Source organism: Mastacembelus armatus, chromosome 15, assembly GCF_900324485.2.
Source record: "Mastacembelus armatus chromosome 15, fMasArm1.2, whole genome shotgun sequence".
In the NCBI taxonomy this organism is placed as follows: domain Eukaryota; kingdom Metazoa; phylum Chordata; class Actinopteri; order Synbranchiformes; family Mastacembelidae; genus Mastacembelus; species Mastacembelus armatus.
Window position 1 is genome coordinate 5930 of NC_046647.1, and position 56654 is coordinate 62583.

Here is a 56654-nt window from a genome sequence, read left to right on the forward strand (position 1 = left end):
CATTGAAAGCTCTCTGCAAAAGCTGTAACCGGAAGCATCTTGGAGTTCTCCATGATGTCAATGAGAGATCAGAAAAGACTAAAGAAAGGTCCAGCCCTGTGAACTCAACCAGTGTGATACTGTATGTTGATCGCCCCACAGATGGGAAGAGGGTGCTTCTAAAGGTCAGTAAAGTCTTATTGAGGAATGGAGACAAGTCCCTCGAAGCTTATGCTGTACTAGATGATGGATCAGAGCGTCCATCCTTCATGCAGCATCCCGACAGCTTGGACTTGATGGAGAGCTGGAGGAATTGACTCTTCGCACAGTTAGGCAAGATTTCCAAGTCCTCAAAGGGGCCACTGTTTCCTTCTCCATATCACCTGCAGCAGATCCCAAGAAGGTGTACAGAATACAGCATGCATTCACTGCCAAACCACTGGGACTAGCTGAACACACTCATCCTGTCAAGATGTTGCAGCAAAAATACAGACACCTGGCCGGTCTGCCACTGCAACAGTTCACCAAAGTGCGTCCTGTGCTGCTAATTGGATCTGATTGCCCTCACTTAATCACCCCGATTGCTCCTGTGTGACTTGGTCCTCCTGGGGGCCCTGCAGCTGTGAGGACACGCCTAGGATGGACTCTTCAGGGGCCTGCTGTGGGACTCATGCACAGTTCTTCACAGCAGTGCTTATTCACATTAACCTCCCCCTCAGCTGAGCTTTATGCTCAGGTGGAAAGGCTGTGGCAAATTGATGCACTTCCTTACAGAAACAAGAAATTAGTCACCAGATCCCGACAAGATCAAGAAGCTGTCAACCTGCTCCAAGAGAAAACTGTGAGAGTCAATATAAATGGAGTTGGAAGGTATGCAACACCACTCTTAAGAGTTAAAGCTATGTCACGCCTGATGGCACCACCATAGGCAGTTTTGCCACAACTACGAAGCCTAGAGAAGAGGCTTGAGAAGAATCCTGAGCTTTCGGCTGCCTACAAAGTGGAAATCGCGAAATTAGAACAAGCTGGTTACGCACATAAACTGACCACTGAACAAGTCAAAGGACAAGAAGAGGGATGGTACATCCCTCATCATCTTGTCAGCCACAATGAGAAAAATAGAGTTGTATTCAACTGCTCATTCTCATACCAAGGACACAACTTGAATGAGCTGTTGCTGCCAGGCCCAACCTTAGGTCCCACACTGTTGGCGGTCCTCCTCCATTTCAGGGAACATACAGTGGGTACGGAAAGTATTCAGACCCCTTTAAATTTTTCACTCTTTGTGTCATTGCAGCCATTTGCCAAAATCAAAAAAGTTCATTTTATTTTTCATTAATGTACACTCAGCACCCCATCTTGACAGAAAAAAACAAATGTAGAAATTTTTGCAAATTTATTAAAAAAGAAAAACTGAAATATCACATGGTCATAAGTATTCAGACCCTTTGCAGTGACACTCATATTTAACTCACATGCTGTCCATTTCTTCTGATCCTCCTTGAGATGGTTCTGCTCCTTCACTGGAGTCCAGCTGTGTTTAATTAAACAGATGGACTTGATTAGGAAAGGCACACACCTGTCTATATAAGACCTTACAGCTCACAGTGCATGTCAGAGCGAATGAGAATCATGAGGTCGAAGGAACGGCCCAAGGAGCTCAGAGACAGAACTGTGGCAAGACACAGATCTGGCCAAGGTTACAAAAGAATTTCTGCAGCACTCAAGGTTCCTAAGAGCACAGTGGCCTCCATAATCCTCAAATGGAAAAAGTTTGGGACGACCAGAACTCTTCCTAGACCTGGCCGTCCAGCCAAACTGAGCAATCGTGGGAGAAGAGTCTTGGTGAGAGAGGTAAAGAAGAACCCAAAGATCACTGTGGCTGAGCTCCAGAGATGCAGTAGGGAGATGGGAGAAAGTTCCACAATGTCAACTATCACTGCAGCCCTCCACCAGTCGGGGCTTTATGGCAGAGTGGCCCGACGGAAGCCTCTCCTCAGTGCAAGACACATGAAAGCCTGCATAGAGTTTGCCAAAAAACACATGAAGGACTCCCAGACTATGAGAAATAAGATTCTCTGGTCTGATGAGACCAAGATTGAACTTTTTGGCGTTAATTCTAAGTGGTATGTGTGGAGAAAACCAGGCACTGCTCATCACCTGCCCAATACAATCCCTACAGTGAAACATGGTGGTGGGAGCATCATGTTGTGGGGGTGTTTTTCAGCTGCAGGGACAGGACGACTGGTTGCAATTGAAGGAAAGATGAATGCGGCCAAGTACAGAGATATCCTGGAAGAAATCCTCTTCCAGAGTGCTCAGGACCTCAGACTGGGCCGAAGGTTCACCTTTCAACAGGACAATGACCCTAAGCACACAGCTAAAATAACAAAGTAGTGGCTTCGGAACAACTCTGTGATCGTTCTTGACTGGCCCAGCCAGAGCCCTGACCTAAACCCAGTTGAGCATCTCTGGAGAGACCTGAAAATGGCTGTCCACCAACGTTCACCATCCAACCTGACAGAACTGGAGAGGATCTGCAAGGAAGAATGGCAGAGGATCCCCAAATCCAGGTGTGAAAACTTGTTGCATCATTCCCAAGAAGACTCATGGCTGTACTAGCTCAAAAGGGTGCTTGTACTCAATACTGAGCACAGGGTCTGAATACTTATGACCATGTGATATTTCAGTTTTTCTTTTTTAATAAATTTGCAAAAATTTCTACATTTCTGTTTTTTTCTGTCAAGATGGGGTGCTGAGTGTACATTAATGAGAAATAAAATGAACTTTTTTGATTTTGGCAAATGGCTGCAATGACACAAAGAGTGAAAAATTTCAAGGGGTCTGAATACTTTCCGTACCCACTGTATCTATTAAAATGGAGCTAAAATTATCTCCCTCTGTTCTCCACATAATCATCTACAAAGCTCCCCAATGTTGTATAAATTTAACTGATGATTTTACTGAGATGCTTTCAGTCATCTTCACAGTGTTTGACTGTTTAGTTATTACAGGTGATTTAAGATAATGTGATCAGGAACAGGCAAAAGGCGCTGTGGTGAAATGATGACTTTGTCAGGGCACAGAAAGGGGAGAGAACCAAAATGGCCTAAATCAAAGCTCCAGGTTCATTATTACATTTATAAGCAAATGTGTGTGTTCAATGAAAGTCTGCGTAGAAAGAGAGAAACGTATTTTTCTGAAATCATCAACAACAGCAGTAACAACTCACGTGCCCTGTTTGCTACACTGAATAGATGAACAAATTCTCCGTCTCCATTGTCATCAGAACTAATTTCAACATCTAAATGCAATGAGTTTGCATTATTTTTTAATGACAAGGTTCAAGGTATCAAACATGCAATAAACTGCACAAGACAGATAACAATTCTGCAGCCATCCAGAAGACACTTGTTAGAACTGACATACTTTACACCTGTCAATGACAAAACAGTGAAGAGATCATCTCCAGTCTGAGTTCTCTGGTCCCTTAAATGGTTTAAGTCCTATCTTGAAGACAGGAAGTAATTCATTGATTGGTAACTGTGTCTCAGACCAAATGTGGGGTTCCCCAGGGGTCCATCTTGGGACCCCAATTTTCATGTTTCCTTTAGGCCAGATATTATGCAGCAATAATGTGTCCTACCACAACTATACAGATGACACTCAGATTTACATTCACTCACAGCAGGTGAATATGGACCAGTCGATTCACTGTCACTGTAGTGACAACTGTGTGGATGCAAAACAACTTTCTCCAAATAAACAGAGACAAGACTGAAATAATCATCTTTGTCAGCAGTCACCTCAAGTCTCCTTCTCTAAAATCTAAAAATCAGGTTAGAAATTTTGGGGTAATCATGGACTCAAGACTTTAATTTTAACAGCCACATTAAATCAATAACATCAGCAGTATTTTATCATCTCAAAAACATTGTCAGAACCAAAGGGATCATGTCTAAACTAGACTTGGAAAGACTTATCCATGCATTTACCTCCAGCAGGTTAGATTTCTGTAACAGCCTGCTCTCAAAATGAGCTGTAAGGCAGCTGCCATACATTCAGAACGCTGTTGCTTAGGTCTTGACTAGAACCAGGATGTACAACCACATTACTTCTGTTCTCAGATCTCTGCACTGGCTTCCTGTTGCTCAGAGAATAGACTTTAAAACAGCACTGCCTCTGTATAAGTCTCTTCATTGCTCAGCACCACAGTACATCTCTGACATGTTGGTGCCATATGAACCATCTCGGACTCTGAGAATATCAGGGACAGGCCTTTTGATCATGTCCAGAGTCAGGACTAAGCATGATGAAGCAGCGTTTTAGTTTTATGTAGCTAAAATCTGGAATAGTCTTCCTGATGATGTTAGACAAGCCTCATCTCTGGCAATGTTTAAGTCCAAGCTAAAAACTTTTCTTTGTAGTTCAAGTCAATTCAATTAAATTTTATTTGTATAGTACCAAATCACAATACAAATCATCTCAAGGCACTTAAAAAAAAACAAAAAAACCTAACAAATACCTTATGAGTGGCACTTGGTGACAGTGGAGAGGAAAAACTCCCTTTAACGGAAGAAAAAAGCCAGAACCAGGCTCAGTTTGGGCAGGCCCAAATACAATAACTTCTGTTTTCTCTGAATTTAAAAGTAGAAATTTACTGGTCATCCAGGCCTTTATGTCAGTTACACACGCCTAAACTCTGGTTAACTGGTTTGTGTTAACAGGTTTCATAGATAGATATAGCTGAGTGTCATCTGCATAGCAGCTGTAGTACACATTTGATTGTCAAAACTAAAAGTCAGAAACAGACTTCCAAACTAATTCATTTTACTCTTTAAAGATAGTTAAAGAGATAATTTGAGATTTCAGCAGCCTATTTCAGACAAATCAAGACTTTTTACTGCAAAATTCCCTTTTGTGTTATGGTCCCCTCAGTGCAGCTCCTTAAAAAAATTGCAATATAAACAGCAGTATGAGGACTGTGGATGACAGCAAGCAAATCCTGCTGCAGTAGAAAAAAGGAATTGGCACTGACTATTGTATATATCTGTTTAAAAATAGGAAGATATAAACACGAGACATCAAATGGGAACTTGGATTCACAAGATACATAAATGTAGTATTTCACTTAAAGTAGCACTGTAGTGTCTCTTGAAAGCACTTAAACATCTATATACAGTATTTCTGGACCTTGAACAGTCACAATAGTATTTTTTTTTTTATTCTTTTGTAATACTTTCATTGGATTTCCCTCTGATCCATGAAAGAAGGGTGAGTTGTGTTATTATACAGTATATACCAGCACTACTAGTTGTGACCACAGCATAGGTTTGACCAACTGCTGGGACCAAGTTAACCTAGCTCTTGTCATGCCCACTGCTAAGGCTGAATGCAGTTGTCACTGTGTCACTGTTATGGTTGTAGCCATGGTTGTGTCATACTGGTTCTAGCTGTGATTCTGTTGAGGCTATTGTAGGGACTGCCCCTGTGGTGTCACAGTAGTCACAGCAGTCACAGCACAGCACTACCATAGCCATAACTTCCTTGACTGAACCAGAGCTTAAGATGGACTCTAAACTGAACTGAACTATCTACAGTCACAGTTGCTCAGCTCAGTTGCTCAGAGTTTGATATTTTGAAAGGTCTATTGAGTAATAAAAACATTTTGTACTGTAGGATGACCATCAAGTAATGCAGATCACAACCACAAAAATGATAAAAAATGTTATTGCGACTTTCTACTGCCTTGTTCTGGTTTGTGGTGTTCAGCTCTCACACCTACTGAATATCTCTGTTAGATTCAAACATTGCCTCAGGTTTGTGATATAATCTTCTCATTCATAATAACCATGTGTTACTCAGACTTGAATACAATAAACAAAAATATTCAATGGAATAAAGGTCATAGCTTTGTTAAAGACTGATGATTTTTAACAGTATCAGTGAGAATGTAGTCACTGAGCCAAGACGCCTAAACTAAATATGTGACATTTTTAAAGTAAAACAATTATGTGAATCTTAAAGTAAGAATAATGAAGAAAAAATTATACAATTTATGAATCAAGTCTGTCCTTGTTGCAAAAATATTTTAAACATTTGACATCCTCAGAATGTTAATGATATTCAGTTGACATGAAAAGAAAGAAAAATGTAAATTTCTCACACAGAAAAGGAAGAGGAATGCTGTTTAAAAAATGTCAAACTGATAATCAAAATACTTGATTTTTTTTTTTTGTTGATAATCTAATTGTTTGAGCTGTATAACTATATAACTGTGATTTGCTGTTTTATATTATAGTGTATAAAGTTTCAACATTGAAATTCTCCCAAATACATCGGAAATAATATAGCAATAGAGGTTTTTAAGAACATTTAACTCATAACACTTAGATACTGTCACATCTTGGGGGAAATGAGGAAACAAGGGACCAATGATACGCCCACTCTGGTACTCGGGTGCAAAAACTGAGACTTTATTAAAAACAAAGACAGAACAACAGGCAAGGCATGAATGACTGAAACTCAGGGAGAAACCAAAAAACAAAGTACAAAGGCTTGGCGTTGGGATCGGGGTCTCCTATTCGGGACTCACCAGATCGACATGGAACACAAGGAACATGGGCCAAGGGGGCATGACATGGGAATCCGGGTCACATACACACACTAGGGGACTTACCAGTCTTACAAGGGAAACCGGGGCTAAAGAGACAAGGCAGGGAAGTCTGGGTCACACACACACTCGGGGACTCACCAGACTACAGGGAAACATGAGCTACAGGTGTTATGACCCTAGGTCAGTATGTGTGTGGATGTGTTGTTGGCTGTCCCCTCCTCGTTTAGTGTGTGTGTGTGTGTGTGTGGGTGTGAGACGGTGTTGGAGTGGGCGTGGACTCAAGGACCCCGTGGATTGGACTTCCGGGATTGGTCCAACACTTCCCGGAAGGACTATAAGAAGCCCACGAACTGCTGTTCAGGAGAGCTATTCTCCCACATTTGCCACTTCCAACCCAGCTATTTTGATAAAGACTTCGATTTCGTGATTAGTTAGTTAGACATTAGAGTTGTTTCGATTTTGAAGATTTTGTGTTGATAGTATTTTCGTTGTTTTGGATTAGAAATATTTAGGTCCATAGGCTACGTTTGTGTTTTGTTTTCTCCTGTTTTGTTTTAGGAGTTCCAGGCTAGAGACCTGTGATTTTGTGTTTTCGTTTGATTAGCTATTATAGGGCTGTTTAGCGTTTTTGTTATTTGACCTTTGTTTGTTTGATATCGTAGGGCTATTATAGCGTTTATGTTACTGATTTTCATTTGTTCGACACCATAGGGCTAAAGCTAACGTTTTTGTTCGAGTAGGGCTAATATAGCGTTTGTGTTTGTTTTGAACTTCCTGTGTTGTATTCTGTATTTTGACAGAATAAATATTTCGTTAAGTATAATTAGTATTTTCGTGATTGTTGAGAGTGGGAGAGGTTTGGAGGAAAACTCAACATCGTGTTACGCTCCGGTAACCCCTAGGCCGGGGCGTAACACAGGACAGGCATGAAAGTCTGGGTCACACATGCTAGTAGACGCACCAGACTCTAGGGAAACATGAGCTAAGATACAGTGCCCTCCACAATTATTGGAACCCCTGATTAAGATTGGATTTTAAGCTTCATTCATTTTCTTTTTAAAAAAAGAACCAAAATTTAAAAAAAAGAAAAATCCAACCTTTAATTGAAGTACAATTATTCAGCAAAAAACAAAAATAACATTAACATTAACATTCCTCTTTGCACAATCTTTCCAGATCATCCAAGGTCCAGGGTCTTCTCTTATGCACTCTCCTTTTCAGTTCACCCCATAGGTTTTCAATCGGGCTGAGGTCTGGGGACTGAGATGGCCATTGGAGGAGCTTGATTTTATGTCTGCTGAACCATTTTTTAGTAGATTTTGCCACATGTTTTGGATCATTATCCTGCTGAAAGACCCAATAATGACCAATTTTACCACATCTTAATCAGGGGTGCCAATCTGGACCCCTGCAGTTTGCATATCAAGAACACATTGGAGTGGAAGATGCCATCATCTTCTTAATGCACAGAGCATACTCCCATCTGGAGAGGCAGGGCAACACTGTGAGAGTCACGTTTTTGACTTTTCAAGTGCTTTCAACACTATTCAGCCCCACCTGCTAAGTGCAAAGATGCAGGATATGGAAGTTCCCGCAGGTATGGTGGAGTGGATCAAAGACTACCTCACTGGGCGGCCACAGTTTGTTCGCTTAGGATGGCTGCATATCTGATGTGGTGATGAGCAGCACCGGTGCACCTCAAGGAACTGTACTAGCACCATTCCTGTTTACACTCTACACCTCAGACTTCCGCTACAACTCAGGAACCTGTCACCTCCAAAAGTTCTCTGATGACTCTTCAATCATTGGCTGCATCAACAATAATAACGAGGAGGAATACAGACACTTGATAAAAAGCTTTGTTGATTGGTGTAACAACAACTGTCTAAAGCTCAATATCAAGAAAACCAGAGAACTGGTGGTGGACTTTAGGAGGAACAGGAAGACCCCAGTCCCTGTCTCCATCCTTGGAGACGAAGTAGATATTGTGGACTCCTACAAATACCTTGGAGTCCACATTAACAACAAACTGGACTGGTCAAACAATACAGATGCACTCTTCAAGAAAGGACAGAGCAGACTGTTCTTCCTCAGGAGACTCTGTTCTTTTGGTGTGTGCAACAAGCTACTGAAGACGTTCTATCAGTCTGTAGTAGAGTAGAGTAGTGCACTGTTCTTTGCAGTTTTGTGCTGGGGTGGTGGCATCAAGGCTGGTGAGGCCAACAGACTAAATAAGTTGATCAGGAAGGCAAAATCTGTTGTTGGACTGGAACTGGACAGTCTGGAGGCTGTGGCAGAGAGGAGGATGGTGGACAACATAAACTCCATATTGGACAATTCTGCCCACCCACTTCATGAGGAACTGTGGCAAATGGGAAGTTCATTCAGCTACAGACTAATTCCCCCTAAAGCCAAGACTGAAAGATTCAGGAAGTCTTTTGTGTCCACGGCCATAAGACTCCATAATTCCTCAATATAAACAATAACGCGCGCACACACACACACACAAACCCCCCAAAATAAATAATTAGTTAATTACTTTATTAATTACTTTATGAATTACTATTAATAACTATAATTTAAATAATCTCAAATTTAATAACTGCTGTAACAACTGAATTTCCCCTTGGGGATTAATAAAGTACTTCTTCTTCTTCAATAATGGGCACTATAACAGGGCATGGAAGTCTGGGTCACACATACTAGTAGACACACCAGGCTCTAGGGTAATGTGAGCTAAGGTAACAGGGCATGGGAGTCTGGGTCACACACGCTAGTGTCATGTGTCTGGGTTATAACTAACTTCGGACCAATGATACGCCCACTCTGGTACTCAGGTGAAAACAGGGACTTTATTAGAACTCAAAAGCAGAAAACAGGAACACAAGAAACTGGGGAACACCAGGACAATGGAATCTCAACAAAGCACATGAACTACGAGGACAGGACATAAACATGAACACAGGGGAGACAGGACATGAACTCAGGGGACAAGGCAGGAAGGTCTGGCGACCGCCTAGTGGGCCACTTTTGGTAAGCAGAACTGGCGCTGCGGGATGAACCGGGAGACGCACCAGACTCACAGGGAAACATGAACATGGAATACAGGGCATGAGGGTCTGGGTCACACACGCATCAAGGGTGACTCACCAGTCTCACAGGGAAACATGAACAGGAAATACAGGGCATGAGGGTCTGGGTCACACACGCATTAAGGGAGACTCACAAGCCTCACAGGGAAACATGACCAGGAAATACAGGGTTAACAGGGCATGAGGGTCTGGGTCACACACACTCAAGGAGATGCACCAGACCACACAGGGAAACATGAGCAAAGGTAACATGAACTAGGGGAACATGACAGAATAATTTAGGAATGAGAAAACATGAATACATGGCATGGACATACTAGGAAACACGAAAACAAGACATGGAGCGGGAATCCAGAATAACAAACATAAAAAGTCTCTTGGGCAAAAACAGTCTTTTCTCTGGAGCCCAAGGAGCAGTCACTTAGCTTATTGATGAGACGAAACAGAACGGTGATCAGTAGTTCCAAATACATGAAGTAGTTCGGAGCAGGGAATCATGGCTGTAGCTTGGGTCGCTGTGGCAAGAAGGAAACAGAAACAACAGGTGAAACCAATCGGGTAAATGAGTCAAGGTCAAACAGGGCAGAAAAAACCAGGTCCTGCATGATCCTCCAAAATAAAAGCATAGAGGAATTTTATTGAGAATCCTGAGAGCAGAGGAAGACAGGTTACAGATCATAACAGATACTTCTTCTTGAGTAACATTTTGAATGCAGGACTTTAAGTGCTTTCATAAAGTGCAGGACCCCAGACAGCTGTGGGGGTTGATGTGGTCCGGGCCTGTTGCTTTGTCTTAGTGGACTTTCTACAGCTGTCTTCTCACTTCACAGTCACATGTTGGAAGCTGGTTTCCTCAGTACAGATGGAAGTTGTGGGGTCACTGGGGTGTTGGGCAGAAAGAGGTCACTGGTGAAATGAGGATTGGCTGTCTGCAGGGGTGTAAAGACTGGAGCGGTGGGGTAAGGGCCAGCAAGGGGTCTGGTGCTGAATCTACTGAAAAACAAATTCAGCTCATTTGCTCTGTCTGAGCTGCCCCCCTGCTGCCAGGCTCTTCAAGCCTGTGATTTCCTTCATGCCAATACAGATATCCCGGGTGTTGTTCCGCTGGAGTTTGTCCTCCAGCTTCCTCTTGTAGGTGTCTTTACACTCCCTCATCTTCACCTTGAGTTGCCACTGTATCCTCTTCAACTCCTCCTTATCTCCAGATCTAAAGACCTGCTTCATCTGGTTCAACAGATCCTTCAGCTGGCTGGTGATCCAGGGCTTTTGTTAGGATAATAGTGGACAGTGCTTTTTTGGGATAGATGTATTTTCACAGAAGTTACGTTGTCTATGCTGTCCCCATGGGGCTGGCAGAGTACATTCCAGTTGGTGGTCTCAAAGCAGTCATGCAGAGCCTCACCCTCTTCCTGAATCCACCTCCTCACTGTCCTTATGGAGACAGGCTGCCTCTTCACAGCAGGGACAGGACAAGATAAGCTAATTGGCAACTTGACCAACAGGTTTGAAACAATCAGCAGGTTACTTGTCTCCCAGCTAGGGTTGAATTTACTGAGGCTGTGGGCTGCTCTCATTGGGCTGCTCTCATTGTAGTCCGACCGGCAGGTTGCCAGGAGTTGCATCGGCATTCCTCAGATGTCTTTTGAATGCAGGCCTAGGGCAACCGTTCATTGCTAAGTTGCTCCCTTCATCTGGTAGTCCCTGGGTTATCAGTTTCAGAACAATAAATTCCTTAGGAGTAAATCTCAGATGGCTCCTTGGTTTTATCAGTCTTGTAATGTAAAAATAAGTCATTTAATATTAATCCTGCCTTGAGTGTGCTACACTACAGATGTTTGAAGGGACACCACAGATACAGTAAATTGAGACATTTATAAATTGGTAACAACTCAAGCATTGGATAATTGCGGATAATGGATAATTTTCACATCAATCAATGACAAAAACACGGAGTACATTGTTTGCCCTATATTTTTTATTGCTCTCAGGATTCTCAAAAATATGGTGTATGTATAGTCAATAGTGATTTTAGTCAGAACTTAAATGTTATTTTTTAGCTCATCTATATCAGATTGCTTTGCTTTGTTTTCTTTTTTCTTTTTATGTTGTTTTCTGACACTCACAGAATTAGTCCGAGTACAAAATGCAACTATGCAAGCATAGAGAGCATTCCCAAGTATGCATTTCTTCAATTTTGTCTTTACTGTAATTTTATTAAATAAGCTAATTTTGTCTCTAAATTGTTATTTAGTCATTAGGCATAACAGTCTCACGTAAACTATCATATCTGGTTTTTTTCTTTAAAGATTATTTTCTGGGCAGTTTTTTGCCTTTATTTGACAGGACAGTGGAGAGAGACAGGAAACTAGGCCAGAGAGGAAGGGAAGACAGACAGGCATACATGACAGCCGGCTCGGGAGTTGAACCGGCATCTCCTGTGTATATGGACGGACACACAACCGCTACGCCACCTGCGGCCCCCCCAAACTATTATATCTGTTTAATGTAAAATTTTACATCCATTGATCGCATAGACAGGATTCACCACCTCACCCCCGAAGCATTCAGTTTTTTTTGCCTGTGCACGAACATTGAAGGCCTCAATTGCTTGGCTTTAAAGTGGAAAAATATGGATTCTATATACATTACTAATTTACATAAAGCACAAATGCTTTATTGCATTTTCATTTAGTATAGTGTTGGCATTTCACTTGTTTATTCATGGATCATAGAATGTACTATTGCCCTGACTAATGACTCTTTCTCCTCCTCCCAAGGAAAACCCTCAGTGGTCCACAGCTGTGATCAGGAAGTGCTGACTTCTGCTTTCCAACTTGGCACCATGGGATCAGCCACACTGGGGAAGGCAGCATCTCTTGATACTCTGTTAAATGAATGCATTCAGGCATTTGGTGAGTGCTACACATCTCCTACCTGGCCATGCTTACAATTATGAACACAGAGCTGTGGTTTTCCTCTGAGGACCCAGTTTTTTTTTCACTGATCCACCTCCTGCTAACATGGTTGTTGTTGCTTTATAAATTTTCGCTGTGTCCTGGTTCAGAGGCTGAATTCTTTGAAGGCTTTCAAGGCCTTTATAGGTTCATTACACCATAACATATCCCATATCATATCATTGCACACCAGTGATGAAAAACCACAATTCAGACACAACTGCTGAATCATTAATGGTAATATTACTGCATTTCCCCAGTACCATTGTCCAACTCTGGTTTAACTGCAGCTGTGACAGTTACAAGGTGATAGGAGTGATGCTTTGTATCTCAACAGTAGAGGCGCGAAGACTTCATGACCAAAACAGGAAATCCTTAGTAGACTAGGCTTTCTCATTTTGGTTCAGCCCACAGTTCAGTCTACATGATCCACAACGTCTACAAGGCATAGACTTTGTAGACTGTATACTTCAAAGGATGTAGCTGGTTTTCCAAAATCTCAGGAATTACTCTGATTATAATGCTATCAGATTCAAATCATAACCAATAAAAATTGACAGGCCAAGCTACAGAAATACTCAACACAAGTCATGGTTTTTTTTTTTTTTTTAAAGAAGGATTTTATAGTGTTTGAAAAAGTTTTTAGCAGACATTACTCTGTGGAGGACACCACAGTGCATTTGTTTAAGACTATTTTCAGTCAGTGATTAATCCATAATTGGCCTTTTAGTGACTAACTGGGGGAGCAGGATGTGCGTGTTGGACTGAGACAAAACTAATTGCAGTGTTTGTGTGTTTATGGTAATGAAGAAACACATGTGTCCTGGTGTGGTTCAGTGCTTTTAAAGGTTTTTGGACAACAAAGGAGCTCTATGGTTCAGAAGAAAAAGCTAAGTATATCAGACAATATTTTATAGGATCAGTTCCTTGATAGTTTTAGTCTTTTTGTGAACTGTAATAAGAAAACAAAAAGAAAAGACTGTCACTAGGATTAGATGTCAATTCAATTCAATTCAATTTTATTTGTATAGCGCCAAATCACAATACAAATCATCTCAAGGCACTTTACAAAAACTAAAACTAAAAATCCAACAATTCCCTTTTGAGCAAGCACTTGGCGACAGTGGAGAGGAAAAACTCTCTTAATGGAAGAAAAAACCTCCAGCAGAACCGGGTTCAGTTTGGGCGGCCGTCTGTCTCGACCAGTTGGGGTGAGTGAATAGAGCAGAGAGAAAAGAACAGCAACAATAAACAACAAATAGACACTGCAGGTTGGTGGGACCAGTAACTGCACATCAGCGATATACAGCTCCAGGACCAGGGACACCTGCAGAAGGTACAGAGAGAACTGAGAGAGAGGGAGAGAGCACAAACTAGGGGAGAAAGAGAGCACAAGGTTAGTGACATTCAATGGTGGAATATACATGAGGTGGGAGGAGAGGAAGAGAGGGGAGGGGAAGGGAAAGGGGGGGGGGGGGGGTTAGGGTAGGGGAGCTCAGTGCACAGATGGTCCTTGGGCAGTCTAGGCCTATAACTAAGGGATGGTTCAGGGTTGCCTGAGGCCAGCCCTAACTATATGCTTTGTCAAAGAGGAAGGTTTTAAGTCTAGCCTTAAAAGTACAGAGAGTGTCTGCCTCCTGAACCCAGGCTGGAAGCTGGTTCCACAGGAGAGGAGCTTGATAACTAAAGGCTCTGCCTCCCAGTCTGCTTTTGGAAACTCTGGGAACCACAAGTAGACCTGCACTCTGAGAGCGAAGTGGTCTATTGGGATAATATGGTACTATGAGGTCTTTAAGGAATGAAGGAGCTTGATTATGAAGGGATTTGTATGTGAGAAGAAGGATTTTAAATTCTATTCTATATTTTACAGGGAGCCAATGAAGAGAAGCTAATATAGGAGAAATATGATCTCTCTTGCTAGTTCCTGTCAGGACTCTGGCTGCGGCATTCTGGATTAATTGGAGGCGTTTTATGGAGATATTGGGACATCCAGATAGTAATGAGTTACAGTAATCTAGCCTTGAGGTAACAACTGCATGGACTAGTTTTTCTGCATCATTTTGAGACAGGATGTTCCTAATTTTGGAAATGTTGCGCAGGTGAAAGAAGGCAGTTCTAGAGATTTGTTTTATGTGTGAGTTAAAGGACATATCCTGGTCAAAAATAACTCCAAGGTTTTTTACAGTAGTGCTGGAGGCCAGGGTTATGCCATCTAGAGTAGCTATAATTTTAGAAAAGTTATTTCTGAGATTTTTTTGGCCCAAATATAATGACTTCTGTTTTCTCTGAGTTTAAAAGTAAAAAGCTACTGGTCATCCAGGCCTTTATGTCAGTTAGACAGGCTTGAAGTCTGGTTAACTGGTTTGTGTTAACAGGTTTAATAGATAGATATAACTGAGTGTCATCTACATAGCAGTGGTAATTAATAGAGTGGTTCCTAATGACATATCCTAAAGGAAACATGTACAGGGTGAACAGAATCGGTCCTAGCACAGAGCCTTGTGGAACTCCATAACTGACTTTTGTTCAAGTGGAAGGTTCATCATGGACATGAACAAACTGGAATCTGTCCGATAAATAGGATTGGAACCATTTTAATGCTGTTCCTCTGATACCAGTCACATGCTCCAGTCTCTGTAATAATATGTTGTGGTCAGTGGTGTAGAATGCTGCACTAAGGTCTAGGAGGACAAGTATAGAAACAAGTCCATTATCTGAGGCTAAGAGAAGATCGTTGGTAACTTTTAACAGTGCTGTTTCTGTACTATGATGTGCTCTAAATCCTGATTGAAAATCTTCAAATAGTTCATTCCTGTGTAAGTGGTCTGATAGCTGCTTAGCAACAGCTTTTTCTAGGATTTTAGAAATAAATGGCAGGTTGGATATTGGTCTATAATTAGGCAAGGAAGACTAGGCTTTTTGAGTAAAGGTTTGATTACTGCAGTCTTAAAGGCCTGTGGTACGTAGCCTGATACTAGAGATAAATTTACCAAGTCTAATAAAGATGAGTTAATTAATGGCAGGGTGTCTTTAAGCAGTCTAGTCGGGATGGGGTCTAAGAGACACGTTGATGATTTCAATCACCAGAAAGCAACATGGTGTTCCCTGTCGCTGTTTAACTCTGGAGCGATTTTGTGACTTACCTTTTTTTTATAGATGATGATGGAGAGCTGCAGGCCAACCTACTTCCTCGCACCCTGCTGCTAATGCATCGCTGGTACGTTACATCCTCAGAACTGGTGGGAAAACTACTGATAATATATCCACTCTGGCAAAGTACTGCAAGAACTACAAAGAATACACAACACAATATATTGAAATACTGGTGGCTGATGTATTTCTGGCTGAGGATTGGAGTCTGCCTGTACATGGAACACCTGTCCATACAGTTAGGAATTATTTTGGATGTCTTAAAATGTATGCAAGCCTGTTTTATTTTAGCTAATAAGGACAATCATTTGCTATGGATAAAATGTAACTTCTCATTTTAATCATGATCGAACAGACCACTTTTTAACCATTATAACTCAGTACTGGGTGAGGTGTGTTTGTGGGTGTGTGTCCAAAGACGTAGGTTGGGTTTAGGTTAACTGGGTACCCTACATTTACACTATAGGCAATTCAGCATCACCAGTTAACCTAACCAACCTGCATGTGTCTGGACTGTAGGAGTAAGTTGGAACACCCAGGGATGCACAAAGAGAACATGCAAACTCCACCACCATGGTGCTAGTGACCACCCCCTTCAATGGACTAATTTATACCAAATGTTCTACAACATCTAAAACCACTCTCCACTGCAAGGTCAAAAGGCACTTCATTACATGTATTGGTTTGTCAAATTACGGCCTTAACCTAACCCCACGTACCGTGACTGCAAAAGTGCCAACTGCTTGAGAACCAGGCTGAAGATTTGTTATTTCATGAGGTAAGGTGCCACATACACACTCACTTGTGCCAACACAATGACTTTTCACTCTGGAATTCCCAGCAGGTTTCATACTCCTTATTCAATCAGCTTGTTTTCATCCCCACAATGTCCATGCTTGTTAAATTTGATATTGAATATTTAAATGCTTTTGTTTTGTCACTAACCGTTTGTTTTAAGGACAACACTGCTCTAGAAGGAGGACATGAAGGGTAAGCACATACCCCAAGCCCAAGATGTAAAAATGAAACAAGTTGTAAGATACTTCCAGCACCATACCGCCACAATACCAGGACATGACTCGCACGGCATGAGGTCACAGCAGTCATTATCTGGTTCAGTGGGAGCTTTGATGCTAAAAATAAATGTTTTCCTCTCTGACACAGGTTAATCTTTATAGTGTTAAAATGTTTGCTGAAAATGTGTAAATGTGAATGTGTGTATTTAGGTTCTGGATCGAGACATTCCCGGCAGAGTTCAACCTGGACTTGGGTTTGATCAGATTAACAGAAGAGTTCAGAGATGTGGCTGCTCAGCTTGGTTATGAGGAGCATTTCAAACTCATTGACATCTCCGCCATGTAAGACACCAAATGCATGCAAATAGCCCTGTTGAAATAATTTACTTGATTAGTATTTGCAACTACAACAGTGAAAAATGAATTGTGCCAACAAGTGAACAGTAGTACTAAATGTACAATAAAACTAATAACAATTACAATCTTTACACTAAAACAAAATCCTGATCCTAAAATATCTAGAATTAATGATGAATGACATATATTACATCCATTTTAAGCCTAATATCACACAAAAGAAAGGACTAAGAGGTCAAAGACAGGACCATAACACTTTGATTTTTTTAGCTGCAAACAGTTTATAATGCATATCTCTGTCATGTTTTCTAAAGGATAACAAACACTGCAAGTACTCAATTCAATTCAATTTCTTTGTATAGCGCCAAATCACAATACAATCACTTCAAGGCACTTTACAAAACAAACCCAACATCCCTTATGAGCAGCACTTGGTGATAGTGAAGAGGAAAAACTCCCTTTAACAGAAGAAACCTTCAGCAGAACCGGGCTCAATCTGCCTCAACTAGTTGGGGTGAGAGGATAGAGGAGAGAGAAAAGAACAGCAACAATAAACAACAAATAGACACTGCAGGTTGGTGGGGCCAGTAACTGCACATCAGCAATATACAGCTCCAGGACCAGGGACACCTGCAGAAGGTACAGCGAGAGAGAGAGAACTGAGAGAGAGGGAGAGAGCACAAACTAGGGGAGAGAGAGAGCACAAGGTTAGTGACATTCAATAGTATATACATGTGAGGGTGGAGGAGAGGGGAAGGGTTAGGGTAGGGGAGCTCAGTGCACCGATGGTCCTCAGGCAGTCTAGGCCTATAGCAGCATAACTAAGGGATGGTTCAGGGTTACCTGAAGCCAGCCCTAACTATACGCTTTGTCAAAAAGGAAGGTTTTAAGCCTAGCCTTAAAAGTACAGAGAGTGTCTGCCTCCTGAACCCAGACTGGGAGCTGGTTCCACAGGAGAGGAGCTTGATAGCTAAAGGCTCTGCCTCCCAGTCTGCTTCTGGAAACTCTGGGAACCACAAGTAGACCTGCACTCTGAGAGTGAAGTACTCTATGGTAATATGGTACTGCAGAAGAAGGATTTTAAATTCTATTCTGGATTTTACAGGGAGTCAGTATAAGGAGAAATATGATCTTTCTTGCTAGTTCCTGTCAGGACTCTGGATGCAGCATTTTGTATTACCTGGAGGCTTTTTATGGAGATACTGGGACATGATGAAAGTAATGAGTTACAGTAATCTAACCTTGATGTAACAAATGCATGGACTAGTTTTTCTGCATCATTTTGAGACAGGATGTTCCTAATTTTGCCAATACCGCACAAGTTATCTGTACAAGATCTGCACAACTCTGTAGTAAGGTGCTGTGGTCGATAGTGTCAAATGCAGCACTAAGGTCTAGCAGGACAAGTATAGAAATGAGTCCAGTAGATTTCACTTAGGGATTTCATGAGATTAGGTCAAAAATAAAACTGTATAATGAACTTTCCAGTACATTTAAAGGATTTGTGTTATCTGCATTATCATGGGCTCTTCAAGCTTGATTTGTTTTTGGTTTTCAAGGCCACCCTATAGTTACTGAAACATGTAGGTATAAATGCCAACAAATCTTTTCGGGACACAATGGTTGCTCTGGCAAGCTGACTTATTGTTTATAATGTGCTCTCCTTGTAGTCCGTCATATGACTGGATGCGTAAACTAACGCAAAGGAAGAAGCAGGCCAAAAAAGGCAAGGCTTCGCTGCTGTTTGACCACCTAGAGCCTATGGAGCTGGCTGAGCATCTCACCTTTCTGGAGTTTAAGTCCATCAGGAGGATATCGGTATGTGGAATATATCAGAAACTCACTGGCAGATTGCTATGAAACACACATTCAATTCCATTTCAATTAAATTTTATTTGTATAGCGCCAAATCACAATACAAATCATCTCAAGGTACTAAAACTAAAAACCCAACAATTCCCTTATGAGCAAGCACTTGGCGACAGTGGAGAGGAAAAACTCCCTTTAACGGAAGAAAAAACCTCCAGCAGAACCGGGCTCAGTTTGGGCAGCCATCTGCCTCGAATGGTTGTAGTGAGTGGATAGAGCAGAGAGAAAAGAACAGCAACAATAAACAACAGATAGACACTGCAGGTTGGTGGGGCCAGTAACTGCACATCAGCGATATACAGCTCCAGGACCAGGGACACCTGCAGAAGGTACAGAGAGAACAGAGAGAGAGGGAGAGAGCACAAACTAGGGGAGAGAGAGAGCACAAGGTTAGTAACATTCAATGGTGGAATATACATGAGGTGGGAGGAGAGGAAGAGAGGGGAGGGGAAGGTTTTAAGTCTAGCCTTAAAAGTACAGAGAGTGTCTGCCTCCTGAACCCAGGCTGGGAGCTGGTTCCACAGAAGAGGAGCTTGATAACTAAAGGCTCTGCCTCCCAGTCTGCTTTTGGAAACTCTGGGAACCACAAGTAGACCTGCACTCTGAGAGTGAAGTGGTCTATTGGGATAATAATCTAGTAATCTAGCCTTGAGGTAACAAATGCATGGACTAGTTTTTCTGCATCATTTTGAGACAGGATGTTCCTAATTTTGGAAATGTTGCGCAGGTGAAAGAAGGCAGTTCTAGAAATTTGTTTTATGTGTGAGTTAAAGGACATATCCTGGTCAAAAATAACTCCAAGGTTTTTTACAGTAGTGCTGGAGGCCAGGGTTATGCCATCTAGAGTAGCTATAATTTTAGAAAAGTTATTTCTGAGATTTTTTGGCCCAAATATAATGACTTGTGTTTTCTCTGAGTTTAAAAGTAAAAAGCTACTGGTCATCCAGGCCTTTATGTCAGTTAGACAGGCTTGAAGTCTGGTTAACTGGTTTGTGTTAACAGGTTTAATAGATAGATACAACTGAGTGTCATCTGCATAGCAGTGGTAATTAATAGAGTGGTTCCTAATGACATAGCCTAGAGGAAGCATGTACAAGGTGAACAGAATCGGTCCTAGCACAGAGCCTTGTGGAACTCCATAACTGACTTTTGTTCGAGTGGAAGGTTCATCATGGGATAACAAAAGTCAGTTATGGAGTTCCACAAGGCTCTGTGCTAGGACCGATTCTGTTCACCTTGTACATGCTTCCTCTAGGCTATGTCATTAGGAACCACTCTATTAATTACCACTGCTATGCAGATACATGAACCATACATGAACAAACTGGAATCTGTCCGATAAATAGGATTGGAACCATTTTAACGCTGTTCCTCTGATATCAGTCACATGCTCCAGTCTCTGTAATACGATGTTGTGGTCAATGGTGTCAAATGCAGCACTAAGGTCTAGGAGGACAAGTATAGAAACAAGTCCATTATCTGAGGCTAAGAGAAGATCGTTGGTAACTTTTAACAGTGCTGTTTCTGTACTATGATGTGCTCTAAATCCTGATTGAAAATCTTCAAATAGTTCATTCCTGTGTAAGTGGTCTGATAGCTGCTTAGCAACAGCTTTTTAAAGGTTTGATTACTGCAGTCTTAAAGGCCTGTGGTACATAGCCTGATACTAGAGATAAATTTACCAAGTCTAATAAAGATGAGTTCATTAATGGCAGGGATGTCTTTAAGCAGTCTAGTCAGGATGGGGTCTAAGAGACACGTTGATGATTTCGATGAAGCAACTACTGATGTAAATTCAGAGAGATCTATGGGAGAGAAGCAGTCTAAACATAACTGAGGTCTTGTAAGTCATCTGTAGATGATTCAAGAGCAACTGTAGTAGAAGATTCATTTATTGCAGGTATAGGAAGCATCTGCTGAATTTTATCTCTAATGGTTGTGATTTTATTTGTAAAGAAACTCATAAATTCATCACTGCTGAGAGCTAAGGGAACACTGGGCTCAACAGAGCTGTGACTTTTTGTCAGCCTGGCTACAGTGCTGAAAAGAAACCTGGGATTGTTCTTATTTTCCTCTATTAGTGATGAATAGTATGCAGTTCTGGCTTTACGGAGAGCTTTTTTATATGTTAGTAGACTGTTTTTCCAGGCTAGAAAAATTTCCTCTAAGTTTGTGGAACGCCACTTCCTTTCCAGCCTTCGCGATGCCTGCTTTAAGGTACGAATATGTAAATTATACCATGGGGCTAGTCTTCTCTGATTCACTAACTTCTTTTTCAGAGGGGCCACAGAATCAAGCGTTTCACGCAGTGAGGTTACAGCACTGTCAACAATATGATCAATTTGGTAGGGAGTGGGATTGAAGCAGCTGCCCTCCACTATGTTTATACTCTTAAATTTATTAACAGCGTTGTCGGATAAACATCTGCTGTAGTGGAATTTTCTTCCAAACGCTGCATGATCCATCATTTTAAATTCAAAAGTTATTAAAGAATGATCTGACAAAACAGGATTTGGGGGAAAAACTATTAGATGTTCAATTTCGACACCATAGGTCAGAACAAGATCAAGGGTGTGATTGAAACAGTGGGTGGGTTTATTAACCAATTGAAATCAATTGAATCTAATATAGAATTAAATGCAATGCTGAGGCTGTTATTTTCAACATCTACATAAATGTTAAAATCTCCCACTATAATGACTTTATCTGATCTAAGCACTAAATCAGACAGGAAGTCAGGGAATTCAGTTAAAAACTCTGAGTAAGGGACAGGTGGACGGTACACAATGACAAGTAGAACTGGTTTTTGTGTTTTCCAGTTTGGATGCGAGAGACTAAGAGTGAGGCTCTCAAATGAGTTATAACTGTTCTGAGGATGAAAGTTTAATAATAAGTTTGAGTGGAATATTGCAGCTACTCCTCCACCTCGACCTGTGCTTCGAGGAACATGATAATTTTTATGACTGAGGGGGGTTGATTCATTCAGACTGACATATTCATCCTGCTGTAACCAGGTTTCAGTAAGATAAAGTAGGTCAATTTGGTGACCATCAGGTCTTCCCACAGGAAATTCCATTAACTTTCCTCAAGCACATTTGTGAGGTCCAAATATGAATTTTGCAAACAGGATATGAAATCTAAAATAAAAAAAGAGCCATGACATCAAAAAATTTGCTAAGGGGATCAATTCTGTTAATTTTGATATTACCAACACTTATACTCACCATCACCCTCCGAACTGCTTCTTAAAATTACCAAGAAAAGCAAAATTAGTATGACATTTGTTGTTAAATGCAATAACAAGTGCTAGAACCCTGATGATAAGATTGAAAATTGACACTTGATTTGCAATTCCGTCTTGCACCAGTTCACCGATTACCAAAGCTATGTGATCCAGGGCTGCCTGGTGGACAACCCGACCCTGGAGCGCTCCATTGCTCTGTTCAATGGCGTCTCACAGTGGGTCCAGCTCATGGTGCTAAGCAGGCTAACACCTCAGATCCGTGCGGTGGTCATCACTAAATACATCCATGTGGCTCAGGTAAGACTGGAAGGACACGGTTCCATGCAGATTATTTTCATTTTATTTTGCATTTTGTTCATCCAGTCCTACTGTGAACTGAACTGACTATTGCTGTAGTGTTAATCAGCTTGTTGGTCTCACTGACAGCAGCCGTAAGGATTGTTAATGCTGCATTCACATCTTCTAGTAGGCTTTTGGAAGATACATCATTCTATATGTACTTCAATCCAGAGAAACAGACATCCTGCAAATGTGTCTGAGCTGAAGCAATTTTGTAAAGAGGAGTGGTCCAAAATACCTCTTGAATGTTGCACAAATCTGAACTAGAGCCACTGGAGCTTGAAATCACCGCTGCCAAAAGGACAGTTGACCAGCCATTCCAATTACTATTTCCACCAGCACTATAAATGGTGTGTTTAGAGACATATGAAATTAGAATTGTTTGTGCATTATCAGCTTAAACGCATTGTTTGTCTATTGTGACGTCTTTGAAAATTCAAATCTCACTCTCATCAGAAACTTCTGCAGCTGCAGAACTTCAACACTCTGATGGCAGTGGTGGGGGGCCTGAGTCACAGCTCCATTTCTCGACTTAAGGAGACTCACTCTTACCTGGCTCCAGAAGTTGTGAAGGTAGGTCAAATACCAGCTTTTTGGTGCATTTTAATGTAAATTGAGAAGTAGACTATACTTGCAAAAGAATAAAATAAGAATAATGTGTTTGGAGATGATGCTTTTAAGGGTGAAGGATGACATTTCAATGACATACACACCATCCTTTTACATGTAGAAATGAACACTGAAGAATTCCAGAGAATGTTTCCTTCCAGGTAGAAACAGGTTTTCTAATTTAGTGTAGACCAGTGGTCACCAACCTTTTGTCAGCCAAGACTTTTCATGTCAGACGAAAATCAAAGATCTCATTTACCTTTTAGAAGTTTAAAAAATAAAATCCCATACACAAGGTCAATTGTAAAAAAATGCTTTATCTTTTTACTAGCAAAACATTTTGACCACAAATGTGACTGCTATACAAATATAGAACACACTATCTAAAACCTATATACAAATATTAATCACTGCAGTTTCTATTGGCTTCCAAGTCATTTCATCTGCTCAGAGTAAAAAACTATATTTATTCTGTAAACAACTAAAGAAAACCAGCATGTAAAAAATGAATTAATTCATTGTGAACAAAACAAAAAAGTTTTCTACATTTCTGAATGGCCTGTGAAATCAGACATGAACCGAGTCCCATCAGTCAACACAAGACTGAGACGTCTGTCTGAATTTCACTTGTAATGATCTCACACTAAATCATTTCAGAAATGACTGAAGCAAGTCAAGAAAGAATGACATGCCAAAAGGGCAGTTTTCAGAAATTGTGGGAGTGACTGCATGAAGCTGAATGTTACTGATAAAAATATATGAAGGCATGATCTACTGTCAGCATAAAAGTGACAAGATTTGAAAATATTTTGTCATGAGGCGGCAGTACCTGCCTCCCCAGATACCCTTTGTTTCTCTTTTTCTCTGTCTCCCTTGGTTGTTTGTCTGACTCTCAGGTGTGCCGCCGGGAATCACAATGCTGACAAGATGCACCTGTCCCCAGTTACACACCGCCACTATATAGACTCCTTGTTCCACTCAGCAGTATGAACCTGGCGTCTTCGGCAATACCAGCCCTTTTGCCTCAGCAGTCCAGCCAGCTCATCTGCTTACTGCAGTGGCCGTGCCTTCTCCCTAGCTATCCTTACCTGCTGTTGGCCTCCCAAACCTCCTTCCTGGTGGCTTCTCCCCCAGCTCAGAAGGTTCTTCCCACAGTAGTGGCTACTGAGATCCCGGACTGCCTGCCTTTTCAATTGGATATCTGTCTCATGAGACGCTTTAAGTTTAAGAGACTTACATTAAATAAAGTCTTCCGTTTAATTTTTCCAGATCCTGCGTGTAGGTTCTTCTCTCTTTTCCAACACATAACAGAATGAACTGGCCAGCAATGAACCTAGCGGATTGCAACGGGAGGACGTGGGAGCAGGAATTCCTGTCAGGGCCACTCCGTGCCTTTCAACTCGTCCTCCAGGCCTGATTACCCAGATGCGTCCACCTCAGGCACCCTCAGGCTCTTCTCCTTGCCACCGGTTTCTAACTCCTCCTCGCCAACGTTCCACACCTCCTCGCCGGCTCTCAACTCCTCACAGCCAGCTCTCCAGGCTTCACCGCCGGCCTACCAGCCGTCGATGCTGGCTCCCCAGTCACTGACACTGGCAGAAGGGCGCGCCATCTGGCAGGAGCGCAAGGCTCGGTCCTTGGTGGTCCTGGCTCCTTGGAACCTTTCCCCTTGCCAGCTGCACACTGCAATGCGACGGTCGCATGGGAGTGCCAGAGTGCCGGAGTCTCCAACTTACCTGCCAGACTCACTCCCTCAGCCTTGAGCTCTCACTCCCGCTGCCTGAGCTCTCACTCCCGCTGCCTGAGCTCCCATTCCATCAGCCTGAGCTCCCTTTCCCTCAGCCTGAGCTCCCAATTCCCCAGCCTGAGGTCCCTGTCCTGCAGCTTTGCCGCTGGCAGCAGCGTCACCGGAAGGGGTAAACCACTTCTCTGGATTTCCAGCCTGAGTTCAGAACTGTTTCACCAGAGCCCAGAGCTGCCTTCTCGCCGGTGCCCAGAGCTGCCTTCTTGCCGGTACCCAGAGCTGCCTTTTCGCCACCAGAGCCTCCAATTCTCACACCCAGAGTCTCGGCGTGTTAGCATATCCCCGTTGAGGTCACTCTCCAGGATCCTGACCCGACAGCTATGTCCCCACTGAGGCTTCTCTCCAGGGATCTGGTCGTTGGTGCGCCAACAGAAGCGTCCCCGCTGAGGTCACTCTCCAGGATCCTGGTCCTCAGTGGGCCGACGGAGGCGTCACCGCTAAGGTCATCCTTCAGTTGCCTAAGCTCCTTGGAGCTAGCTAGCCCTTCACCTGAGTTTCCAACTAGATGTTCACCAGAGTCCAGTGTGGTGCAGCAGCCAGTGCAGCAGCCAGAGCAGCAGTCAGAGCTCGGTGCAGTGCTGCAGCCAGAGCCCAATGCTGCCCAACCTGAACTCAATGCCCTCTGATCCAGTCCCAGCACTCCTGCGAGCCCTGGCGACGTCTTGCCCACATGGGGGGGGCTTTCATGCCAGAGTCTTCTGCCTCCCTGCCCGTGGTTTCCTGCCAGCTGCATGAACCCACGGCTTTGCATGGGTTCCAGGCCGGTCCTTTGCCTGGGCTCCAGGTTGGTCCTTCGCCAGAGTTTCCAGCCTCACCTCCCTGACACCCACAGCACCGCCCGAGGAGGAAGCTGCGGACTCTAGAACTTCAGTGTCCTGACGAAGACATCCTCGATGAGATCCCTGTCCAGCTTCTAGTCCCTCTCTTTCCCAACACGTAACATATTTTAAATGGAATCAATCAACACAATGAAACCTGTGTTGAGTCCACTGTACATGAATGTATCATCAAAAAAAAAAACACATGAAGGCATGAAAAGGGATAGATTTTAACAATACCGCTAGTCTTAATGATGCTGCTTATCGATCCGGTACAGACACAGCAGACTAATATGTCATGTCATTTTCTAGATCTTACTTTTTATTTACTTTGTAGTTGATCTGATGTTGGACAATTGGACCACTTTCTGGGGAAAACCCAGTCTGATAGCGAGAGATGGCGTCCATCCCACTTTGAATGGTGCTGCTTTCATCTCTAGAAATTTGACCGAGTTTATTAGCCAACCTAAAGTCTGACAATCCAGAGTGGGGACCGGGACGCAGAGACTCAGTCTAAAACGCCTCTCTGAAATTTTCTTAAAGCCATCACCCCCCTCATACCACATAAAGGTTGTGTCTGCCCTTCGAACATATAAATCAAATAAATCAGAAGTTAACACAAGAGGAGTTATTCATAAAAACCTAATAAAAATTAAGACCACTCCTTTTATTAAACAGAAAAACACAGTCAGATGTGGATTATTAAATATTAGGTCTCTTTCATCTAAATCTCTATTAGTAAATGACTTGAATATGTCAGTCTGAATGAATCAACCACCCTCAGTCATAAAAATGATCATGTTCCTCGAAGCAGAGGTTGAGGTGGAGGAGTAGCTGCAATCTTCCACTGAAACTTATTATTCAACTTTCATTCTCAGAACAGTTATAACTCATTTGAGAGCCTCACTCTTAGCTTCTCACATACAAACTGGAAAAACACAGCTTTCAGACCACTTACACAGGAATGAACTATTTGAAGATTTTCAATCAGGATTTAGAGCACATCATAGTACAGAAACAGCACTGTTAAAAGTCACCAACGATCTTCTCTTAGCCTCAGATAATGGACTTGTTTCTATACTTGTCCTCCTAGACCTTAGTGCTGCATTCAAGACTATTGACCACAACATATTATTACAGAGACTGGAGTATGTGACTGCTATGAGAGGAACAGCGTTAAAATGGTTCCAATCCTATTTATCGGACAGATTCCAGTTTGTTCATGTCCATGATGAACCTTCCACTCGAACAAAAGTCAGTTATGGAGTTCCACAAGGCTCTGTGCTAGGACCGATTCTGTTCACCTTGTACATGCTTCCTCTAGGCTATGTCATTAGGAACCACTCTATTAATTACCACTGCTATGCAGATGACAATCAGTTGTATCTATCTATTAAACCTGTTAACACAAACCAGTTAACCAGACTTCAAGCCTGTCTAGCTGACATAAAGGCTTGGATGACCAGTAACTTTTTACTTTTAAACTCAGAGAAAACAGAAGTCATTATATTTGGGCCAAAAAATCTCAGAAATAACTTTTCTAAAATTATAGCTACTCTAGATGGCATAACCCTGGCCTCCAGCACTACTGTAAAAAACCTTGGAGTTATTTTTGACCAGGATATGTCCTTTAACTCACACATAAAACAAATCTCTAGAACTGCCTTCTTTCACCTGCGCAACATTTCCAAAATTAGGAACATCCTGTCTCAAAATGATGCAGAAAAACTAGTCCATGCATTTGTTACCTCAAGGCTAGATTACTGTAACTCATTACTATCTGGATGTCCCAATATCTCCATAAAACGCCTCCAATTAATCCAGAATGCCGCAGCCAGAGTCCTGACAGGAACTAGCAGGAGAGATCATATTTCTCCTATATTGACTTCTCTTCATTGGCTCCCTGTAAAATATAGAATAGAATTTAAAATCCTTCTTCTCACATACAAATCCCTTCATAATCAAGCTCCTTCATTCCTTAAAGACCTCATAGTACCATATTATCCCAATAGACCACTTCGCTCTCAGAGTGCAGGTCTACTTGTGGTTCCCAGAGTTTCCAAAAGCAGACTGGGAGGCAGAGCCTTTAGTTATCAAGTTCCTCTCCTGTGGAACCAGCTCCCAGCCTGGGTTCAGGAGGCAGACACTCTCTGTACTTTTAAGGCTAGACTTAAAACCTTTCTTTTTGACAAAGCATATAGTTAGGGCTGGCTTCAGGCAACCCTAAACCATCCCTTAGTTATGCTGCTATAGGCCTAGACTGCCCAAGGACCATCGGTGCACTGAGCTCCCCTACCGTAACCCCCCCCTCTCCCGTCCCCTCCCCTCTCTTCCTCTCCTCCCACCTCGTGTATATTCCACCATTGAATGTCACTAATCTTGTGCTCTCTCTCTCCCCTAGTTTGTGCTCTCTCCCTCTCTCTCTGTTCTCTCTGTACCTTCTGCAGGTGTCCCTGGTCCTGGAGCTGTATATCGCTGATGTGCAGTTACTGGTCCCACCAACCTGCAGTGTCTATTTGTTATTTATTGTTGCTGTTCTTTTCTCTCTGCTCTATCCACTCACCCCAACCGGTCGAGGCAGATGGCCGCCCAAACTGAGCCCGGTTCTGCTGGAGGTTTTTTCTTCCGTTAAAGGGAGTTTTTCCTCTCCACTGTCGCCAAGTGCTTGCTCATAAGGGATTTGTTGGGTTTTTTTGTTTTTGTAAAGTGCCTTGAGATGATTTGTATTGTGATTTGGCGCTATACAAATAAAATTGAATTGAATTGAATGTTATGAGGTGGGTTGGGTGAAGGATGAAGAGGCGCTAGACCCAAATGCAGGACAAACAGTCTTTATTTGCATGGATCCACCAGGCTCGAACACATACAAAAAACACACTCTGTCTGTAAACAAACTGCCACTCGGCGTGGACAGGCAGACACACAGACTCCACCACTCGTAAACAAAACTTTAATCTCCTCTCACAAGGGCATGACACAGACAAACATAAGGTTAAGACTCCACCAAAGAACAAAGGAAATCAGGATATATATATATACATTAGGAACACAAGACTTATAGGACATAGGTGACACTAATTCAGATGATGAACACAAAGCTTCCTATGACCTGGAGATACAGGAAACCCAAAACCAAAATAAAAGTCCATACAGGAAACAGAAATCCCACTCCATGACATCTGAGTTCTTTGGTGACTTAAATTTATTATAATTCAGTCCTAATCTAGTCCAGTCTCCTTTCTTGTGATGAATATTTTATTTCAAATTCACTGACACAGACCAGCTGCATGTCAGTTAACCTCTGTAATGTCTGTTTCACATTGTTTTTGAAACAGTTGTGTTATGCACCACATGAACAATCTTTTGGTTTTGGCTACCATGTACTACCATAACTTCCGCCCCTCCTTCTTCAGATCTGGAACGAGATGACAGAGCTGGTCTCTTCTAGTAACAACTACTCCTGCTACCGAAAGGCCTTCAGTGAGTGCCAGGGCTTTAAAATCCCTATCCTTGGCGTGCACTTGAAGGATCTGATTGCAGTGCATGTGGTCTTTCCTGATTGGGTCAGCGACAGTAATAAGGTGAACCTGGTGAAGATGAATCAGCTCTACATGACTTTCAATGAATTGGTGTCATTGCAGAGTGCACTCGCCCAGGTCGAGCCCAACATGGATCTTGTCTACCTGCTAACGGTGAGGAATTACTACTGTACACAATGCAGCTGTAAGCTGAAAATATTGATCTAAATGAATGTGTTACAAAGAGAACCTTGTGTTCTCAGCAGATATCAGTGTGATTTATCACAAATATTTAGTAGTCTATTACCATAAATAAAGGCTTGCCATATTCAATTGTGTAATCATTTTGAACTGATTATGTCAAACATCTTGGCTTTTTTTAGCTTTCTTTAGACCTTTATTACACAGAAGACGAGATTTATGAGCTGTCATTGCTAAGGGAACCACGTAACTCCAAATCACTGGTAAGTTGCAGCATAAATCCACAATGGGTTTATGTAGTTTCACTAGGTCTGATACTTATACCAGGTTTATAAGGTTTATAAGATAAAGGTAAAGGTTTATAAGGTAAAGACGTATTTGCTATGTGGTGCAACACTACCTGTTGACAACTTTCAACCTTTGATGTAATTTAACATGCATAGCATAAAAAATATGGTGTGGTTAACATATTTGTTCATCTGCAGTAAGTCCTCTGTATGTGCATCCTTCTTCACAGCCTATCTCTCCAACAACTTCCAACAAGCCACTGGCCCCACTAGACTGGGCCTCTGGTGTCACCAAACCAGACCCCTCTATGGTCAATAAACACATCAGGAAGGTGGTGGACGTGAGTAAACAAAACCCATTTTCAAATGCACAAAAAGCAACAACTGGTTGGATTGGAACTGCTGTGTGTCTGTGTGTGTAATCTGTTTCTTGTCTGGCTTTGGGAAGTCTGTATTCAGGAATTATGACCATGACCACGATGGCTATATTTCTCAAGAGGACTTTGAGAGCATTGCTGCTAACTTTCCCTTCATTGACTCCTTCTGTGTTTTGGACAAAGATCAGTGAGTGTACAAAAGATAAGGTTATCTCAAAGATATTCAAATGCTTAGTCCAACCTTGTCACGGTATGAGGACCTGGCTTGCTGAAACAATGGTTTCCAGTCAGTGGTTTGCATAGCACCAGTGGTACAACCCCAGGTGGTCTGACAAATAACCTGCAGTGAGAATTGTTTAGCTACATTTTCCTACATTTTCCTGTCCTAGCTATGAGCACAGGTAGAGAACCACTGTGTTAAAGAAGCAATTACAGGGATAATTTAAGGGAGTACACACTCCTTTTCTATAGTACTGTAATTTTTTTGGGGGGCTTTCCCACTTGCACTATTTGGCTCAACTTGACTCATTTTTTGGGGGGAGCTTTCCTAATGGAAATGATCTCTAATCAAACTGATATGAAAATGTGACTTCAACAGACTGCAGGCCACTGATTGGAGATGGGTTGACATCACTAGAGGAGTCATAAGCACAAAGTCTGACCGCATCCAACACAAGAATTAAACCTGCCATTTTTAAAAACTGGCAACAGAGACCAATTGTTTTCCATTTTTATTGTCTTTAGTGAGGCAAATGACTAACCCTACTCGCAAAATAAACACCGTGGGCCTACAAGGACGTGCAGACATTTCAGTTTCATGTCACCGTGCTATGACAAACCCGCCCAAGTTGAGGTGGTACTCAGTTGTCAATGGAAAATGACCTAAACAGAGTTGACTTGAGTAGAGTAGAGCCAAGTAGTGCTAAAACTGTGTAATGGAAAAGGGATATTAGAAAAGCATATAAAGACTGACCTCTTCAGCGTGGAATACCTGTCAATGACTTTTTCTTCTCTTCTTTGTCTTTCTTTCCTTACTCTTCTTTTTTCTTTGTCTTTCTGTCAGAGATGGACTGATCAGCAAAGATGAGATGATAGCATACTTCCTGCGGGCTAACCCACTGCTGCAGTGTAAGATGGGACCAGGGTTCATCCACAACTTCCAGGAGATGACATACCTGAAGCCCACCTTCTGTGAACATTGTGCCGGATTTGTATGTATTTCTACCATTCTGTTACTGCACTATTCATACCTCCTTATTTTTCCAGCAAACACTGAAAGTTTAGAATTTCATTAAATTGACTGGCCTGCATTGGATCAAACAGCTGCACTAAAAACCATACCTCCTGCCTTTAACAGAGACACAGGATTACATTTGGATTATGTTATGGAGGATTAAACCCTGGTTTTGACTTAATTAGTGGTTGCTAAAATATACTACCTTTCTTTATTATCTGAAATTACTTTTTATCTTTTATGTACCCACCTTCCTCCTTCCTGTTATTTCTGTGACTTGCAGCTCTGGGGAATCATCAAACAAGGCTACAAGTGCAAAGGTACATTTTCATTGTATTCTTCTCTGTATTGTTTTCAAACAGAAACAAACCTGCAGTCTTATACAACTGATTTTAAATTTTTAGACATTTTTAGGACATGTTCACACTGCTTTCAATAAAAACTGGAGCAGTTTAGGCCTGAATGTAAGTTGATATATCTTTATTTACTTCACAGACTGTGGTGTTAACTGTCATAAACAATGTCGGGAGCTGTTGGTTTTGGCCTGTAGGAAACTGATTCGGTCCAGCTCAGTGGGCAGTGTTTCCCCTGCCAGACTGACCCACAGCTCACTGCCCAGCAGCCCTGCACTACCCACCTGTAAAGGTAATTTTCAGCTACAGCTACAAAACATGCTGAACTATGGAAGCCTGTTTCCACGACTGGGATGAAGAATAAAATGACCTCCTAAGTCAAAATAATGAGATATTATATTGCGTGATTCAACAAGCATGTCTGCAATGTGCTGGTTTTGTTTTGATTTGCTATCATGTTTGATAGTTGGTGATTGGTGACATTTTCCGGGATGCCCGCTCTCATTGGCTATTGAGGGCATTCTGTTGAAGCTCCCCCAGGTATCGTAAATATCAGACATGTTTGATATTGGCCGCACTCGCCCGAATATGAAATGCCAGACAAGCCACATGGGAAAGAGGAAGACCCCCCAACCAAGCCATCCTAGCAGCCATTATGACACTCAGGTGAAATAACCTAGGTTTTGAATGACATTTGTGCCACTGTGGACAGTGAGTATACAATGATCTGCCACAACAAAAAAAGACCTACAGCTGGCCATTTCTAATCTCAAACAACATCCTCGTCAATGAAGAACACGGGTAAAGAAATAGAAAAGAACGCTACTTCCCACTTCAAGCATTAGCAATGAGTGGCTAGCCTTAGCTAGCCTTGGGATTTCGGAGTGGAAAAAAAAGAAAAAGAAATCCTTTTCCTAGACGAGAAAACCCCCTCATCAACAGGGCACATCCAACAATGGCCAACTTCTTCTGAACCTCCACAACTATTTATTTATTCATTCATTTCGACTGCACTATTATCACAGTCTTGAACATATTCTTCATAAAGTGGCTGTGGCAAAAAACCTTTGATATCAAGTAAAACTGTTCAGATCTTTCCTGACTACCCGCCAACTATAGCAAAATGAAGGGCACTCTGCAGTAAAGCCACAGAGCTGCTGTGAAATCAAAGGGAAATATGGCCTACTATATGCAGTGAGACTCGTACACAACAGCATTAGACAGGCTTTGAAATTCAACACAGCACTGAAAAACCTGTAATGGGTATTGAAATACAAGAGGCTGTTCACCTTAAAATAACTACCACAAAACAACAATTCACACTCCTCAGCCTCCCGGGGAAGGTCTATGCCAGGGTGCTGGAGAGGAGGATCCGGCCGGTGGTCGAACCTCGGATCCAGGAGGAACAATGCGGTTTCCGTCCTGGGCGTGGAACACTGGACCAGCTCTACACACTCTCGAGGGTGCTCGAGGGTTCATGGGAGTTTGCCCAACCAGTCCACATGTGTTTTGTGGACTTGGAGAAGGCATTCGACTGGGTCCCTCGTGACATCCTGTGGGAGGTGCTCCAGGAGTATGGGGTCCGGGGCCCTTTGCTGGGGGCTATCCGGTCTCTGTACAAACGGAGCAGGAGCTTGGTTCGCATTGCCGGTAGTAAGTCAGACCGCTTCCCAGTACATATTGGACTCTGGCAGGGCTGCCCTTTGTCACCGGTTCTGTTCATTACTTTTATGGACAGAATTTCTAGGCGAAGCCACATCAGCGATATACAGCTCCAGGACCATGGACACCTGCAGAAGGTACAGAGAGAACAGAGAGAGAGGGAGAGAGCACAAACTAGGGGAGAGAGAGAGCACAAGGTTAGTGACATTCAATGGTGGAATATACATGAGGTGAGAGGAGAGGAAGAGAGTGGAAGGGAAGGGGGGGTTAGGGTAGGGGAGCTCAGTGCACCGATGGTCCTCGGGCAGTCTAGGCCTATAGCAGCATAACTAAGGGATGGTTCAGGGTTGCCTGAAGCCAGCCCTAACTATACGCTTTGTCAAAGAGGAAGGTTTTAAGTCTAGCCTTAAAAGTACAGAGAGTGTCTGCCTCATGAACCCAGGCTGGGAGCTGGTTCCACAGGAGAGGAGCTTGATAGCTAAAGGCTCTGCCTCCCATTCTGCAAATACTTGGAGACAGTGGAGAGGAAAAACTCGCTTTAACAGAAAAAACCTCCAGCAGAACCAGACTCAGTGATTTGTATGTGAGAAGGACTTTAAATTCTATCCTGTATTTTTACAGGGAGCCAATGATGAAAAGCTAATATAGGAGAAATATGATCTCTCTTGCTAGTTCCTGTCAGGACTCTGACTGTGGCATTCAGGATTAATTGGAGGCTTTTTATGGAGATATTGGAACATCCAGATAGTAATGAGTTACAGTAATCTAGCCTTGAGGTAACAAATGCATGGACTAGTTTTTCTGCATCATTTTGAGACAGGATGTTCCTAATTTTGGCAATGTTGCGCAGGTGAAAAATGCAGTTCTAGAGATTTGTTTTATGTGTGAGTTAAAGGACATGTCCTGGTCAAAGATAACTTCAAGGTTTTTCACAGTAGTGCTGGAGGCCAGGGCTATGCCATATAAAGCAGCTATAATTTTAGAGAAGTTATTTCTGAGGTTTTTAGTCCCACATACGATAACTTCTGTTTTCTCTGAATTTAAAAGTAGAAAGTTACTGGTCATCCAGGCCTTTATGTCAGTTAGACATGCTTGAAGTCTGGTTAACTGGTTTGTGTTAACAGGTTTAATAGATAGATACAAATGAGTGTCATCTGCATAGCAGTGGTAATTAATAGAGTGCTTCCTAATGACATAGCCTAAAGGAAGCATGTACAGGGTGAACAGAATCGGTCCTAGCACAGAGCCATGTGGAACTCCATAACTAACTTTTGTGCGTGTGGAAGGTTTATCATGGACATGAACAAACTGGAATCTGTCCGATAAATAGGATTGGAACCATTTTAACGCTGTTCCTCTGATACCAGTCATATGCTCCAGTCTCTGTAATAAGATGTTGTGGTCAATAGTGTCAAATTGCAGCACAAAGGTCTAGCAGGACAGGTATAGAAACAAGTCGATTATCTGAGGAGAGATAAGATCGTTGGTGACTTTTAACAATGCTGTTTCTGTACTATAATGTGCTCTAAATCCTGATTGAAAATTCAAATAGTTCATTCCTGTGTAAGTGGTCCGATAGCTGTTTAGCAACAGCTTTTTCTAGGATTTTAGAAATAAATGGTAGGTTGGATATTGGTCTATAATTAGCCAAGACTCCCTGGATCAAGACTAGGCTTTTTGAGTAAGGGTTTGATTACTGCAGTCTTAAAGGACTGTGGTACGTAGCCTGATACTAGAGATAAATTTACTTACTAAGTCTAATAAAGATGAGTTAATTAATGGCAGGGTGTCTTTAGGCAGTCTAGTCGGGATGGGGTCTAAGAGACACGTTGAAGATTTCGATGAAGCAACTACTGATGTAAATTCAGAGAGATCTATGGGAGAGAAGCAGTCTAAACATAACTGAGGTCTTACAGATGATTCAAGAGCAACTGTAGTAGAAGATTCATTTATTGCAGGTATAGGAAGCATCTGCTGAATTTTATCTCTAATGGTTGTTGATTTTATTTGTAATGAAACTCATAAAGTCATCACTGCTGAGAGCTAAGGGAACACTGGGCTCAACAGAGCTGTGACTTTTTGTCAGCCTGGCTACAGTGCTGAAAAGAAACCTGGGATTGTTCTTATTTTCCTCTATTAGTGATGAATAGTATGCAGTTCTGGCTTTACGGAGAGCTTTTTTATATGTTAGTAGACTGTTTTTCCAGGCTAGAAAAATTTCCTCTAAGTTTGTGGAACGCCACTTCCTTTCCAGCCTTCGCGATGCCTGCTTTAAGGTACGAATATGTAAATTATACCATGGGGCTAATCTCCTCTGATTCACTAACTTCTTTTTCAGAGGGGCCACAGTATCAAGTGTTTCACGCAGTGAGGATACAGCACTGTCAACAATATGATCAATTTGGTAGGGAGTGGGATTGAGGCAGCTGCCCTCCACTGTGTTTGTACCTGGCATAGATGTAAATTCAATTCAATTCAATTCAATTCAATTTTATTTGTATAGCGCCAAATCACAATACAAATCATCTCAAGGCACTTTACAAAAACTAAAACTAAAAACCCAACAATTCCCTTATGAGCAAGCACTTGGCGACAGTGGAGAGGAAAAAAACTCCCTTTAACGGAAGAAAAAAACCTCCAGCAGAACCGGGCTCAGTTTGGGCGGCCATCTGCCTCGACCGGTTGGGGTGAGTGGATAGAGCAGAGAGAAAAGAACAGCAAAAATAAACAACAAATAGACACTGCAAGTTGGTGGGGCCAGTAACTGCACATCAGCGATAAACAGCTCCAGGACCAGGGACACCTGCAGAAGGTACAGAGAGAGAGAGAGAGAGAGGGAGGGAGAGAGCACAAACTAGGGGAGAGAGAGAGCACAAGGTTAGTAACATTCAATGGTGGAATATACATGAGGTGGGAGAGAAGGGGGGGGGGGGGGGGGGGGGGGTAGGGTAGGGGAGCTCAGTGCACCGATGGTCCTCGGGCAGTCTAGGCCTATAGCAGCATAACTAACTAAGGGATGGTTCAGGGTTGCCTGAAGCCAGCCCTAACTATATGCTTTGTCAAAGAGGAAGGTTTTAAGTCTAGCCTTAAAAGTACAGAGAGTGTCTGCCTCCTGAACCCAGGCTGAGAGCTGGTTCCACAGGAGAGGAGCTTGATAGCTAAAGGCTCTGCCTCCCATTCTGCTTTTGAGAACTCTGGGAACCACAAGTAGGCCAGCACTCTGAGAGCGAAGTGGTCTATTGGGATAATATGGTACTATGAGGTCTTTAAGGTATGAAGGAGCTTGATTATGAAGGGATTTGTATGTGAGAAGAAGGATTTTAAATTCTATTCTATATTTTACAGGGAGCCAATGAAGAGAAGCCAATATATGAGAAATATGATCTCTCTTGCTAGTTCCTGTCAGGACTCTGGCTGCGGCATTCTGGATTAATTGGAGGCTTTTTATTAAGATATTAGGACATCCAGATAGTAATGAGTTACAGTAATCTAGCCTTGAGAAAACAAACGCATGGACTAGTTTTTCTGCATCATTTTGAGACAGGATGTTCCTAATTTTGGAAATGTTGCGCAGGTGAAAGAATGCAGTTCTAGAAATTTGTTTTATGTGTGAGTTAAAGGACATGTCCTGGTCAAAAATAACTCCAAGGTTTTTTACAGTAGTGCTGGAGGCCAGGGCTATGCCATCTAGAGTAGCTATAATTTTAGAAAAGTTATTTCTGAGATTTTTAGGCCCAAATATAATGACTTCTGTTTTCTCCGAGTTTAAAAGTAAAAAGTTACTGGTCATCCAAGCCTTTATGTCAGTTAGACAGGCTTGAAGTCTGGTTAACTGGTTTGTGTTAACAGGTTTAATAGATAGATATAACTGAGTGTCATCCGCATAGCAGTGGTAATTAATAGAGTGCTTCCTAATGATATATCCTAAAGGAAGCATGTACAGGGTGAACAGAATCGGTCCTAGCACAGAACCTTGTGGAACTCCATAACTAACTTTTGTTCGTGTGGAAGGTTCATCATGGACATGAACAAACTGGAATCTGTCCGATAAATAGGATTGGAACCACTTTAACGCTGTTCCTCTGATACCAATCACATGCTCCAGTCTCTGTAATAAGATGTTGTGGTCAATGGTGTCGAATGCTGCACTAAGGTCTAGGAGGACAAGTATCGAAACAAGTCCATTATCTGAGGCTAAGAGAAGATCGTTGGTAACTTTCAACAGTGCTGTTTCTGTACTATGATGTGCTCTAAATCCTGATTGGAAATCTTCAAATAGTTCATTCCTGTGTAAGTGGTCTGATAGCTGCTTAGCAACAGCTTTTTCTAGGATTCTAGAAATCAATGGCAGGTTAGATATTGGTCTATAATTAGCCAAGACTCCTGGATCAAGACTAGGCTTTTTGAGTAAAGGTTTGATTACTGCAGTCTTAAAGGCCTGTGGTACGTAGCCTGATACTAGAGATAAATTTACCAAGTCCAATAAAGATGAGTTCATTAATGGCAGGGTGTCTTTAAGCAGTCTAGTCGGGATGGGGTCCAAGAGACACGTTGATGATTTCGATGAAGCAACTACTGATGTAAATTCAGAGAGATCTATAGGAGAGAAGCAGTCTAAACATAACTGAGGTCCTACAGATGATTCAAGAGCTACTGTAGTAAAAGATTCATTTATTGCAGGTATAGGAAGCATCTGCTGAATTTTATCTCTAATAGTTGTGATTTTATTTGTAAAGAAACTCATAAATTCATCACTGCTGAGAGCTAAGGGAACACTGGGCTCAACGGAGCTGTGACTTTTTGTCAGCCTGGCTACAGTGCTGAAAAGAAACCTGGGATTGTTCTTATTTTCCTCTATTAGTGATGAATAGTATGCAGTTCTGGCTTTACGGAGAGCTTTTTTATATGTTAGTAGACTGTTTTTCCAGGCTAGAAAAATTTCCTCTAAGTTTGTGGAACGCCACTTCCTTTCCAGCCTTCGTGATGCCTGCTTTAAGGTACGAACATGTAAATTATACCATGGGGCTAGTCTTCTCTGAATCACTAACTTCTTTTTCAGAGGGGCTACAGAATCAAGCGTTTCACGCAGTGAGGTTACAGCGCTGTCAACAACATGATCAATTTGGTAGGGAGTAGGATTAAGGCAGCTGCCCTCCATTATGTTTATACTTGGCATAGATGCAAATAAAGATGGAATCATTTTCTTAAATTTATTAACAGCGTTGTCGGATAAACATCTGCTGTAGTGGAAGTTTCTTCCAGACGCTGCATGATCCATCATTTTAAATTCGAAAGTTATTAAAGAATGATCTGACAAAACAGGATTTGGGGGGAAAATTATTAGATGTTCAATTTCGATGCCATAGGTCAGAACAAGATCAAGGGTGTGATTGAAACAGTGGGTGGGTTTATTAACGTTTTGAATGAAACCAATTGAATCTAATATAGAATTAAATGCAATGCTGAGGCTGTTATTTTCAACATCTACATGAATGTTAAAATCTCCCACTATAATGACTTTATCTGATCTAAGCACTAAATCAGACAGGAAGTTAGGGAATTCAGTTAAAAACTCTGAGTTAGGGACAGGTGGATGGTACACAGTGACAAGTAGAACTGGTTTTTGTGTTTTCCAGTTTGTATGTGAGAGACTAAGAGTGAGGCTCTCAAATGAGTTATAACTGTTCTGAGGATGAAAGTTTAATAATAAGTTTGACTGGAAGATTGCAGCTACTCCTCCACCTCGACCTGTGCTTCGAGGAACATGATAATTTTTATGACTGAGGGGGGTTGATTCATTCAGACTGACATATTCATCCTGCTGTAACCAGGTTTCAGTAAGATAAAGTAGGTCAATTTGGTGATCAGTTATCAAATCATTTACTAACAGAGATTTAGAAGAAAGGGACCTAATATTTAATAATCCACATTTGACAGTTCTGTTTTTCTGTTCAATAAGAGGAGTGGTCTTAATTTTTATTAAGTTTTTATGAATAACTCCTCTTCTGTTAACTTCTGATTTGTTTGATTTATATGTTCGAGGGGCAGACACAGTCTCTATGTGGTTTGAAGGGGGCGGCGGCTCTAAGGAAACTGCAGAGAAGCGTTTTAGACTGAGTCTCTGCATCCCGGTCCCCACCCTGGATTGTCAGGCTTTAGGTCGGCTAAGAAACTCGGCCAAATTCCTAGAGATGAGAGCTGCACCATTCAAAGTGGGATGGATGCCATCTCTCGCTATCAGACCGGGTTTTCCCCAGAAAGTGGCCCAATTGTCTATGAAGCCCACATCGTTTGCTGGACACCACCTAGACAGCCAGCGACGGAACGACGACATGCGGCTAAACATGTCATCGCTGGTCAGATTGGGGAGGGGTCCAGAGAAAACTACGGAGTCCGACATTAATTTAGCAAAGTTACACACCGACTCAACATTAATTTTAGTGACCTCCGATTGGCGTAATCGGGTGTCATTGCTGCCGACGTGAATAACAATTTTCCCATATTTACGATTAGCCTTAGCCAGCAGCTTCAGATTTGACTCGATGTCGCCCGCTCTGGCCCCAGGAATACATTTGACTATGGTCGCTGGTGTCTCTATTTTCACGTTCCTGACTATGGAATCGCCAATTATCAGAGTCGGTTTCTCAGCGGGTGTGTCGCTGAGCGGGGAAAATCTATTAGAAACGTGAACAGGCAGGTGATGAGCCGTGGGCTTCTGCTTAGGAGTATGTTTCCTTCGGACCGTCACCCAGGCTAATTCTCCGGGCTGCTCCGGAGCTGCCCTTGGACCGCTAACAGACCCTGAGCTCGGTGGCTCCACACCAGCTAACGGGGCTAGGCTAGCTGGCTTTTGTTCGAAGGTGCGGAGCCGCGCTTCCAAATCAGTGATCCTCGCCTCCAAGGCTAACAGAACCTTACACTTAATACAGGTATCATTATCGCTAAAGGAGGCAGAGGAATAACTAAACATGTGGCACACCGAGCAAGAAAGAGAGAGAGGGAGAGGCCATGTTAGCAAGCTAACTAGCTAGCTAAGCTAACCGGTAGGCCAACGAGCGCTAAGTCAGGAAATAGCAACAAACACCGGTCAAAACAGAAAGGTACCCGACCAGCACCGGAATGCAGCAGCCAGTGAACCGTTCAAAGTCTAGCCGGTTCCCAGGTGTGCCAAACCACAGCTAGTCTGCCGCCAGTCTGCAGACGAACCACACAACACACACAACACGACACGCCTGCAAGACAAAAGTGATTCGCTTACCCGGATGTTCAGCTACTCACCTCAGAACTCTTAGATCACCAGTCTACCACCAGAAAGATGGATTCATTTTCTTAAATTTATTAACAGCATAGTCAGATAAACATCTGCTGTAGTGGAATTTTCTTCCAAACGCTGCATGATCCATCATCTTAAATTCAAAAGTTATTAAAAATGATTTGACCAAACAGGATTTTGGGGAAAAACTATTAAAAGTTCAATGTCGATGCCATATGTCAGAACAAGATCAAGGGTGTGATTGTAACAGTGAGTAAATATTCAATCTAATATTGAATTAAATGCAGTGCTGAGATTGTTATTTTGAACATCTACATGAATGTTAAAATCTCCCACTATAATGACTTTATCTGACTAAATCAGATTGGAAGTCTGGAAATTCAGTTAAAAATTCTAAGGGACAGGTGGATGGTACACAATGACAAGTAGAACTGCTTTAATGTACCATTAGAACTTTACCTTGATAGGTTGTCGAAAACGTCTGGCCGAACCCTCTGTCAGAGAGGTCTTCAACTCCCACCTTCGAGACCCGGAGAACTCACCCCAACCGGTCGAGGCAGATGGCCGCCCAAACTGAGCCCGGTTCTGCTGGAGATTTTTTTCTTCCGTTAAAGGGAGTTTTTCCTCTCCACTGTCGCCAAGTGCTTGCTCATAAGGGAATTGTTGGGTTTTTAGTTTTAGTGTTTGTAAAGTGCCTTGAGATGATTGTATTTTGATTTGGCGCTATACAAATAAAATTGAATTGAATTGAATTGAATTGAATTGAATTCTTCTGAAGAGTGCAGACGCTTGTTCCTGCTTCTGCCAGCTTTTAATCCTTTTTATTTTTATGCAATGACTTTATATGACTTTTTAACCTTATTTTACCCTCTTTTAAGTGGACTTGAAATTTTAGTGAGGATTTTACTTTTGCTTTTAAAAAACGAATCTGGCCCCTTGTAGCACCTTATCACAAGGTAACAAATGACATTCGTCTAAACACCGACACCGACGTAAGTCTGTCTTACTTAAAACAACTTTCTCAAATTTCCACATTCATTCTCCTTTAATTTCATTTCTAGTTAATTTTCTACTTTCTGTTCCACATGTTTCTTATTTTAATTTTTGCCTATGTACTTTTAACTTGTCTTTTATTTCTGTAAAGCACTCATGGCACTTGCTATATAAATGTTATGTTGCGGTGGTGTGCTGGAGGAGGAGAGGCATAGGACACGAAAAAAGAATTTATTTCTCCTGGGATCACCAGGGCTTATGAAAGTTACAAACAAAGGTAACTTCTGCATCCACTAACTACTGATAACTTCAGGTAATGCTCCCACAAACACAAGGGAAAGAAGGACATATATAAAGGGAGCGAGAACAAAAGGTGAACAGGTGAAAATGATTAAGGTTAATCAGCGCAAAGCTGCCAGGGACCAGTGCAAGGACAAGAGGAACTGTACACAAAATAAAGGTCCCTGGCAGGAGGTTCCAAAAGGGAATCATGACAATAAATAAACCAGCCTTGATTTTCCTAATGTTGGTGATAACAAAGCAGGTTCCTGCTCCTCCTCCTGTATCTAACGCTGATTTCTTTTTTATGGGCAAAAAACCTGTCAGATTTGTTTGTTTAGCTGTGCGCCGCCATGTCAGATTTTGCACACTCCCAGAAAGTCCTGCAAAACTACATCACAATCACCTGCACTTCAGATTTATCTAGATTTCATTTAAAGGCATAAATCAAGATTTTAGGAATGTAAACAAAGCAGAGAGCAAATAGCAAAGTGTCTGCACTCAAACTTCATACAACATCTCTGGGAAGAGTTGTAGACTTCTTATTCAACCTGCTGGAGCTTAAGAGGATCTGCCAGGAAGAGCAAGATAAACTGCCCAAATCCAGGTGGGCAAAGCTTGTAGAGGCTCGAGAAGGGTCAAACCTCTACCTGCTCCCAAAGACACTTCTAAATAGTACTCAGTGAATTGTGTTGTAAATGAAAGAGTTCAGTGATTGATTTTTAATGAATTATAATTATTTAATAAGTTCAAAAAGCATGTTTTCAGTTCATCAGATTCACACTGTTGGGCAAAAATGGCAATTTTAGTTTAAATCTACAACACAATAATATGTGCAAAAAGTAAAAGGATCTGGACATATTCTGAATACCCTGTATGTTCTGTATGTTGCCAAATGTGAAAGGGCTGTGCCAACCAGGTGTAAACCACTGTTGGTCCATCATGTTCCCATGCTAGAGGGACAAAATGTGCTGCCACAGTCTAACAAAGTCAGTGTTGTATACCAAGCTGAATTCTAATTCACCACATCTCTGGGCCCTTTCTATACAACAGATCTAAAAATGACTGAGCTTCATTCATCAAACACTTCAACAACTTAAGAGTAAACCAGACTGACACAAAAATATCCTGAAGACCATCTTTTATAATGACCATGCAGTGAAGCTTCAGAAAACATATTCAAATAAACAAAACACAAACAAATGAAGATAAAGTGTAAAATTCATCATAGAATAGATGGGAGCACTTTTATTGTCATTGCACAAAGTACAAGGAGATTGCATTGCCACCCTAAAAGAATAAAGAGAAAACAGAAAGATATAAAAACAGCTGCACACAAATAGATATAATCAAGCAGTATAAAAACTTGTAAATAATGAATGTTACCCAGTATTTTCAGCAAACACTGCACATATTAGTGAGTGATTATTTGGGGGCCGGTGGGGGATTTCAAGGTGGAGGGTGGACTGTGTGAGATGTTAGTATTTAGTGCATTCAGTATATGAGTGTAGCTTTGGTCATTCATGTCACACTTATATATTAAGATATAACTGATGTTTATTTTATGATATTTTTGGTACAAACAATAATGTATACCATGTCTTTAATCATCTGTGTTCCTTTCTTCAGACGAGGATGAGGTGTTTGAATTCTCAGCTGTCACATCAGCAAGTCCAACTCTGGACACTCCGTCCATCACCCTGATGACTGGCTCAGCCCAGAGAATCTCTGTGCGCCTGCAGAGGGCCACCACCTGCCAGGCCACTCAGACTGAGCCCCTGTGGCCTGAACACAGCTGGGTAGCCACAGACAGTGGATCACACACCTTCCCCAAGATGAAATACAGGACTCACAGGAAGACATCTAAAAATAAAGGTTTTGCCTGTTTGGAAAATCAGTATGATGGGCAGCATCAGGCGGTTTCCTCACAGTGCAGCATGGAGTCACAGCAAAAGTCCAACATCTCAGGAGGCCTTGTACAGAATGAGATTACACACAGAAGGAAGGTAACAGAATATAACAGGGGGCTATAGATATGTGTTTAAGACATTTTTAATTTTTTTTTTTACATTTTAACATCAATAAAATGTTACTATAGTCATCTCAGGACAACAAGACCCTGTTGCCAGATGATGAATTCACAAAATTTATTATCAGACATGTTGCTATAGGTTTGCAGAATCAATGGAACCAAGTGGAAATTTGTTAAATTTGTTGGTTTAAATTCTACCACATCTGCTGGAGACAATCTGAGATCTATTAAAATACCACTACTTAAAGTAGAGTTTTAAAAAGGCCTACATTTTTCTTCTGACTGTTTGATTCATATGGAAGGCTATAGTAGCACAGATGAGGATGGATGGGTAGCCAAAGTATATCACAAATGCCACACATATGCCACCTTGGCTGCATATCCACTGCTTTGATATGAGGGTATAATGTGTATTATCTCCGTTAAATCAACAAATAGTAATCCTGTGCACAATTCATGCAGGGAACCAGAGTCCTACCTCCCTCCCTTAACAGGGGTGGAGGGCTCAGACATAACTTGTCTTCAATCTACCAGACAGCCCTTTCATCTGTTCCCAGGAAATTAAGGAACACATCACATGTCTTTCAGGGAGGACAAACTCCAGTGGGCAAAACTCTGCCAGTTGGTGGATCAGAGGGGTCACGAGTCTACCATTAGATCCTTAGACTCTCTCACCTGAGCTCACTTCTATTGTTTACCTAATGAGCCTATGGGACTAGGGGTGGAGTGAAACCAACCTGAAGGATAAATTGGAGGTTCCATACCAGCTTTCTCTTAGACTGATGCAGCCACTTGGATGACTAGTGAAACGTATTGACTTAAAAACTGGAAGTCCAGTTGCTATGACTCAACCTCTAGTCAATATGGATTGTTTCCTACTATTAGCTCTAATAGTAGGAATGATAAGCTCTTATCATTATATCACAGTATGTAGTCAGAAATTAATATAAACAAAATGAGCAGCAGAAAAACAGGCTAGAACCATTAAGCATAAGCATTAAATTCCATACACAAATGGGTAAACGTCTCGCCTCTTCCCCTCCAGAATAGCTGACCTGGTCTCGGTGGTGAGGGTGGATACAGGAATAACACCTAGTGTGAATCGAACAGAATGATGCCTCCATCCTGGGAACTAAATTATAATTTAGATTTGGGTTTTGGATGTACAAAAACTCATGGTTGGAAAAAGTTAGCAGAAAGTGTGGAATGGTTTCAGCTTAGTGGGTATATGCTGTCTAATAACTTTACAGTTGATAGCTTTAAAATGCCACTTGAAAAGATAAAAGCAAGGAACAGAAAATGATTCCTGCTTAATCTGAAGAAGGCAAGATATGTAGTGTGCAGATGTTTGTATGTGAAGTTGCAAATAAAGGAAATGTGAAATTGAAAGTGAATGTCAATAGTGCCCAGCCCTACAACCAGGGAGGACAGTGATATTAATGGATAATTCTTCAAACCCTGAATTTTGATAATGGTTTTGACTTTTTATTGATTTTTTAATTCTGCAGGCAAACCATTACAGAATTGTTAACATTTCAACAGCAATGACAAAACATAATGATGCCCCAAAATTCCTTTTCTTGATAATACAATTTGATGACTCCTCCTAACTGTTGTATGTATGTATGTACAGTGCATTCATGAAGTATTCAAACCCTCCCTTCACTTTTTTCAATTTTGATGCGGCCTGATACTACAATTTTTTTAATTTATTTTTTTCTCATTAATCTGCACTCAGTGCCACATAATGACAAAGTTATATTTTAGGAATGTTTGTAAATTTATTAAAAAGAAAAAACTGAAATATCACATTTACATGAGTATTCAGACCCTTTACTCAGCACTTAGTTGAAGCACCTTTAACAGCAATTACAGCCTTGAGTCTTTTGGGGTATGACACAACAAGCTCTGCACACCTGGATTAGGGAATTTTCTGCCATTCTTCTTTGCAAATCCTCTCAAGCTTGGTCAGATTGCATATGGACAATCATTTTCAGGTCTCTCCAGAGATTTTCAAAATAGAAGAAGTACTTTATTAATCCCCAAGGGGAAATTCAGTTGTTACAGCAGTTATTAAATTTGAGATTTAAATTATATTGATTAATAGTAATTCATAAAGTAATTAACTACTTATTTGGGGGGATTTGTGTGTGTGTGTGTGTATGTATGTGTGTGTGCGTACATGCATGTGTGTGGGCTCTGGCTTGACCAGGACATTCACAGAGTTGTCCCTAACCCACTCCTGTGTTGTCTTGGCTGTAGGGCTTACGGTCATTGTCATGTTGGAAGGTGAACCTTAGGCCCAGTCTGAGGTCCTGTGAGCCCAGATCAGTGGAGGGCTGCAGTGATGTTGTCCTACTGTAACTTTGTCCCATCTCCACACAGGATCTCCGGAGCTCAGTCAGAGTTAACATCAGGTTCTTGGTCACCTCTTTTACCCATGATTGTTCAGTTTGGCTGGCAGCTACTGAAAGAGGCCTGGTTGTGCCAAATGTCTTCCATTTGAGTATTATGAAGGCTGCTGTGCTCCTGAGAAGCTTCAATGCAGCAGAAATTTTTTGTAGCCTTCCCACCCCTTGAGAGAAGACAGCTTCTCTCAAGGAGTTGGGTTCCAGAGCTCAGGCTGTGTGTGGAGGTGAGCCTGACTATCTCTAGTGTTATGTGTTAGTCCAGGTGCGAACTGAGATGGAGAGGCAAAGAGAGACGAAATTTCTAAACTCATTTTTAATAATTGGTAATAGATTCCAACGGATATATACAATTAAACCAAAATTAGAATAAACTTAAAACAATCCATTCAGAATAAAAGAAACAAAAACTCCAATTACAGGTAGTAATCAGGATACTCATATCCATCCATCCATCCATCTTCTATACCCGCTTTTCCTGGTTCAGGGTCACGGGGATCTGCTGGAGCCTATCCCAGCTCTCTCTCGGGTGGAAGGCAGGGGTACACCCTGGACAGGTCACCAGTCTGTCGCAGGGCCACATATAGACACACAAAGACAGACAACCTCACACACTCACACTCACTCCTACGGGCAATTTTAGAGTCATCAATCAACCTAACATGCATGTTTTTTGGACTGTGGGAGGGAACCGGAGTACACCCACGCAAGCACAGGGAGAACATGCAAACGCCACACAGAAAGGCCGGGATGCGAACCCACGACCTTCTTGCTGTGAGGCAACAGTGCTAACCACTCAGCCACCATGCTGCCCGATACTCATATCATATTAAATAATACAATACAAAGGAAAGAATCTAACACTTACGGGACTTTTAAGCCATGCAATGTAATGTGACTGCCCACATCCAGCGGCTCTTGATGAGGTGGAGGCAGAGACTTCTGCATAACCGCTGCATAAGACATCAGCCAGCTCCTGAAATTACACCCAGAATACACTCCCACACAATGCATCCTACAGCTGACTGTAACACTAGTCAGTACAATTGAACCTCCTGCACAAGCTCAGGCCTCTTCCTGCCCAGGGAGGTGACATTCCATGTCTGTAAAGCCAGTTTGAGCATCCAGAGATCAGGTTGTCGTGGTCCATACCTTCAGGCTTTGCCCAGCTGCGCCCCGTGTGGAGAGTGCCAGCCACCAGGCACTCGCATTCAACCCCATACCCCAGTGCTGGGTCCAGAGTGTGGCCCTGGCTCTGCCATATTGCACAACGTCATGGTCCTTGATTTTCCTTTTTTCATGAGGGGTTCATGTTTTTCCAGGATCATCATTTTGATTTAAATCAATTCCAAAGATTTTCTCTAATTTCCATTTCTTTTTGGTTGTAGTACTTGTGATTTCCCCTGATTTAGAACTAATGATTTCCCCTCTGATTTATGCTTTAAATGTCTCCCATCAAATGCACGCACTTGCCTGATCCATATTTGTCTCAAAATAAAATTAAAATTAATTTTGTTTTCTACAAATTTAATAAATTCTGGGTTTTGCAGCCACTTTACTTGGAGAAGCTTAGGAGATGGGAGCATGACCACTAATAGATAGACTTGAGATATGAGAATAATGAATACAAGAATGAGATGTGCATACCTGAATAACAAGTATTCCAATTAGTTTTCTTCAAAGCTCTATGAAATTAAAATTCTATTAGCAGTTTTCTAGTTTGTGGCTTGTCAGATTTTGTGGAGCAATCAATAAGGGGGTTCAAAGTGCAATTAAAGTCAGCCCTGATGGTGGTCTTTCCTATGTTCCCCAGTGCCTATGTTCCACATGGAATTACACAGGGAGGCTTTACAATGGGATGACACCTTAGACCACCATTATTCCATATGTGTAAAAATTGAAAAAGTAATTAAGAGCAATAGCGTATTGAATAAGCATTCGGATTTATGTTCCACACCCATAGCTCAGCTGTAGTGCGAATGGCTAATTTCAGAATGTTATTTTTGAAGCAGAATACGGCTTGATTGATGAAACGAACAACAAAATGGATGCCCACCCGTTGATTTTTGTTCCTTCGTTAATGTCTGGTTGAAAATCTTTATAAAAACGGCAACTGTAGGCTACTGTCCTCACTGAGGTGTAGAAACATCAGCTAGACAGCAAGCTAAACTTCATTGACAAGAAGAAGTGTCCTTGATGTATTTTGCAGCTTTAATTACACTCTCCAAGTCATACTGACTACAGAGTGAAACTGAAAAGAAACACAATAAAATCCACAATTATCTGTCTTGCATCATTAACGTACAACATAACAGAGTGTAAACTTCATTTTAAAACTCAAAGTGACTGATAATAAAATAAACCGGTATGTATTTATATAAGTTATTAACGTCATCAGTGTAAATTCTGTTCTTGTTACTAACGTTTCGTTTCGTACATCTCTCGTTGTATGAATTCAATTCAAACATATCTAAACAATACTTGCAAAAACGAATCATCTTACGTACCAGCGTTGCCTGTGCAGGAGTTCAAGTATATATATATACGTTGTCCTTGAAGTTTTATACTTGCCTAAGCATGTTGATCGGACTTTTCCTATCGTTTACTTCCTGCTTCCGCTCTTTTCTGCTTGAGCAGGTTTCAAAATAAAAGTTCCGTTTGACTCGCTAATGAGATTTCAAAATAAAAGTCAGTTTAAAACTGAGTACAAAACGGAGATTCGTCTTATAAAATGAATTTTAATGCCTGAAGGGCAGAACACTCCCCACCTGACCTTTTAAGGTCAGTATTAACTTATTAATAAATGTTAAGCTTTAACTCCCCTGTTGGGGTGGCGCCCCCTGTTGGTGTTGCTCTCCGGGTAAGCGAATCACTTTTGTCTTGCAAGCGTGTTGTGTTGTGTGTGTTGTATAGTTCGTCTACAGACTAGCTATAGTTTAACACTCCTAAAAACCAACTAGCTAAACTCTAAACAATTCATTAACTGCTACATTCCGGTACAAGTCAAGTACCTTTCTATTTTGCCCGGTATTTATTGCTATTTCCTGACTTAGCGCTCGTTAGCCTACCGGTTAGCTTAACTAGCTAGTTAGCTTAGCTAACATGGCCTCTCCCTCTCTCTCTTGCTCGGTGTGCCACATGTTTAGTTATTCCTCTTTAGTGATAATGATACCTGTAATAAGTGTAAGGTTCTGTTAGCTTTGGAGGCGAGGATCACTGATTTGGAAGCGCGGCTCCGCACCTTCGAACAAAAGCCAGCTAGCCTAGCCCCGTTAGCTGGTGTGGAGCCACCGAACTCAGGGTCTGTTAGTGGTCCAAGGGCAGCTCCGGAGCAGCCTGGAGAATTAGCCTGGACGACGGTCCGACGGAAACGTACTCCTAAGCAGAAGCCCACGGCTCATCACCTGCCTGTTCACGTTTCTAATAGATTTTCCCCGCTCAGCGACACACCCGCTAAGAAATCGACTCTGATAATTGGCGATTCCATAGTCAGGAACGTGAAAATAGAGACGCCAGCGACCATAGTCAAATGTTTCCTGGGGCCAGAGCGGGCGACATCGAATCAAATCTGAAGCTGCTGGCTAAGGCTAATCGTAAATATGGGAAAATTGTTATTCACGTCGGCAGCAATGACACCGGTTACGCCAATCGGAGGTCACTAAAATTAATGTCGAGTCGGTGCTAAATTAATGTCGGACTCCGTAGTTTTCTCTGGAACCATCGTCAATCTGACCAGCGATGACATGTTTAGCCGCATGTCGTCGTTCCGTCGCTGACTGTCTAGGTGGTGTCCAGCAAACGATGTGGGCTTTCATAGACAATTGGGCCACTATCTGGGGAAAACCCGGTCTGGTAGCGAGAGACGGCATCCATCCCACTTTGAATGGTGCAGCTCTCATCTCTAGAAATTTGGCCGAGTTTATTAGCCGACCTAAAGTCTGACAATCCAGGGTGGGGACCGGGATGCAGAGACTCAGTCTAAAACGCCTCTCTGCAGTTTCCTTAGAGCCGCCGCCCCCCTCAAACCACATAGAGACTGTGTCTGCCCCTCAAACATATAAATCAAATAAATCAGAAGTTAACAGAAGAGGAGTTATTCATAAAAACCTAATAAAAATTAAGACCACTCCTCTTATTGAACAGAAAAACAGAACTGTCAAATGTGGATGATTAAATATGAGGTCTCTTTCATCTAAATCTCTGTTAGTAAATGATTTGATAACTGATCACCAAATTGACCTACTTTATCTTACTCTCTGGCAACCAAACTGGAAAACACAAAAACCAGTTCTACTTGTCACTGTGTACCGTCCACCTGTCCCTTACTCAGAGTTTTTAACTGAATCCCTGACTTCCTGTCTGATTTAGTGCTTAGATCAGATAAAGTCATTATAGTGGGAGATTTTAACATTTATGTAGATGTTGAAAATAACAGCCTCAGCACTGCATTTAATTCTATATTAGATAAAATTGGTTTCATTCAAAATGTTAACAAACCCACCCACTGTTTCAATCACACCCTTGATCTTGTTCTGACCTATGGTGTCAAACTTGAACATCTAATAGTTTTTCCCCCAAATCCTGTTTTGTCAGATCATTCTTTAATAACTTTTGAATTTAAAATGATGGATCATGCAGCGTTTGGAAGAAAATTCCACTACAGCAGATGTTTATCGGACAACACTGTTAATAAATAAGAAAATGATTCCATCTTTATTTACATGATTCCATCTATGCCAAGTATAAACATAGTGGAGGGCAGCTGCTTCAATCCCACTCCCTACCAAATTGATCATGTTGTTGACAGCGCTGTAACCTCTCTGTAATTCTGTGGCCCCTCTGAAAAAGAAGTTAGTGAATCAGAGAAGACTAGCCCCATGGTATAATTTACATATTCATACCTTAAAGCAGGCATTGCGAAGGCTGGAAAGGAAGTGGCGTTCCACAAACTTAGAGGAAATTTTTCTAGCCTGGAAAAACAGTCTACTAACATATAAAAAAGCTCTCCGTAAAGCCAGAACTGCATACTATTCATCACTAATAGAGGAAAATAAGAACAATCCCAGGTTTCTTTTCAGCACTGTAGCCAGGCTGACAAAAAGTCACAGCTCTGTTGAGCCCAGTGTTCCCTTAGCTCTCAGCAGTGATGAATTTGAGTTTCTTTACAAATAAAATCACAACTATTAGAGATAAAATTCAGCAGATGCTTCCTATACCTGCAATAAATGAATCTTCTACTGCAGTAGCTCTTGAATCATCTGTAAGACCTCAGTTATGTTTAGACTGCTTCTCTCCTATAGATCTCTCTGAATTCATGTCAACAGTTGCTTCATCTAAATCATCATGTCTCTTAGACACCATCCCTTAGTTATGCTGCTATAGACCTAGACTGCCTGAGGACTCTATATCGGTGCGCTGAGCTCCCCTACCCTAAACCTCCCCTCCCTTCCCTTCTCCTCCTCACATGTATATTCCACCATTGAATGTCACTATTTTTGTGCTCTCTCCCTCTCTCTCTGTACCTTCTGCAGATGTCCCTGGTCCTGGAGCTGTATATTGCTGATGTGCAGTTACTGGCCCCACCAACCTGCAGTGTCCATTTGTTGTTTATTGTTGCTGTTCTTTTCTCTCTCATCTATCCACTCACCCCAACCGTTCGAGGCAGATGGCCACCCAAACTGAGCCTGGTTCTGCTGGAGGTTATTTCTCCCATTAAAAGGAATTTTTCCTCTTCACTGTCACCAAGTGTTGCTCATAAGGGATTTGTTGAGTTTTATTTGTTTTTTTGTAAAGTGCTTTGAGATGATTGTATTTGGCACTATACAAATAAAACTGAATTGAATTAATGTTGTCGCACATTATAATTGCTTCATCCATGCAATACTTTCATTGCAAATCAGACATACTTGACCTCTACTGCGGGCCAATTAAAAATGGACCATGTGCCGCAGTTGGCCTATGCGCCGTAGTTTGGACACCCCTGGGCTACATGCATACAAAGTAAAAAAAAGAAAAAATGACTTTAATATTTGAAGTATTAATAATTTATACTTGACAAAATCAAATCATAACAAACATGTACGTGCTCATGCTTTGATGACCAAACTTTTCTTGTGCATAATGTGAAATAACTACAAAAGCTGTAAGTGTCTATATGAGTCTCCAGAATCTAGCCCTTGGAAAAGTGGGGTGTCCTTTATATATGTGATAGCCCTTTTAGTATATAAAGTGTTCAAAGTTTCAGGGTTAAAAAGTAAGTGAGCGGATGCACGTTAAGCCAAATAAAATTATTAAAATTAAAATCCTTTGCATTCAGTAAAGTTATACATCATAGACGCATGTTGTTGCACTTCCTATATGGTCTGTTTTTAGTTGGGTCTTCAGCAGGTAGAATTCATTCATAAACACTCTTCGCACATAGAGGAGCTCCTAGTGACAAAAAGTGTGAGTGTTTCCTAACAATTTTCATAGGAAAGCTGAAAGTTATTCATGCCCAGTGACTGCAGAAGGGGTGGACATAACCAGCCCTCTTCCAGGTTTAAATCCATACAGGAAGTAGCCATTGGCTCCAACAAGCCCTGGCTCCCATGACTTCTATTGAAAAAACAGCACCACTATTGTCACTATTGTTGCCACAGTAATCTGTTGCGTGATGTGAAAAAGGATTTTAAGGGCCCAAGGTTGCAGATAAAAAGATTTTATTGATGCAAAGGGAAAAACAAAACTCAGAGACAGGGAGACGCAGGGAGACAGAATACAGAGAAAACAAACCAGGAATCAAGGAACAGCTTAAACAGCCGTTGGGTCGAGTTGGTTCACAGAAACCCAGTTGGACAACTTGGCAATATAAACACGGAGGGGGAGAGACAAAAAAAAGCAGGACACAGGTGCAACTAATAATACAAATCAACCAGGCGACCAAGGACATAGAAATCAAAACTAAAGGTCCAACAAAGGAAGTCCTTTGTCATTGTGGCTTTCTTGTCTTTGTTTAAACACGCTCTTAATATTCCCATTTTTTTATGTTACTTGCTTTGTAACACAAGATATTAAGGTAGTTAATAGTGTGAAACTGACCAAGTAGCTGCCTCCTTTAATCCATGTCTCGTTCCACCCCTACGTGGTGATGACTGACAGGTTGCTTTACCCATACACATTATGGCTTTAGGCTACCCGCCCCTGTGGTAGAAATTTCTTTAAGTTTGAGAGTTGCTAATTCTCAGAAAACAACCGCAAGTGTGATGAATCATCTCAGTTTAATCATGGGCCCGGAGAGGACGTCCTTGCAGAAAGTCCTCTCCGTCTGTGTTAAAAGACCAGTTTATATACATTTTGACAAGAAAGGGGTGGACTAATCTTGAACAGACTCCACGTTTGTTCAGGTACTATCTTCAGTCTTCTTACCATCAAAGAAACAAATTGTTGGCAGTTAAATGTAAATGTCAAAATTTGATATCCCCCTTTTGATCTCCCCTAGGAGATCACACATCAATAGGCCTCAGTATGGCAACACCACTATTGAGATCATCAGGATCAGTAGCCAATAAAGGCATGAGGACCTTCAGGTCCTGCTTCTCTAATGCGGATGAAATTACCCGAAGCGCCAGGGATCTCATACAGGGAATGCAGCAACACCCACATGTGACCAGTATGCCTACAAATACAAAAATCGAAACTCATAGTGAACCAAACACAAAACAACAATCATTACAGTCAGGGTCGTAAAGACCCCCAATACCTTCCCAAATCCAAACATCTCCTTTTATTTCCCCACTCGTTGACTAAATTATCTGGCAATAACTAAACATACACTATAAACTAAATAGATCTACAGCTGAAACCACCGCTCAAAATCACAACCAACAATCCCTCGACGCTGCCTCCCTCGGCGCTCTTATTCGTCGGCTGGAGGCTTGGCACGGCCCTTGTCGGAGAGGGGCGCTCTTTCTTACCCCCTTCCTTTTCGGACGGCTTCTTCTTTCTTCGGACTGAGGGTGGACTACCTCAATACCTGACTCACTCCCCGGGGATTATTCTGCCCCTTTCTGAGGAGGGTCCTTCTCTGCCTCAGCCGAGACAGAGGTATGTTGTTACAGGTCCTCCTGGACCTTAGTCAAGGATCTGGATGGCGGTTGTCCTAGTACACACTGCGACCAGTGGTACCAGGTATCGCCTTTCCCTGCAGCCTCACTGCGTGAGATGTTCTCTCCGTGACCTTATAAGGTCCTGTCCAGTGTGGTTCGGACCACGTCCTTTTGATGACCATCAGAAGCACTCAGTCGACTTCTGGGACCGTCTGTTGTCCGGAGACCCCCTTGTTCGCCACCTGTTGAGGAAAAGCTGAAACGAGATCTTGCAAAAGGTTAAAATATGCTTTGGTTGACAGACCCTCATTCTCTACTGTGGTTATTGGGCTAATGGTATAGGACCCTGGAAAAGGTCTCCCTGTTTGGAGTTCGAAAGGTGTAAACCCAGTGGATTGGTTAACAGAAGAGCAGATGGACATAAGTGCCAATGGCAATGCATCAATCCAATTCAATTTGGTCTGTGCACAGATTTTTGCCAATTTGATTTTTACAATTCAATTCATCCTTTCCACCTTTCCTTAAGACTGTGGATGATACACCGTTCCAAACCCATGTTTCAACCCCATCACGGCCTCCACTTTCTACAAATCCTAATTCTTAAAATGCGTCCCATTATCTGACCTAATTTTCTCTGGGAAGCCATGGTTGGGGATATAATAATTTATCAGGCATTTGATTACCGTATTACTGTCTTCCCTCTTGGTGGGCCACGCTTCTGGCCACCCTGAATACACCTCCACACACATCAGTACGTACCTGTACCCTCGAACGGTGGTTCCCATATCTGTGAAATCAATAACAATCTCTCATCCAGGCCTGGTGATAAGTGGATACCTACCGATCTCTGGTTTCACTGTTGGTCTGGTGTTGTACTTGGTGCAGATGTCACATTCCCTGACCAACTCTCTGGCCATATCTTTGGGATATGGATGCCACCATTGCTCTAAGTTCTTCCACATTTGGGCTGCCTTTTTTTTTTCTGGTACAGGACGCCATTGGCCACGGCATCTGTGACAGACACATCCAAAAAGAATGGGAGTGAATAGTCCGGAATGGCCAACTCAGCTGCTGTAGCCAGTTCTTGTTTAAGGCGGATGAAGTTTTGCTCTGCCTCCGTCGTCCAAACAAGGTGGGCGGAGAGGTTCCTCAGACCTTGGTCTTTCACCATCCATCGGAGGGGGCTCGTGAGGTTCGTGAAATCCGGGACGTAGGAGCAGCTGTACCCTGTAAGGCCAAGGAAGGAGAGCATGTCCTTTACCAGCAGGGGCTTGGGGTGGTGCAGTATGGTGGATCTGTGGGCAGGGGACAATCCTGCCCCCTTTTGAGAGATCTAACGCCCCAGAAAGGAGACTTGTCTTCTACAGGTTTGGAGTTTCTGTTTACTAACCTTGAAACCCCTCTCTGCCAGAAGCATCAAGACTATCTTAGTGGCCTGTATACAGGCAGTCGCAGATGGTGCCGCCAGTACATAAAAGTCTGTATAGTGGGAGCGTATGAGACCTGCAATATTGAGGTGGGCTTCCAGTCTGAGTGAGCCAATGCCCTCTTAACGATACCTCCCAATTCTTTGGCCTCACGACTCGGGTGTAGTGCGAGAGACACATGGGGTGTAGAATCCTCCTCCATTTGATACCACGGTTGTTGTTCCGGAAGCAGCTTCACCGCTGCCGCCACACCTTCTGGTGCCACATAAATATTTTCCGTATTGATGCTCCAAGAATCTCCTACGACCTGATCGAACTCTCCCCTGTACCAATTGGTTTGGAGCCTGTCATAGAAGAGGGTGACACGGAGAGAGTCCGGGGGAGGGACGTAGGGGTCAAGGAGCGAGATCCAGGGGCGCCACCTTTGATATGCTGACCAGATGCCTCCCTGGTCTGGTGGTTCAGGGCAAAGTTTAGCCCAGTAAATATCTGCTCCCTCTTCCTCTGAGGGTCTAAGTAGGAACTGTGCACATTCCCCGGTAGAATACCGGGTACAAGGCAAGCATGTGCCATCTGGTAGAGTCACACTCAGTCCTTCAAGGGAGCAGAGAATAGTCGCCCCCAGTTTGATCAGTAAGTCCCTGCCCAGGAGGTTGACAGGAGTGCCCGGAGAGTAGAT

General features: G+C 42.1%; 1 protein-coding gene across 2 annotated transcripts; it reads left to right on the top strand.

Moving 5' to 3' along the window:
- Positions 1-12296: 12296 nt before the first annotated feature.
- rasgrp3 (RAS guanyl releasing protein 3 (calcium and DAG-regulated)) lies at positions 12297-44594 on the top strand. Of its 2 annotated transcripts, none has more exons than XM_026309677.2 (15): positions 12297-12599; positions 15798-15900; positions 16507-16569; positions 17018-17149; positions 18835-18982; positions 22401-22574; positions 23073-23189; positions 29489-29539; positions 29749-29829; positions 30084-30194; positions 30302-30417; positions 31294-31441; positions 31748-31784; positions 31960-32109; positions 43654-44594. In XM_026309677.2, exons 1-15 carry the CDS (start codon positions 12530-12532, stop codon positions 44055-44057), a joined length of 1905 nt encoding a protein of 634 aa, XP_026165462.1. In that variant the 5' UTR covers positions 12297-12529; the 3' UTR covers positions 44058-44594. The 2 variants fall into 2 exon arrangements, with proteins under 2 accessions (XP_026165462.1, XP_026165461.1); XM_026309676.2 differs by having other exon boundaries at positions 12298-12599; positions 29261-29539.
- Positions 44595-56654: the final 12060 nt, after the last annotated feature.

What these genes read in the sequence shown, in the direction of transcription:
- rasgrp3 (XM_026309676.2), top strand. Translation starts at nt 12,530, where the DNA reads ATGGGATCAGCCACACTGGGGAAGGCAGCATCTCTTGATACTCTGTTA. An exon ending in CTCATTGACATCTCCGCCAT is followed by an intron (nt 17,150 to 18,834) that starts GTAAGACACCAA and finishes CTCTCCTTGTAG; the next exon opens with TCCGTCATATGACTGGATGC. An exon ending in ACATCAGGAAGGTGGTGGAC is followed by an intron (nt 30,195 to 30,301) that starts GTGAGTAAACAA and finishes GGCTTTGGGAAG; the next exon opens with TCTGTATTCAGGAATTATGA.